Consider the following 57,182-nt stretch of genomic DNA (forward strand, 5'->3'; position numbering starts at 1 on the left):
TTTGTGTTTCGTTAAACATTTTCTCCATAAAGTATCTGAATCAGCCAACAAATATCATCCATGTAATAGAAAGTGATAGATTGAGGAAATTGCCTATGAATTATTTCTAACGATTGTTGCATAGAGTATTGACAGAAAGTTGGGCTATTAATATTCCCCGTGGAAGTACCTTCCAATGGCATCTCTTCATTGGACCACTGCTGTTCAGAGTAGGTACTGAGAAAGCAAACCTTTCCCTATCCTCCTCATGCAAAGGTCTTGAGAAAAAACAATCTTTTAAGCCAATTACTATTATATGCCATGACCTAGGTAACAACGAAGGTAAAGGAATTCCAGGTTGTAAAGGACTCATTGGTTGAATTATTCTATTCACCACTTTTTTTTAAAGATGTATTTATTTTATGTGTATGAGTACACTGTCTTCATGCACACCAGAAGAGGGCATCAGATCCTATTGCAGATGTTTGTGAGCCACCATGTGGTTGCTGGGAATTGAACTCAGGACCTCTGGAAGAGCAGACAGTGCTCTTAACCACTGAGCCATCTCTCCAGCTCTCTATTTACCACTCTTGAATCCATCACTATACTCCATTTTCCTGATTTCTTTTTTACAGCAAACACAAGAATTCCATGGGCTTCTAGACTCTTCTATACGGTGAGCCTCCAGCTGCTCTTGTACTGGTTGTTGATGTTCCTGCAATTTGTCTTTTGCTATGGGCTAGGGCTCCTGCCACACAGGTCTGCTTGATATCCGTTTTTGGTACAAGGTGGCTAGTGTATCAGCAGTGGCCCTTTTTTGTAAATTTGGAAACTCAATACCTGTGAAGTTCTGTCTTTGGGCAATGGGCACAGCTCGTGATTGTCCTTGATTACACATTTAAATACCTTCTCTACCATTTCACACCTAATTTCATCATTGCCTGTCTCTGTGATTGCAGGAATATTAATTTGAGTAACCCATTGTTGTAAAAGATCCCTTCCCCATGAATTTATGGGTATATCAGCCACATAGGGTCTCAGCTTTCCTGTTTGCCTTTCTGGTCCCACACACTTAATCCACAGTACACTTTGTCTTATTTGAGATAATTTACCAATTCCTATAAATTGTGTATTAACCTTCTGAAGTGGCCAATCTGTCTTCCAATACTTTTGAAAGAGGCTCATGACATCTGCTCTTGTATCCACCAAAGCTTTTATTTCAACACCATTCATTTGTACCATTAATTTAGGACTCTGGTCATTAACCACTGTTTGCATCTCCTCCTTTACATATGCTATGATTTTTAATTTCTTCCTTACAATCCCCATCTATTATACCAGGATGCACAATAAAGCCTTGAGAAGTTAACCCACTTCTTCCCAAGATTATTCCTACTGTCCCTGAAGGTAAAGGACTGTAGACACCAGTGGTTACTTCGTAACATTCAACTTGTGGGGACAGTGTAAGAGATTTATCTGAGGCCAGATCCAAAGCTGCCCTGCCTTCAGTAGCATGCATTAAATCATCCACACCTAGTCTTTGTTTTCCTGCAAGTTTGTTGCCTCCTGGCTGACCAAAGAAAAGTTTCTCTTATTATTTGCTGAGGGGCCTGGAACTAACAGGCCCCTCCTTTTGTTTCCTCACAGCAAGAGATTACCTTGTATGTCTCTCTTGGATTGACAATCCCTAGACCAATGTTTTCCCTTCCCACAGTGGCTACAATGCCCGGGAAGCCTTGGCACATCATCACCATCACGGCCAGAAGCTCTTTGTACTCTTCTATGAGCACCATTTACTCCAAAGGGAGTGCACCTGCTATTTTGAGGTCTGGACCATTTAACCTTACAGTTTCTTTGTAAATCTCCAAATTTACCACAATTAAAGCACCGAGTGTTTTGATATCTGAGCTCTCTAGCTATAGCTTGTCCTGTGTTTGTTTGTTTGTTTGTTTGTTGGTTGGTTGGTTTTTTGAGACAGGGTTTCCCTGTGTGACCTTGGCTGTCCTGGACTTGCTTTGTAGACCAGACTGGCCTCAAACTCACAGTGATCCACCTGCCTCTGCCTCCCGAGTGCTGGGATTAAAGGTGTGCGCCACCACGCCCGGCTATGATATTGTTTTGATGCTCTGGAGAGCTATATTAACTGTCTCTCTTACCCATTCATCTAATGGGGCTCCACTTGCCTTTAATGGTTAATTGCTCTCTTACATTCAGTATTTGCATTCTCCTACGCCATGGTCAGTGTCAAAGCGTCTCTGGTCTCAGGGTCTGGTATGGCTGAACCCAATCTCTGTAAGAATTCTGTGAAGGCTTCTCCGAGGCCTTGAAATACCTTAGTAAGTGAAGTGGTTCCAGGCTCCTCAACCATATCCTAAGCTCTTAAGGCTGAAACACGACATTGTTCAATTATTACATCTTCTGATCGGGTTTCACGCAATTGATGTTTAGCAACATTTAACCCCCTTGTTGTATTTTGTTGTTCTATTCTTGTGGCTTCCTTTCTCCACCACAATAACCACTGTAACAGTTGAGCAGCTTCTAACACAGCTGACACCAGTCCCTTCCAGTCTTGGGGAATAAGTTTGTGCTGTATAGCCCAGTTGCTTAACATTTGTTGAACAAAAGATCAATTCATTCCATACCGCACAATAGCCTCTTTAAAATGCTTTAAATCTAGCATACCTACTGGACGCCATGCCATCTCGTCATAAGCCTCACCTCCATCATTAGCAGGGATATGTTGCACAAAGACTGGACAAGCTGATGGTGTCTGTGCAGCCCTAGAGAATGCCTCTATCTGAGCACTTGTCTCCAAAGCCCTTTTGACCTGTCTGCTTTCCTGTTCCTCTAGAGTCTTTACAGCCTCTCTGGCTTCCTGTTTTTCTCCGCCCCCTGCCCCATGCTAGTGCTCTGGACACCTGGCTGGTAGAGCAGGGCAGGGCGGCAACTGTGGGAAACGCTGGCTCTCGTTTACCAGGTGTTTTCCCTTTACCAATGGCGCTTTTTGCTTTCCAAATGCTTCAACCTCTACCAGCAAATTCTCTAGTTGTACAGCCAACTCTGAAATCCTCTCCAGAATCATAGAATTTACTGACCCTTTTTTCTTTTTCTTTTTCTTTTCTTTCTTTCTTTTTTTTTTTTGTATCTTATCAGTCTTTCTTTCAATCTTTTTTTAAAAATGTAATACAGTAAAAAGACAAGAAAAAACAAATTTCCCTCTGGGTACAAAGCAGGAAAGAACTTTGCAGCAGGAGCTGCGATTTTGCTGACACCCTGACACAGCATGTTTATATTTTCAAAACCTGTCTCTTCCTCCACAACACTACAAGTTAAGTCACCCATTATGCCCAAAGCACACTGGGTGCCACCTGTAGACTTCGACTTTTTCCAAACCTACTTTGAGGTTCTTCAATGCTTATACCTCCCTTCCAACCCCCCTACCTTAGACAGGAGAGGAAATAGGTTAATGGGAACAGGAGAAGTAGACCTTTTTGGACTGAGTTCCTGGGAGCAATTCCCCTGGTGTAGTCAGCAGGAATTCAGCAGACCAGAAAGTCAACCAAAGTTGCTGCTGGAACTTGGGACAGCAGCCGGAACCCGGAGCCCCGAAGCGTCCGTCCTCTGGAGCAGTCCTCTCTAGGAGCGTCTCCAAGTGGAGCAATGAACAGCCAAACAATACCAAGACCAAAAAAAGCACCCACCTCCTGTTCTCTCAGAGTCTGTACTAGGATGTGTTTCAGCTGGCAAAAACCAAGCCCCACCTGAGGTGGTTCATCTTCTAGAGGATAACCATCACCTGCTCTCTCACAAGTCCGTTCCCCATCCCACACTCGGGATCAAAGCAAAAGCCATGTTTACATCCACTGCACAGATGCTTTATTGGGGTACAACTAGAACCCGCCCCTGGACAGCTGCACGTGGATTGGGAGCAGGAGCTGCAGCTGGTCAGCTGGTGGCCACTGAACTCGGGTGACAAAGAAGAGGCGGAAGTTCTCCAGGCGGGCCTCTTGGAACTGGGAGGGGTCATACTCAGGTCCGTCAGTGGGCCGCAACAGTGACAGATACCCTTCCTGTGCCAGCAGCCCGCGGCTCAACAGTGCCTGTGCCAGGCCAGGCTGCACCGCCTCCAGCTGCTGCTGCACTGCTGCAAACAGGTCCACTTCACGCAGGTCAAACACCAGTGGCTTCCCGTACCTGTAGGTGTGTCCTGGTAAGGAGGCAGGTAAGGCCCAGGGCGGGGCTGTCCTGGACCCTGCCTGTCACACCTGAGTGCCCCTAGCAGAGCCAGCCGAATCGTCTCGGGTCTCATGTGCTCTGGGTTTACGGTGTCCACGTAGTTGGTGTCCTGGTATCTCAAGAAAGTGGCTGCCTGACCAGAAGGGTCGATGACAAGAGGCCACCTGAGGGCAGCCACCTGGTCACTGCAGCCTATGGGCACCTCTGACTTGTACCCACACCCGGCCCGGGTACTGACCGTCCATCTGCACGGATGCGGTCACCTACATCCTTCATCAGCACGTCATGAAGCTCCGTGACCTGGCACTTGAGCCCAGGCGCTGCCATCTCCTCGTCTGTGGAGGTGTTAGTGGTGGGGCATGGGAGATCCCACTGCTTAATCCCCCGCCCCTTGGCATCGCCCCTTCAGCTGCCCCACCACAGCCCTGCCCACCCTCCTGGGTCTGTTCCCTCAGCTCCAGCCTGGCCATGGCCAGTGTCTCCTCGGCCTTCTGTGCCTCCTGCCGCAACCTGTCCACTTGGGCCTCTGCGTCCTTGATGGCCTAAAGAAGGGACCACAATGACCAGTGCTCTTCTCATCTCCTCAGGGCCACCACATACTTTGCAGAAGGGTGAGGGTGGGGTGGCTGCCCAGTCAGTCACATGAGGTCAGTGCCTGCCGGGACCTCTTGGTTCTACCCATGTCTCCAAGGAGGCCACTGCTACAGAGTGACACCTTGGGGTTGGAGGGCAGAGATGCTGGGAATTCCCCTGGAAGGGGACCCCCGCCCCCGAGGCTGGTATAGAACTCGAGGAGATGTCTGTAAGAGCCCACCTGCAGTGTGAGCTCCGTCTTGCCCATGCACTTCCTCTCACACTTGTCATGTTCCATGATCCTCCGATTGAGTTCACAGTAGGCTTGTTGTAGCTGGTGGGCAGACAGGCCTTGTAGACCTCAGCAACTCACCGTCACCCCGACCCCTCAGCCCGCAGGCCCTCCCCGGGGGTCTCCTTCCTCGAGGGAGGCCTAGGTCACAGGGTCACCTCCTTGTGACACTTCTGCTGCTCCTTAGCCAGCTGCTGCACCTTGAGGTTGATGCTACAGAGGAAAGAAGTGGGCTGGTCGGAGTCATCCATCCACGGTCCCCTCCCCTGCCCCGACTCCCTCCCTGACCCCGGGCATGGCCCCGACTCTGCGTACCGCTTGGCCTCAGCCTCCTTGTGTTTCTGGGCTTCCTGGGCCCGGCGCTGCTGCTCAGCCTCCATGTTCTGAAGCATGGCCTCTGTGAGGCTCAGATCCCATGACTGCAACACGCTGGTCACTGCGTCCAGTGAGGCCACCTAGTGACAAGGCATTTGATGCTTAGGGCCACTTGTGTTCTGAGTGTTCTGCCTCCCTGGGGAGGACGCACTTCCATTTTAGAGGATTTGGAAAAGTTAGGGTAGCACGGTTGGTAACTTATAATGCCACAAGTCAAGACCACGGGGTCCCCTGGGCAGACCCAGCCCCGGTGGCAGAGCCCCCAGGGCCACTTTGGTCCCTTTCCGTCTGTCCACCAATCAAGCTCCCTGCTTCTGTCTGGCACTCATGCAAAGCCACCTGGGCCTCCACACTGTGGGAGACACCGCTGTCTGAAGCTGCTTTCATCTGCTGTCCACCTGAAGATCTACCCTTCTAGGACACAACCTCTAAAGAGCCACAAAGGCCCCATCCCATCCTCGGGGGCGGGGGGGGGGGGGGGGAGGGGGGTGATGTTGTGCACTTGAAATCCTAACACTCGCTTCCTTGCCTGGCTGTGGAGAGCAGATGATGCTCATGAGGTCACAGTAAGAACAGGGGTTCTGGGGCTGGGCAGGCTTGGCCGTCATCCACAGATACCGGAGGGTAGATAGAGAAGGATTTACATAGAGGCTGTGAGCCTCTGTAAGGGCGGGGACATGGCTGACCCATCCAAAGTGTGCCTCTCCAGGCCCCTCATGCAGCTGGGTTAAGGTCAGCCCCTGTCTGTTGACCCCGTCCCATTTGTTTCATGTTAGCTCAAAGCCCAAAAGACAAACGTGTGATCTTTCCTATTCATCTGCTTTAAATGGAGCCTGATGTAGTTTTAGAAATTCGGAGACCGCTTGCTTTTCATATCGTACAAATCACCACCCGATCACTGCAAGCCTCGGCCTAGACAGGGCCATGGGCTGCCCGGGCTATTGCTGCCCTCAGCTCTGAGCTCCCTTGGTGCTGAGTGGCATCAGAAGGCACTGGTCCACCGCCTGCTGATGGTATGCCACTGCCACCTTCTGTCCAGTATCCTCTCCTAGATCAGCTCCAGTGCGGAAGCTCCCCACACCTGCTCTTCCTTTCCCAGAGGACCTTTCGCTTCTGTGTCGTCCTTGGACATACATAGTGCCCATGCCCTCCTCTCCAAATCTCTCCTGCTTGATGCTTCCTTGGAGAGATCTATCCTGGCTACCTACAATCGCCACCACATGCCCGTCCACCCTAGTGACACAGCCCTTCACCCTGCTACACTTTTCTCATTTCCTCACTCCTGATGGGAGCGACTATCCATCAGACACGTGTTGGTAAATTACCCCCAAGCACCTGGAATGTTGCCTAGCTCAAATATTTTTTCGGTCCAGTGGCTGGGTGAATCAGTGAGTGAATCTATTGCTTTGCTTCTGAATGTGCTAACATGAATGCGGAGAATGAACAGGCGAGATGGCCAGGTAGTGGAAAGCAGCCCAGGAGGGAGACGCCTGCCGCAGCCAGCAGTGATGGCAGCGTCATATCAGCCCTCTGAAACTGAAGCCCCAGAAAGAGCACACGGAGCTACAGCATTCCGTGTTTCCCCTGCTGGGTCTCAGTCTCACCTTGACCCAGTATGTCCTCACCATGCTCCCTTTCCCCCATTTTGGGATGACAATGCATATTCCCACATGTATAGCAGAGGCATGTGATCTGTTTGTTTGTTTTTTACAGTGGGGTCATGTTTAGAAATTGCCTTGAGTTTCAGAAGAGATTCTGAACCTTTTTTGTTGTTGTTGTTTTTAATCAAGAAGTTTATTTAAACAAGAAAGTTGATTTGAAGGGAAAACTATCCTGGGACATTTCGTTCAAAGACAGTCTACCACCCCCACTTGAAGACAGGTTGTTCTCCATGTGACAGCTGCGTACAAAAAGGTTACAAAGTTGTCCTTGGTTTTACAGTGATAAGTGGAAAACACTAAAATCCTCAAACGGAAGGAGGTGTACAAGGAGTTTTATGCTGTTGGGTTCTTTTGTTAAAATAATGAGGGCAAAATAACGTACTGGGCTATGAAGCCAAGAGCTGAGTGAGTGAGTGAGTGAGTGAGTGAGCGTGCCACTAATGGAGGAGCTCCCCCAGACCATCTGCATCTGATGTCAACCAAAGCAGAGCACTGGCCATTTAGCTTAAGAAAAGAAGTCCAATGCCGGGTGTGGTGGCACGTCCTTTTAATCCCAGCACTCGGGAGGCAGACCCTGGCGGATCTCTGTGAGTTTGAGGTCAGCCAGGTCTACAAAGAGAATTCCAGGACAGTCAGAGCTACACAGAGGAACCCTGTCCAGAAAACAAACAAAACAAAAACAAGAAAAGAAAGTGCAATGCGCGCGCGCGCGCGCGCGCGCACACACACACACACACACACACACACACACACACACACGATACATTATATCTAATAAAGGAAAGGGATGGGAAAACGAAAGACCAGAGAAAACTACAGGATAGTAGTCAGGGCGTGCTGGAACCAAATTGCAGCTTTCTAATTGCGAGTGTATACTTGGTTTATGACACAATTCTAGAATAAAGGAGCAGCCTCCCTTTTCAGTAGACACCTTCTGTCTGCTGCGGCTGGAACACAGCCACCATCATATCTTTATCCTCTGTTTCCAACTGTGCAAGTGTGTCTGTTTCGTTGATTGTTTGCCCATCAAACTGGGATCTGATCCGTCTTACTGGCAAACTCTGTTGTTCACACTAGGCTTTCACTAGTTCAATGAGTGGTGATTGCCTCTTCCTCTAAAACTCCACCACAGCCTTCCTTCCCACCACCTCAAATTAATATGATCATCATTCTCAGTCTCAGACTCCTTCCTTGGATTTCTTGTTGGCCTCGGGAAGCACAGGCGTCTCCCCAGCTGCCACGCGCAGGTCCTCCCCGCAGGACCCTTTGGGCTTTTGAACAATGTTGGGACAGTGAAAGACTGTGGGCACTTCTGAAGTTGCAATAAACGCAATTTGCATCATGAGATGACCATGAGCCTGGGGGGGGGGGCAGCCAGGGATGGTTTGAAGGAGAATTGTCCCCTAAGGGTTCATGTATCTGAACACTTGGTCCTTAGCTGGTGATGCTGCTTGGGGAGGCTATGGGACTTTTTAGGAGGTTGAGCCTTGCGGGAGGAAGCATGTCACTGGGGGCGGGGCTCTGAGGGTCTATAGCCTCACCCCACTCCTTCTTTCTCCTTTCTGTGTGTGGATGAAAATGCGAGCAGCCAGCTTCCTGCTCCTGCTGCCATGACATGCTTTCCCTGTGACGGGGCTCTTGCCCCAAGAACCAAAACCTGGAGGAACTCTTTCGTCTTGAGTTTGCTTTTGGTCACAGCAACGGAAGAGCAACCGAGCCAACAACAATCTCCACCGCACAACTTCAGAACGCACAGTCGGCACGTCACGGGAATGACCGTTGGGCAGTGGGTCTGCAAGGCACTGCTGGTAGGAGTGAGCGGGCCGCTGCCGCCATGGAACCGGGTAGGTGTGCACAGGAGACACACAGCACACCACAGCCACGCCTGGGATTCAAAGCCCAGCATGACGTGCCAAATAACCGATCATCCGTACCAGCGAGCTCATTTCTCCACACCAGCACAAGGAGATAAACTACCGCTCTGGGCAGAAGACTGACTCTCACAGACACGGTTAATGACAAGAGACGCCGGAGGAACAATGCCATGGTGTCACACAAACTCGCGTATGAGATTCAAAACGGTGAGCCCAAGCTACAGCGCCTAGACATTTGGGCCTAAAAAAATGGGTAGATGGGCAAATGAATGGTGGCTGGGTGGGTGGATGGTGTTTTAAACATGGAGTAAGGGCTGGAGAGATGGCTCAGAGGTTAAGGAGCACTGTCTGCCCTTCCAAAGGTCCTGAGTTCAATTCCCAGAAACCACATGGTGGTTCGCAACCATCTATGATGAGATCTGGTGCCCTCTTCTGGCCTGCAGGTGTACATGCAGTGTATACACAATAAATAAATCAATCTTTAAATATGGCAAGGCAGGAAAAGCAAGGAAAGTATCCCTATAAAATCCACCATGTTGTCTCCTGGGTAGAGGGTGCGGCTCTGGCAACCTGGCATTATATGGTTATCGCTGGGTGTTGCTTGTGGTGAGCCACAGAGCCACACGGACAACTTTGATTCGTTCAATGTCTGCCTAATAATCTGTATTTTACAAAATAAGACCCAAGGTTGGTAAAATCAAAGAGTAGGCAGGTAGATGCGAGGTGAGGGAAGAGGTGACTGCTGAGATAAACGCTTACACGTGCGGACAGCCGTCTGGGTGAGGCAGAAGTTCTGATATGAAATAAATTGTGGGGTATTTATCTCGAGGAATCTTTACTGAGACCCGTGTGCCAGGATTTCGCCAAGGACCTTGATGGCTATCTCTAGTCCTGCAGAGCTGGGCTGTTGCCTCCTGACGTGTGCAAACAGCTTACGGACCTGTGAGGGTTGGTCTGTGGGTGCAAGAGCTGTAATCAACGGAAACCAAAGGATAGGAGAAGACGACGCGGTGAGCTGACGGCTGTCGCAAGAGCAGATCAGTAATTTAATGTTAATGAAGTGGCAGCATAAAGAGGAGACGCAAAGGAAGGCACTGCACATAGCTTGTGGTACGTTAGTGCGGGGAACTGATGCCTGAGCCTGGCAAATACAAGAATGAGCTGATGAATTCACTCAGTACAAGCCTCTGTGCCCACCACCTCACCGCCCCGCTGCCCCTCCCCACTCTTCCTTTCCCTTCCTGCAAAAGCCAGCGATCTGTCTTCCACATTACCATTTTGCCATTTTGCGATGGAATCATGTACTTAGTGCTGGGTCAGGGGCCAGCTTAGGGGGTTTCAGCCTTCACCATGAAAGGATGTCTTTCTCTGGGCTGTGTCCGGTTGGAGGCTATTGCTGTGCAAGCTTCAGTGACATTATTCCGTGGACACAGCTTCCCCCGGGGTTGGGCCGAGTGCCCAAGAACATAGCTGCCGAGGTACACAGCGTGATGAGCTCTTCAGAGTCTGCAGAGAGAGGGGCCCTTGTTCTGTTTGCAGCAAGGTGTGGGAATCCGGTTGGTCTACACCCTTGCCAGCACCGGGTCAGCCGTCCCTTCACACAAGCTGCCACAGTGTGTGCTGACTCAGGGCGCCCCTGCTCTGTGCTGACCCGCAGTCGGCATGTGCTTTTCAGGAACATTCCTCTCCCCATAAGTCATGGGCAGACAGCAGATCCCTGTTCGTCAGGGCTGGACACGAGGGTTAGTTGCTGTTGAGATGAAATGTGTTCCTATGCCCCAGGGAAGTGTCCTTGGTGAGGTGTGTGGTTTGTGACCAGCCTCTCCCCATAGCTGGTCTTGTGAAGGGGTCTTGGTTTCTTTGTTTATGTTTCTTCCGTCCTTCCTTCCCTTCTTTCTTCTTTTCTTTCTTTCTTTCTTCAGGGGAAAGTGTGAATGCATTACCCACAATCAAGTTTCTCATATATAAAGAGGTCAGCACATTTGGGATGCAAAAGATGAGCCTCGTCCTGGGAAGGCCACCTTCGTGGCCATGGCGTCTCCCCTGCCAGGTCAGTGTGTGAAAGGAAGCTTTTCATCTTGGGGAGGACCAACTTCTCTTTTGTCTTCTTAGTGTGGGATGTAAGAATGGTTCAGCCTGTCCTGGAGCCCAGAGTTGTCCCCTATATTTATTTCTTTTTCTTTTCTTTTCTTTCTTTCTTTCTTTTTTCTTTTTTCTTTTTTTTTAGTAGATAGGGTTTCTCTATGTAGCCTTGGCTGCCCTGGACTCACTTTGTAGACCAGGCTGGCCTCCAACTCACAGTGATCCCCCTGCCTCTGCCTCCCGAGTGCTGGGATTAAAGGCGTGTGCCATCACGCCCAGCTCTGGTGTAATACTTCACTGTTCATGGTGACATCTCAGATCTGTTGAGTTGGTGTTGTGTCAGGTCGGAACTCATTTCTTGGCCTGTGGGCTGCCAGTGGATCCGGTAACTTGGGTTGAGATGAGTGTCCTTTCTGACAACTGAGATTTAGGGCACCTCCCTGTCACTGCAACTCCCCAATTACCAGCCCTGTGGCTGCCCAACTGTCCTCTAGCCTCTATGCCATGACCTCCCAGCCTCTGCACCCCCGGCCTCTGATGGACACACCGTTTTACCTGCTGGGCCAGGATGGAGAGGGAGTAGGCCCTGGGATGTGTCCACAGGAGGCAGCGCTGGGAGTGGCACCTGAGGCAGGGGGGCCCAGGCTGGGCAAGGACTCCGGGGGCAGAAGCAAGCGTTTGCCAGCAGGGCCTGACACCCATCCCACAGTGTCTGCCAGCACTGTCAGCTTCAGGGGTGGGATCGGATAACTAGAATTAAGTTCAGGTGACTTAAAGGAAACGTAGGTAAGTCCAGGTGTGGTGTCAAACACTCGTGAACTGGAGAGTCTGGGGTGGAAGGATCAGGGTTTGTTCCCCACCAAACTGGGCTATGAAGGGTGTGTGTGTGTGTGTGTGTGTGTGTGTAAACAAACAAACTAAAGGTAAGGGCACTCCTGGCCTCAGTTCTCAGAGCTGCCCCCACTGCTCAGTGAGCATCCCCTGCGACCTCCTGGACCCAGTGGTCCTCATGGGGACCACAGTACTCCTTCCAGCCGGGAGGAAGTTCCACAGACTGGGAGAAAAGAAACGAGAATAGACTGAGACCCAGAAGGTGCATCCCGAGTTGTCTAGCACCTGTGATACCTGGCCAACCTCTGAGGACAGAGGACTGTTTGCTAATCTGTCACAGTAGCTTCATCCTCGTGTGGCCAGAACCCTGAAGGAGACAAGACAAAGTGCACAGACAGTGTCCCTAGCAGAAAGCTACTACGCAGAAATGGGAGTTTGGTTGGTGGAATGGAACCAGATGCAGAATCTAGGGATCCCAGTCTTCCGTCCACATTTTTTCCCCCTTATTAGACAAGGTTTCTCTGTCAGACTTCTGGCCTGAACTCCTGTCAGTCCAACTGCCCACTGCCGGGATCACAAATATGTGCCACCACCACCACCACCACCACACCAGAAACCTTTGGAGTGGTGGTGCGTATGCCAGGGCCACACCTGCTCCGGAGTGCTCCCGTCATCCGCGTATACCCGAGGGTCTGCTCCGAGCTTCAGCAGCACCTCTACGGCTTCCAGGTGGCCTCCAAAGGCTGCCCGGTAGAGCGGTGTGCGACCGAAGGCGCCCTGCGGAAGGGGCTCCCTGAGCGCGTGCGGAGACCAGGCCACACCGCCGCCGCGCGCACCGAGCCCACCTTGCTGTTAGGGCTGGCACCCAGCTCCGCCAGCAGCTGGATGGCCATGGCCTGCCCGCCCGCCGCCGCCTCGGATAGAGGCGTGTTCCCGTGGCTGTCTTCGCACTCCACGGTGGCCACGCGCCTCTGCAGCCGCCGAGCCTTGCCCACCTCGTCGTGGCCCACGCCTTCGCGCGTCAGCAGCTGCTCCACCTGGGCGCAGGGCCGCGTCACCTCGGTGTCCGCCCCGCCTGGCCAACCCGCCGCTTTTTTCCCCCACCCCCATCCCCCAAGCACAGACCTCCTTAAGCACGGCGCGGATCTCTCCCAGGTCCCCTTCGAAGGCTGCCTCCAGCAGGCGGCGGCGGCGCTGCAGCTCCTCCCGCCGAGCACGCTCCGCTGCCTCCTCCTGCTCGCGCTGTCGCCGCGCTTCCTCCTGCTCCCTGCGCACCAAGGCCAGGTAAGCCTGCAAGACAAAGTCCTCGGTCACCGTCCCCAGCACCCAGAACACTGCCGCTGTGTCCGCAGCTCACGGTTACAGCGCAGCCCGACATCACGCCCACAGCCCAAGGTCACCCGCTCCCCTTCACACTCTGTCCAGACCTTCCCTCTTCCTCGGGCCCTGGCACTCGGGGTCTTGAGGCTAGGCCCTCCTGTTCACCTCTCTCTGCAGCTTCTCCATCTCATCCAGGTACTCCTGACGCTCCTGCCTTCGACGAGCCAGCTCCTTCCGCGCAAGATGCTGCCGGAAGGCACACTGAATGACAGTAGCGGCTTTGTCCTCTGCAGTTGGCGCTAGAGTGAGAAGGGCAGGGATTTGGACCCCAGTCCTCTTTCCTAGCCACCATCCAAGCAGCTGCTGGGGCCATACGGGGGACCCCAATGGGTCTCAGAAAGCATGAAGGCCGGATGCAGGGACTGTCATGCCTGTCACCCAGCACGCAGGAGGCTGCTGGAGCAGGAGGACCCATGGAGTTCAGTAGTTTAAAGGCAGGCAGGGCTATGTGTGTCTTAACAGCAATGCTTTAAAAAAAAAAAATCCTAAACAGCCGAGTCAGCGTAATGTTCCCTCAGTCGAGCAAGGGGAAGAGAGGGGGCCAGACTAGAGCAGGAAGTCCGCATTGCCAGGGCCTGAAAATTTCTAGCAATCTGCAGCTGAAAAGAAGTTGTAGGGGGCTGGAGAGATGGCTCAGTGGTTAAGAGCGCCGCCTGCTCTTCCAAAGGTCCTGAGTTCAATTCCCAGCAACCACAGGGGACCCAGCAACCACAACCATCTGTAGTGTGATATGGCGCCCTCTTCTGGCTTGCACGAGTACATGCAGGCAGAGCACTGTATACATAATAATAAATAAATATTTTTTTAAAAAGTTGTAGGAAGCCCGTAGAGAAAAGAACAGAAAAACAGACTCTGGTCTTCAGGGCTCACCCACCAGAGCCAGAGGCCCTTCCTGGGCTTAGCTCAACAAATCCTCAAAGCCCGCTGACTGCATCTAAGCCATAAGCTGCCCCAGAGCTGGGAAGGCTCTTAAGTGGTCGCAGCCCGCATCCCAGGACACTCAGGAGAGGGTGTGAGTCTAGACCCTGAGCACAGCAACCACATACTCAGAGCATCCTGCAGAGGTCTACATGCTGGCCCGGCATGGTGGCTTCTAGAAGCAGGGGACGAGAAGACACCATGCAGTCCCTCCTGTCACTGGCTAACCACTGGTGTGTGAAGCCACGGGGAGTGCTCCACCCCACTGGGTCTCTGGGTCCTTCCTTTGAGTGTGTCTGTCTGCCTGTCTGCCTGTCTGCCGGGGTTGGGGGGTCAGCTTCAGAAAGCTGAGGAGCTGGGAGAAGACATGTGACAAGCCAGGTGTCGAGAGCATCTTATGAACAAAAGATAGATGACAATCTGACCTAAGTAACAGGGACTCCGCGACGGGCTGGGTAGACCACCAGGAGAAGTGGAAAATGAGTCAGTACAGGCAATGGGGGGCTGGGGGTGGGGGAATGGAGAAGAAGTTTAGCTGGACAGACACGAACAGGCTGAGGAGCAAGAAGACTGCGCACTGTGTGCCTCTGTGGAAACGGGAGGTCCCAGGTGATCCAGTCGATTGGGGAACAGAAGCCAGGGAGAAGGGAAACACAGCACTGGCACAGGCAGCAAAGCCACCTGGTGACCCTGCTATCTCCAGGGCACAGGCAGATGACGGGGGAAAAGACCATGCTTGGAGGCTCCAAAAAAAATCCCCAAATGGAGCCCACCCCGTGGCACACACCTGCAGCCCACTTCTCCAGGAGCACAGACGGGAAGATCACTTAATCCTGGGGACGGGAGGCCAGTGTGGGCAGCACAGTGAGAGCCCATCTCAGCCAGTCCCCCCAAACAAAAAGAAAACCCTGACATTAATCTTGTGTGTTCCTGTATGTGCAGGTGCACTTGGCTGACTAGCTGGTGAGTCCTGGGGGTCCTCCTGGCTCTGCCTCTCCAGGGCTGGGACCACGGGGTTTGGGGGATTGAACTTAGGCCCTCATGCACGTGCGGCAAGCCCTTTGCTGGATGAGCCATCGCCTGGTCCCCAGACATGAATCCTTGGTGGGTCTGGTGAGCAAGCACTTTACCACCACTGAGCTACACCCAGGCTCTATTTTATTTTGTTTTGTTTTGAGATAGGTCGGAGTAATAAGAAAAGTGACTATAAATAAATTTTTAAAAGAAAAAAAGGGGAGGGGCGTTGGAGAGATGGTTCAGACGTTAAGAGCACTGACTGTTCTTCTAAAGGTCCAGAGTTCAATTCCCAGCAACCTCATGGTGGCTCATGGCCATCTGTAATGTGATCTGATGCCCCCTTCTGGCCTTCAGGTGTACATGCAGGCACATCATTGTATATATAGTAATAAATAAATAAATCTTTTTTTAAAAGTGACTATGAAATTTAACATTCCTCCAGGTGTTTCATGGGCAATGCAGAGGGCCTCCAAAGTAAGCAACTGAAGAAAGAAGATGTAATTACAAAATAAAATGGTAGCTGGGCTATGGTGGTGCATATCTATAATGTGATCTAGTGCCCTCTTCTGGCAGGCAGGCATATATGCAGGCAGAACACTGTATATGTAATAAATTAATCTTTAAAAAAGAACATAGGCCGGGCAAGGTGGCGCACACCTCTAATCCCAGCACTCGGGAGGCAGAGGCAGGCGATTGCTGTGAGTTCGAGCCCAGCCTGGTCTACAAAGTGAGTCCTGGACAGACAAAGCTATACAGAGAAACCTTGTCTCAAAAAAAAAAAAAACAAACAAACAAACAAAACACACACACACACCACATAAAGATATTTGGGGAAATACAGTAAGATTGAAAACTTTTGTCAGAGAACAGGACCCAGTTATAAACTGTAGAGTGGCCAGGCAGCAGTGACGCACACCTTTAATCCCAGCACTCGGGAGGCAGAGGCAGGTGGATTTCTGTGAGTTTGAGGCCAGGTTGGTCTACAACATGAGTCTAGGACAACCAAGGCTACACAGAGAAACCCTGTCTTGAAAAACAAACAAACATAAATAAATAAATAAAATAAACTGTAGGGTGTGAGCAGACTAAACCCTCAGAGCTCAGCTTAATTCAGTGCTTGGGACACAGATGTAGGTGAATCTCTGTGAGTTTGGGGACATCTGGTTTACACAACAAAAGAGCTCAGCGGTGGCTAGGCATAGTGGTTCATGACTTTAATCCAAGCACTTGAAGATCAGACCCAGGCAGGTGAATTTCTGAGTTCAAGGACAGCTGGTATACACACATAGTGAATTCCAGCCCAGCCAGGGCTACATAGTGAGGCCCTGTCTCAAAAACAAAATGAAAAACTAAGGACTCGGTGGTTACATGTAATTGTATAATAGAAAGCGCTGAAGGGAGAATTAGTAACCTAGAACACCAGATAAAGAAAATAATTGGGGCCAGGCGGTGGTGACGCACACCTTTAATCCTAGCACTTGGGAGGCAGAGGCAGGCGGATCTCTGTGAGTTCGAGGCCAGCCTGGTCTACAAAGCGAGTCCAGGAAAGCCAGGGCTACACAGAGAAACACTGTCTTGAAAAAACAAAACAAAACAAAAATAAAAAAAAACAAAAAGAAAGGATTTGGGAACAGACAGAGACAAAAGAAAACGGTTAATGCAGATATAATTGGAATAGCACATACATTATGGATGTTGGAAGACAGCTTTTTCCTTAGACAGCGTTTCTCTGTGTCCTAGAACTCCATCTGTAGGCCAGGATGGCCTTGAACTCACAGACACCTGCCTGCTTCTGTCTCCCCGGTGCTGGGATTAAAGGAGTGTGCCATAATGCGTTCCCCAACTGGGCTCTTTTGTTTGGTTGGAAGAGAGTTTTGAAAGTTAATCAAAGACAGCACATCAGAACTTTGAAACACAACGGTAAATACAAAGGCTAGCAAGCATGCAAAACAATAGAGCTAGAGAAAATTGCCAAAACTAAAGGGAAAAAAGGATATATCCAAAGAATCGATGAATTTATTAAAAAGCAAAATACACATCAGTAGCACATGTATGCTTTTTTTTTTTTCTTTTTTTGGTTTCTCGAGACAGGGCCTCTCTGTGTAGCCTCAGCTGTCCTGCACTTGTTTTATAGACCAGGCTGGGCTCAAACTCAGCAATCTGTCTGCCTCTGCCTCCCGAGTGCTGGGATTAAAGGTGTGCGCCACCATGCCCAGTTTGCACATGTGTGCTTTTTGTACACAAAAGGTATGCTTCAGACAGAAGGGGACTATGACAAATTAGACTCATTGGTTCACCAAAGAATGAAGAAAATAAAAAGACAAATGTGTGAATAAACATGTACAAAACAGTAATGCAAGTACCAGATTATATAATAATTAAAATTAACAAACACAGCTCACACCTTTAATCCCGGCACTCGGGAGGCAGAGGCAGGTGGAACCCTGTGAGTTCAAGGCCAGACTGGTCTACAAAGTGAGTCTAGGACAGCCAAGGCTACACAGAGAAACTCTGTCTCAAAAAAAAAAATCATAAACACACAAATAACATGTGAGGAAAAACACTGCATTCCACAGCACTCCGCCCATCTCATGACCTGTTTGTTCTTTCTGTCCTCTCCTAGGATGTGCCCTGAGCCTTACAGAGGCAGACACATGGTTACGGCTTGAGCATTCAACAGCCACTTTAATCTCAGTACTTTGACCAGTTATGAGTCTCTGCAGTTAATGCTACCCACTACAAAACAACAACAGAAACTTTTCTAACTGCAGTGGTTTGGGTAAAAATGGGCTCAACAGGCTCATATATTTGAACGCTTAGTCACAAGAAAATAGAACTGTTCAAAAGGATTAGATGGGTCAGGAGACCTGGGCCTGTTGGAGGCCGTGTGTCACTGGGGGTGGCCTTTGAGATTTTAAAAGCCCATGTCAGACCCCGTGTCTCTCTCAGACTGTAAATAAGGATGCACTGCTTCTCAAACCATGTCTGTCTGAGGGACACTGTGCTTCCCACCATGATAATAATGAACTAACCCTCTGAAAGTCTAAGCCAGTCCTCAATGAAATGCTTTTTTAAAAAATAAGAATTGTCTTGGTCTGTGACTAAGATACTAACAAAAGCTGACACAGCACTCATCTGTGCATAAACATAATTACTTAGCCACACCATACCCATTGAGCAAAACGGCATCAGTATCCTCCATACTAGGGCCCATGACCTCACCAGCCCTGGCTTTTGGCCAGGTGGTTCACACACCAGACCTGAGCTCCCTCCTGTGGAGCGGGTCTCAAACCCAACCAGAAAGCAGACTTGCCACTGTTGCACCAATGGATACATCTTGCCTGGACAGTCCTGCTGTGTTTTAGTTAGGGTCCCCAGCTGTGTCAGACTGTTGGTGTCACTCTTTTCCCCAGCAGCCTGCACCTTCGAGCATTAAGAGGGTGAGCGAGCAGGGAGGGAGCTGGCAGCTCAGTTCCAGCTTGATTTCCGTGTCTTGAAAGAAAACATAGTGTCTTTAGCAGTAGGTTCTCACCCTCTATTTCCGGGGGGGGGGGGGGGGGGGGCAGGGAGGGAGGGGGGCAGCCAACTGCAGTGGCATTAGGGATCTCCCCGACCTACTCCTGGCACTGCAATCTTCACTTAACAATCTATAGCTTTTGGAAGCAGCTTTATCTTTAATCCCAGCCCTTGGGAGGCAGAGGCAGACGGACTGCTGTGAGTTTGAGGCCAGCCTGGTCTACAAAGCGAGTCCAAGACAGTCAAGGCTACACAGAGAGACCTTAGCCAAACAAAAAAACCAAAAAAAAAAAAAAAAAAAAAAAAAAGGAAATTTTAGTTTTAAATTAGATTACCAAGTATCAGTTTCCTTGTGGCTTTTCCAAACAACCTCAGCTTTGGTTTATCTTCTCCCGACTCCCTCTTCCTGTGCCCTCTCCGGTTAATAAAGAAGCCTTTGACCTTGAGTATACGCCTTCATCTTCATATCACACGTGTTTTGTCACTTACTTCCCCACTCATTTCCCCTCTCATGGGCCCCTTCCTAGTTTCCTGGCCTTAAACACACTTACTTCCATATAAATGTGCATATATAAAAATTAGAAGGAGCTGGAGAGGTGGCTCAGAGGTGAAGAGCACTGGCTGCTCTTCCAAAGGTCCTGAGTTCAATTCCCAGCAACCACATGGTGGCTCACAACCATCTACAATGAGACCTGGTGCCCTCTTCTGGTGTGCAGGTGTACATGCAGGCAAGACACTGTATACTTAATAAATAAATAAATCTTTTTAAAAAATTAAAAAAAAATAAAAATTAGAAGATAGGGGCTAGTGAGATGGCTCGGTGGCTAAGAGCACCAGTTGTGCTGGCCGTGGTGGTACCCGCCTTTAATCCCTTGAGGCAGGTGGATCTCTGTGAGTTCGAGCCCAGCCTGGTCTACAGAGTGAGTTCCTGGAAAGAAGGGCTATACAAAGAAGCCGTTTCGGAAAACTGAAACAAACAAAAATAGCACCAGCTGCCTTTCCAGAGGGATACAGATTTGGTTCTGAACACCCACATCGTGGCCCGCAACCATCTGAAACTCCATTTCCCAGGAGATTTGATCCCTTCTTTTGACCTCCACGGGCACCACATGGTGCACAGACATAGGTGCAGGGAAAACACATATGAACACACACTCCAATTTTTTAAAGTTAGAAGGTAGAACACACACATAAGAGACATTAAGCTCATTTCTGGATCTGGGTTAGCCCACTTAACGTATTATTTCCCAGCGACACCTGTTTCCTTACAGATTCCACTTTTCTTTACACCGGAATAAGAGTCTGTTGTGTGCCACTTTTTCATTATCCACCCATCACTTGATGAGCATCTGGGCTTACTCAGCTGCTGGGGATCAGCAGAGCAGCAGTCAACATGGAAATGTAAGCGTCCCTGTGGTAGGATGCAGGTTTGTGCCCAGGGGTGGTATGGCTGGACAGAGGGTGGTTCTGTTTTTTAGTTTAGTATAATCTTGCCAGCAATGATTATAAGGATTCCATTTTTTTTTTAAGCATCCTCCCTAGCATTTATTGTTTTCTTGATGGTAGCCGTTTTGATTGGATTGAGATTAGACAGTTTCATTTCCCTGATGACTACTGGTGCTAAACACTTTTTTTAAAAAATAATTATTTATAGTGTTTTGTCTGCATGTACAGCTGCAGGCCAGAAGAGGGCATCAGATCACATTACAGATGGTGTGAGCCACCATGTGGTTGCTGGGAATCGAACTCAGGACCTCTGGAAGAGCAGGTGGTGCTCTTAACCACTGAGCCATCTCTTCAGTCCCCCTGTTAAACAGTTTTTAAACTATTTATTGGCTGTGTTTGTTTTATTTGGTTTGTTGGTTGTTTGCTGTTGTTTTGGGGAGGGTTATTTGTTGTGTGGTTGGTTGGTTTTTCTAGACAGGATCTCTCTGTGTATCTCTGGCAGTCCTGGATGTAGGTATTTCTTCCTTTAAGAATGTTCTGTTCCCAAGAAGAGACTTGATACCCTATGATCATATAGAGGGGGAGGTAATCCCCCTCAGGAACAGTCATAGGGGAGGGGAATAAGGGGAAATTGGGAGGGAGGGAAGAATGGGAGGATACAAGGGATGGGATAACCATTGAGATGTAACAAGAATAAATTAATAAAGGAGGAAAAAAAAAGAATGTTCTGTTCGGGCTGGAGAGAGAGCTCAGAGACTAAGGGCACTGACTGCTCCTCCAGAGGTCCTGAGTTCAATTCCCAGCACGTGCTGGCTCACGACCATCTATAATGTGATTTGGTGCCCTCTTCTGGCATGCAGGTGTACATGCAGGCAGAGCACTGTATACATAATAATAATTAATAAATAAACAAATTTTAAAAAATGTTCTGTTCAAGCTGGGCATGGTGGCACACGCCTTTAATCTAGCACTCGGGAGGCAGAGGCAGGCGGATTGCTATAAGTTCGAGGCCAGCCTGGCCTACACAGTGAGTCCAGGACAGCCAAGATAACATAGAGAAACCCTGTCTCGAAAAACAAAACAAAAAAACAAAGAATGTTCTGTTCAATCTCTTAGCCCAGGGTTGTTTACTTCCTTGATGTTTAGTTTCCTGAGTTCTTTGAATGTTCTAAAGTGCTGGTCCTCTGCCTGACGGACAGCTGGCCAGGGCTTCCTCCCATCCTACAGCCGCCTCTTCATTTGGTTCTTTTTCCTCTGCTGTAAGAAGTGCTTTAACGTCTTGAGACGAGGTTTGTCAGTTGTTCTGATTTCCTGAGTAATGGCTACAAAATGGCATGCTCAATTTCCAAATTCTCGCAGGTTGTAACAAGTTCTGCCATTGCATAAACAAGTAATGCCAAAAGTCTCTTATCTTTAAGGAATTTTTGTTGTTGTTGGGTTTTATGTTTGTTTGTTTGTTTTTGGTTTTTTTGAGACAGGGTTTCTCTGTGTAGCCTTGGTTGTCCTGGACTCGCTTTGTAGACCAGGCTGGCCTTGAACTCATATAGATCCACTTTCCTCTGCCTCCCTGAGTGCTGGGATTACAGGCCTGTGCCACTGAGCCTGGCTTGTTTGTTTGTTTATTCTGAGTTAAGGACCAAACCCAGGGCCAAGCACTCTACCACTGAATTAAATCCCTAAGCCTAGAATTCAACTCTTATTTAGGAAAATAGGTATTTTTAAGTAGCAACCCTGTGGCTTGCCTCCATCCCAATGACGTCATCAGGATGGAAGCAGCCGTATGGCTGGAAGCCATATTTACTAAGATGAAAAAAGAGTACACGCTGAGCCAGGTACGATGGCGCATGCCTGTAATCCCAGCATTCACAGAAGCAGAGTCAGGTGGATCTCAGGGAGTTCAAAGCCAGCCTGGTCTAAAAAGTGAGTCCAGGACAGGCAAGGCTACACAGGGAAACCCTGTCTCAGAAAACAAAAACAAAAGAGTACATGCATGTAACTTCACCTCCATCTTGATTGAGATAAACTGTGGCAGCACCCATGAAATATCTTTGTCCTACTGAGACCTCTGCTTATCACTGTATCTCCTTTTTAGACTAAAGGAGCAACAGCAGGCCTCCATAATATTTTGGATTAGAATGCATTTTGTATGGTGATAAACTAAGGTTATAAAGGTATACTCAGGTTAACAAAATCTGACCTAGAGACTTATGGCTGATCTCTTATGCCTTAGCTGTGTTCAACACCATGCTTGCAGACAATTTTAAATAGGGAATAACGTATGTTTGATAATTAACGTATCTGACATAAATCCCTAACGTCTACTCAGGTTAACAGCAATGGGCTTCAAGATATATATCTAGCCTCTTTGTTGTCGCTGACTTTGTGACGCTTCAGCTACTTGAATAAACTGAGTCACATAAGAAACTGTGGTCTTCTATAAAGGTACACTATGAAAGGATCAAAAAAACGTATACAGTCTTTCTGTAGACTGTATTTATGGTTTTAACATTTTATTTTGATGCTAAAGGGTCTTCAATTAAATCTTCAATTCAAACTTAACAGGGATCAAACTGTAAATCCTGATCTTATAAAAGCTACTAATTTGTTGTAAACTGTTAAAGATAATTAAGATATGCAAGCTAATGGTAAGTCACTTTGTTTTTTGTTTGTTTGTTTTTTGAGACAGAGTTTCTCTGTATAATAACCCTAGCTGTTCTGTTCTTGCTGTGTAGACCAGGCTGGCCTCAAACTCACAGCGATCTATCTGGCTCTGTCTCTGAGTGCTGGGATTAAAGCCACCACACCTGGCTGTCAGTCACTTTATAAATGATCACATTCTTTAATGTGCGCAGAACTATGCACATAGTCATGCTACGTATAAATGAAATTCAATTACAGGGACAAGCTTTATTTGGCTTCCTAAATATGTCTTCAGAGTTAAGCCTGAATCAAGTAACTAAAAACAAGTAAAGTTTGTTTAAAATGAGGTATACTTAATAGATGGCCCTCAAAAGCCCCCCAGAGATTGTTGGTTTTAAACAAAATCCCAAATGTTCAATTTTTACCAATAAAGACTCAGGAGCTAAAGCCGGGTGGTGGCGCACACATTTAGTCCCAGCACTCGGGAGGCAGAGGCAGGTGGATCACTGTGAGTTTGAGACCAGCCTGGTCTACAAAGTGAGTCCAGAGAGACCCTGTCTCAAAAAACAAAACAAAACAAAACAAACAAAAAAACAAAGAAAAACAAAAACGCCTGCTAGCTCAGAGAGGCAGAGAGCACCCAGCTGACCTCCCTTCTGCTTCTCCATCGTCTTCAAAACCCTTCAGGCTCAACGCGCTTCCTTTCTATCACCTGTGGGTCTCATCTCTCTAGCCATCCACAGTGCAACAGTGGCAAGTCTGCTGTGGAGTAACCAACTGCTTTCTGGTTGGGTTGGAGGCTGCTCCACAGGAGGGAGCCCATGTCTGGTGCTGCGGACCTGGCCAAAAGCCACGGCTGGTGAGGTCATGGGCCCTACCGCTGTTGTTTTGCTCAATGGGTATGGTGTGGCTAGGTAATTATATTTATGCATAGATGAGTGCTGCTGTCAGCTTTAGTTAGAAATGCTGTTGTTGTTGTCATGTTGTAATGGGCAGCAGTAACTGCAGAGACTGGTCAGAGTGCTGAGGCTGAGAGGCTACTAAATGTTCAGCCATAAATGGGACATCTACACGGTCCTCTGCACCGCTCAGGGAACACTGCAGAAGAGATGGAAGAAACAGCGTGATCAAGGAAAAAGGGGTAGCCGGTTGTACGATGCTGTTTTCCAGGCAGGCCATGGAGATTGTAAGCTTAACTCACAGCAGTGACTGTCTACACAAGACCTGCTCAAGACTGTATCTGTCACCATCCTGCCATGCAGTGGGGGAAGGGGACTCACATGGCCCCACCCTGAGTTCATGGTTGCTGGGGGGGGGGGGAAACAGATGTTTTATGCATTGGTGTAGCCATTGGTCGGCTGGCTGTGCTCCTGTAAATAGTCCCTCAGCCACACTCCTATAAGCAACCCTAGTGAAAGGTGCGCCTCCCACACACAATATGGAAGGAGAAGGAAGGCTAGCTGGAGAGAAGGTAGGGATTAGAGGAAGTCGGGGGTGGGGGGGCAAGAGAGAGTAATGAGGGTGGATATGATCAAAATATAGCATTTATGTATATGCAGATGTCAGAACGCACAACTGTAAGTAATGTATGCTAATAAAAATACTAAAATGCTTAAAAGAAAGGAAAAATAACATTATAGAATCCAAAGTTTTAATACAAGCTGGTTCTATACACACATGCACGGAATGGGGAACCATCAATGTATAGGAAAATAAAAATCCCATAGTCAGGGAAGAAAGAAACAACTTTACAATAATAGCTGGAAGCTGCTGTGTCCCTGACACAGGCAGAACACCAGACAGAAGTAAGTGGAGAGAGTCGGGCACTTCACACAGGAAAGCCGGAGGGACCGTGGGGACCAACGTAGCAGTACCCACGTCCACATGCACTCGCTGCCCAAGGGCAAGGGGGACATTATCTCAGAATGTGGGGCAGGGTTTTCAGTGACTCCCCTGCAGAGCACGCGCTGTGCCTTCTTCACCGAGGGATCAGGGAAAACATCACAGGGGCCATCAGAGAAGGCTTAGCGATGGGTGAAGTCATAGCACACAAAACTCTACCGGGTGCAGTAAAAGCAGCGCTGAAGGGACTCGGAGCTTTACTATTACAGCAGTAAACAAGGTGCATGTCAAAGCCGCAGTCCACCTTGATGACGTCAAGAACAAGGGAAGGAAAACCTAACCAAACCCAAAGACCACAGAGAGGAGGAAATAGAGTTTAGACAGAAGTGAAACGGAAAAGGCACAAGTCATTTGCTGCTCTCGCAGAAGAGCTGGGTTTGGCTCTGAGCACCCACATCAAGCCCCTCACAGCTGCCTCTAAGTCCAGTGCCAGGGGACCCATCGCTCTCTTCTGGCCCCTGTAGGCACCTGCATGCATAAGTATGTACAAACATATAAACCAAGATACGTACACATGACTAGAAATAAAAACTAAAATTTTTTTGTTTGTTTTTTTGTTTGGTTGGTTTTGGTTTTTTGAGACAGGGTTTCTCTGTGTAGCCTTGACCGTCCTGGACTCGCTTTGTAGGCCAGGTTGGCCTCGAACTCACAGGGATCCACCTGCCTCTGCCTCCCGAGTGCTGGGATTAAGACATGTGTCATCACGAAAGGGGGATCATACTACAGATTCTGCAAAAATAAAAATGACTGTAAGGGAATGGTGTAAGTCAGATAGGCCAGTGGCCGGTGAAGGGTCCGGAGAAACAGCTGGGAGTTAGGAACACCTGCCGGTCTCCCAGAGACCTGCATCTACTTCTCAGCACCCAGGTTGGGGGGTTCACAACTGCCTCTAACTCCATCCTCAGGGGCTCAGCGCCTCTGGCCTCTGTGGGCACCACACTTGCATGTACTTACCGCCCCCACATACACATAATTTCAAGTAATAAAAATAAAATCCTAAAAAGTAAGGGGCCACAGTTAAAAGCTACTCCTGCTCCTCCAGAGGACCCTGGCTCAGTTCCTAGCATGCTCATCAGGTGTCTTACAACCACTGTTGTTCTGGCTCCAGGGAAGATGATCTGGCTCCAGGGAAGCCGAGGCCTTCTGGAATCAGCAGCCACCTGCATGCCCGTGGTGCCCGTAAAGGTAAGCAGGCATACACATAAATAAAAATAAATAAATCTGAAGGGAAAAGAAACCTCTCAACAAAGTCCTAGCTAGACATGATGCTTCATTGGCATATTCTGGGTAACGTGAAGAGAGCATGTCCCAGTGTGGTGAGGGATAGGGCATGTCTCAGCCTTCCCAGTGGGGTGAGGGACAGGGAGCACCTCCTGCCTTAGTCTATGAGGCTAGCACCCCCTAATACTAAAGCCGGGCAAAGAAACCACAAGAAAATCCGGGACAGCACCTCTTAGGAACATGAATACAGAATCCCTCCAGCACGCCCCAGCAAGCTGAGTTGAGTAGCATGGCTAAGTCTTCTCCGTCATGACCAAGTAGGACTTGTTTCGGGAGTGTAAGGATGGTTCAATGTATGAAAACTGACAAACTCAATATGCTCCACCAACAGCTGAGGGAGGATGTATTATCACGCTGGCTGATTCAGGGAAGCGTTGAAAGAAGTCAGCACATTTTGGAGACACTTCACACATTAGAAGTAGTGGGGGGGGGAGGGGCGGAGAGATTGCTCAGCAAGAGCACTGGCTGCTCTTCCAGAGGACCCAGGTTCGATTCCTAGCACCCACAAAGTGAATCACAACCATGTGTAACCCCAACTCTTGGGGATCTAACGCCCTCTTCCGGCCTCCACAGATACATGGTGCACAAGGATGGGTAGCTGGCGGGATGCCCGACTCAATGTGACCGGCTACAATGTGACCAGTTGCCATGGGTTGTTGCTATCATGTCTTCCCTGCTGTGGTGGGCTGCAATTTTCTTAAACTGTAAGCCAAAAATGAACCCTTCCGCCCTCAAGGGGATTCTTGGTCAGGTAGTTTGCCATAGCAACAGGAAATGTGACTAATGCCAGAGGTGATGTGCCATTCTCCGCCGAGACCTGGTGTGTGCACAGACAGGAGATGGAGAGAGAAGAGGCATGGAGCACAACAGGGGTAGCTGCTACTCTGGAGGGGCGGGGCAGACAGAGACAGAGACAGAGAGAAAGACAGAGATAGAGTCAGAAAGAGACAGAGAGACAGAGACAGAGAGACAGACAGACACACAGAGAGAGATAAAGAGAGAGAGAGAGAGAGAGAGAGAGAGAGAGAGAGAGAGAGAGAGAGAGAGAGAGAGAGAACAAAGGCCCTTAAGAGCAAGAGTCTTAAAGCGGCTCGGGGCCATGTATTGTGTATTGAAAGAATCTCCATTTATGGTAATGGTCAGTCACAGCAGCACAAAGAAACAACACAACAGAGTCAGTCCTTGAACATCTGGACTGGAGCTTTGGCACCCACAGGTCTGGGACACACACAGACACCCTGAGGTAAGAAGAAAACTTGTTGTATCTGGCATCTCCACTCATCAAGTCTGACCCAAGGCAGGCCTAGACGGGGTGTCACCCCGTCACCTGTGGTGTATCCTCTGGGTGGGAGCCGATGGTGGTAAGGCAGACCAGGCACGGCATACATCTTGACCAGCTGAAATGCCATCAATTATATCCCCTGTGCCAGAAGTTCCTGATGCACAGCCCCCTCTAGGAGCACCTGGCCACCCACTGCCCTGGGCAGGAAATGTGTCCTAAGTGGGCTCCAGTTGAAGGCAGCAGGCTCCTGGGAATACTGAGACGAACAGTCCTGGGAACAGTGATTTGGAGGAAAGGTTTGAAGGAGGGTAGGGAACAGGTTTGTAGGAATAGTGGCATTTGGAGTGACATCTCTAGAGAGGATCTACAATCTGCGGTCACCTGATGACCGCCCTGTGGACCTCGGCCAGTAGGCTGTGAACTGTTGGGGGTTGGTCTGATGCTATTTGTATTCAGATGCTAAATTCTGGGCCCGGAGATCTGGCTGCAGCCTAGACAAATGCATCCTCACATATGCTGAACAATGTTGTGTAAACTTTGCTCCCCAATTATCTCTGATTGGGTAATTAAAAAGCGAGGCAAACTATAGCTGGGCAGAAGGGAGGTCGGTGGAGCTTTAGTTCCTGGGCTTGGGGTCTCAGGTAGGGACCCTGAGAAGAGAGAATAAGGAGGAGGAGGAGGAGGAAGAGGAGGTTGCAGTGGGGCAATACGGACCATGAGCACATGGCCATGAGGGCTGGCCTGATGGAGCAGAAGCAGCCCAGACAGGAACAATATGGCAAGTAATATTGGGGAACATGGCTGGGAGATAGAAAAAATAGCTGAGAGGGTTGATATCTGCCCAGCTCTGGTGCTTTAAAGCTTATTATAAATCTAATAAATCTCTGTGTCTTTTATTCAGGAACTAAATGGTCTAAAGTGGGGTAGAAACTCCTAATAGATAATTAAAAAGGAAAAGGGATGTAGGACCCCGCCAAAAAAAAAAATTTCCTCTTCAACGAGCAGTGGCTCTGGTGACAAGGACTGTCTCCCAACATGAGTCCTTCTTGTAAGAGAGACTTAGACCAGACAGACTACCCCTGCTGAACACACCTTTCTTCCCGGGTCATCAGCTCTAGGAGACGGCACAGAGAAAATCAATCAGAAAGCCACAAATATCAATCAGGGCTGAACAGCAAAGGGAAGACGGGAGGATGGTATGCTCTCAGAAGAGCCCTGGGATAACAACAGGGCACCTATGCTATAGCAACCAGCTGCCCCTCCTGAGTAGCCGACCGTGTCAGCACGTGGGTATGAGAACTGTTGCCACCACTCATTCCTGGCACCCCAGCAGTAACACTCCTGAGTCTGGCCTGCCCGACCACTGAAGGTCTTCCCAGGATATGCATCAACTAGGAGCAACAGAGGCGGTGCTGCAGTACAAGAGGCAGCACCGGTCCTTCTTGGGGGCGCGGGGGGGGGGGGGATACTGTTGCCTCTTACTTGGCCTCCTTTCTGGTCTGTAGCTCTGCTGGGAACTGCAGCCCCACACATCTGTCCCTGCTGGAGTCCCAGGACTGTTTGGCCCTGAGCTATACAGAACCCAGAGCAATGCATTAGGTATACGCAGCCATGCTAGATCAACCTACAGACCTCGTGTGCATCCTGTCCTGGGGACAAGGCTGAGTCTCTGAGGACGCGAAGGGAGGAGGTTCGCAGGAGAGGGGTGTTCACCAGCAACACAGGTGCAGCATCTCCCAGGGTTACATGCCCCTTGGCTGCTCCGAGAATTTTGGGAAGGAGAAAAGGAAAGGGAAAGTATAGAATGCCAAGGGGGTGGGGGGTGGGGGTGGGGCTGCTGGAGCGGATCCAGGCACTGGCTCCTGGGAGCATGGCAGATGGAGGGCCACTGGAGTGAGCCTAGAGGAACCGGGCTGGATGTACTGGGTTCAAGAAACCCACAGGGGTATTACGGAGCAGCTGGAGATGGGGTTGGGTGATGGCGGTGAGACCTTAACCTAACTGAGCCTCGGGAACACAGAGGTGGGGCCGGAGCCAGGAGGCGAGCAGGTTGGCTAGACCTGGTCCCTCCGGTCCATAGGGTCCATAGGCACTAGACTTCAGAAAGCAGGCACAGGAAGGACTCCAGGACTTCCCAAGCATGGCCGAGGCTGGATAATTTTACTGCCACCAGAGGGCGACGGACTCAAGGCAGGAGACTTGGTGGGACCTTTGGGAGGCAGTCCAGAGCCAAGGGCTAGCAAGGCATAGGAAGGGAGCTTCTCTGCCTACTTCTGGCCTGCTGTATAGAACATACGAGCACACGCAGGTGTATATACGAAAGCACACATGTCCTTGCGCATTCCTGCATACACATGTGCATATGTGTGTATACTCACGCATACCATAGCTATCTGGGTCCAGGACAGTCCCTTTACTGCCAGCCCACCCCTTAGCAGATGTAGGGCACCCAGGTTCTCACCTGCAGGAACCTTGGGGTTCTCAGAGTAGGGCCCTCTGGACACCTGACCTGTCTTCTTCTGCGACTGGAGACTCTCTCTTGGCTTTCCTGAGAGAAGGTGGCACAAGCGTTAGGATGTGAGCTGTCCCCTCACCCCATCAACTTCAGGTGGCATTTATGGGACACCAGCCAGGGCTGTTCCCAGGCTATTAGGGAAGGCCTTACAAGGCCAGCACATGCGGCAACTTTAATGAGCAGCGTCTTCCAATAGCAAATATGCCTTGGGCTGGCACAAGCAAGAACCAACAGACACACCCACCCAGACCCGGGCAGGTGAAAGTCCCTACAACCCGTGCCCCTCACAGTCCTGACGGCTGTCTCCCACCCAAACGACGTCCCTGCCATTTTCCAAGCCCTTCGGCAAAGCCTCTCTCCAACTCTGCTCCAGAGGTGCGCTCAGCCTGCTCCTGAGGTTCCTAGGCAAGGGCAGGCTGGATGGGGGGGTGTGTGTGTGCTGGGCAGGGCCGGGCCCAGGCAAACCAGTCTGGCCAGTGAAGCCGAGCTGGCTGGGATGAGGCCCTGGGCGTGGGTGTGAGTCAGCGGGCTGGGGCTGGGGAACCACTGGGGAGGATGTCACCTGGAGCACTGCCTCAAAACAGGAGGCCTGGGAAGGAAGGCTCAGATGAGAAGTTGGTTGTGGACCCCCCCAGATCCACCCCTGGGACTAACAGGTGGGCCACAGAAGGGTCCCTTGGGACTTGCTTTCATTTAAAGGGGGTGGTGGTGGACTCCCAATCATGACAGTATAGTCAGGTCCCACACCCCATCCCGGGAGATAAGCTAGACTCTTCTTTATCTAAGCTTTTGAAGGCTCAATGTCTTCCTCAGCCCACGGTGTGGCCCAAGTGCTTCATGCTGGGGCTACAGTGGCTCTTTGTCTTTGGCAAGCTCCTGCCCAGCTTCATCTGGGTCGGCTTGAGGTTCCAGTGGCCAGCTGGGTTGGGATGGTATATGGCCAATGAGGGTCTGGGCAGTTAGGGCTGGTACATTTGAGATGCAGCTCGTGGCTCTGTGGCCAGTTTGAGTTTCCCGCGACTGAGGGTGGAGTGAAGGGTGGGGGGTTTTGGTGACGCCCAGGCAGGACCAGGCACGTTTTCAAGCGGCAGTCTAGCTACTGAGAGCCTGAGAGCCGCCCCCAGTTTCTCAGTCTCCCTCCCAGTCTGGCCAGTGAAGCTTTGTGGCCTGTAAAGTCCCGTACCCTGTGTCAGCACGTTAGTCAGCCTCCTCGGTTAGGGTGAGCCACTGCGCCGCCAAAGTCCCTATAAACTCCCTGGTGTGGCCCAGTGCCACAGAGTGGGGCCTGTGGAGCCTACGGGCAGAGCCAGGGCCCTGAGCTCTGCTGCTGTGGTGCGGACAACAGCCAAGGGGCAGCGCAGCCACTTGGGACAGCAGGAGCGGAGGGCTGAACCTGGCTGAGAGAGCAAGCAACCTACTGTGGCCTCTGGGATGTCCTCTGAGCTCCCCAACAAAGCCAGTTGATGAGCCAGGCCCCTGGGGAGCAGACATCTGGTGAAAGAGGCACTGGATCCAGGGCCATGTCTGGGAAACGAGGTCGAGGTCGAGCTCGAAAGCCCCGAGGCAAGAGGGTGGGCAGGACCCATCGGGCAGCTGGGCAGCAGGGCCCTGAGGCTGAGCCCCCGCCCCCCAACACAGGGGGCCCTCAGGACAAGGTGGGGGTGGCTCTGACAGAGCACGTGACCAGCACTCAGCCGGCTCCTCAGGGACACTCCAGGGCCGCCAGGCCAGAGCAGCCACAGGCAGCCTGGAGGCCAGTTCAGGACACTGCTTTGGAATCCGAGCTGGTGCTGGCCCCTGAGCACATGGAGGGCAGTGGAGCCGGGGCCCCCATGCCAGCCCTGGGCCCAGAATTGCTGAGACTCCACGAAGTCCAGCTGTGCCTAGCCCAGGAGCAGCTCCTGCTGGAGGACCGGAGGCGGCAGGTCCAGCTGCAGATGCAGCTGTGGCAGGAGGAGCAGCTGTGGCTGCAGCAGCTGCAGGAGGAGCAGCTGTGGCTGCAGCAGCTGCAGGAAGAGCAGGCCTGGGTGCACATGGAAGGGCTGCAGCTGGCTGTGGCCCTGGAGCAGCTCCGGAGTGAGGGCCTCGAGGCACTGCAAACCCAAGGCCAGGTAAGGCCTAGAGGGGTATTGGGCAGGGGCTCGGGCAGTCTGATGGTACAGTGGGCATCCAAGCATCTTACAGATGTGTGAAGGCTGGGAGGCCAGGCTGGCTACAGAACCTCTGTGGGCCTGTATACCAAGAAGGGCAGGTGCCCATTATACAGAATGTTGCCCAGACCAAGGACAGCAAGCCTGCCCAGACCACACAGTACTTGGCAGACCGAGGCCATTGCGGGAGGGAACTTGTTTGGGGATAGAGGTGTCAGGATTAGAAACTACAAGAGCTGTGTAGGGCAGAATGCACAGTAAGGGGTGAGGGCTGGGTGCAGCAACAGAGCGGAGGAACAGTCTCCACCCCAAGCATCCTGGGCAACTTCTCATCCGGTCCACCTGCCCTGCCCCCTGTTTACCGCAGCGTGGTGCCCAGGGCTTGAAATCATAGAGGCAGCACGCAGTGCTAGGGCCCCATTATCCTCATTCCAGGAGGAAGACTGGCCTCAGACGCAGCTGGGGCTATTTTGGGTAACTAGGATCTCACCCCAGCGTGGTGTGGAGTCACCACCACCTGCCAGCTCCGGGGAATCTGGCGCTGTCTGGTCTAAGATGCAGGGCTGCATCTGGGTCTGGGTGGATACTCGTGCAGCAAGCACAGACTCCAGGCAAGCTTGGGTGCAGAGCCCAGGACACAGCCTGGAAGATGCTCACAGCCGTGGCAGAATGAATGGGACTCAGAGCAGACGAGTGATCAAGGCTGCAAAAGGGTAGGCAGGTGGGGGCGGGGGTGGGGGGCAGTCCCTTTTCTGACGCTCGGCAGGAGCTAAGCCCAGGCTGGCTGTAACCCTTCATCCTGAAGTGCTATGGCAAGATGGTCTGAAGGGGGAAGCATGAGGCAGGATGGGGGAGCAATGATTGGACAGCCAGTTGGCACGAAGAGTCCCAGCTCGGATTCAAGGCCCGCTCTTTTCCAATACTGTTTAGTTGTTGTTTCGCCACGGGGTCTCTCTCTGTCCTGGAACTAACTCACTCTGTAGATTAGGCTGACCTCGAACTCAGAGATCCGCCTGCCTCTGCTTCCCAAGCACTGGGATTAAAGGCGTGTGCCTCCAACGCCCTGCTTCCATGTTGTTTTTAAGCTGTCTGCCCCTCCGATCTCCTCCTGACCCCTCTCCTACCTTCAGGGGCTCTAACATCGTGCCCTTCTGAGCACTGTGCCCACGCCCCCACCCCCCACCCCCGGCTCTAGAGGTCCCCGTGGCAGTGGATGTCTGAGCTTTGAACTATCAAATCGAATCATACTCAAGCCCAACGGAAAAAAAAACCCACTGATAACTACTTGGAAAGAAAGAGATTCTCCTGTGCACCTAGCGGTCTCATGGTCAGTGTTGGGGCAGTGCCCTGGAGGTCAGGGGGTGCACTCACCAGCAGCAGACCGAAGCTTGGATGCAGGGGGGGGTGCCTGCGACTTCCCTGGTGCAGCTTTGGGCCCCCCCTTCTTACTGCTCATTCTCCTGGGGGTGGGAAGGAAAAGTCCAGGGCAGGTACATTCAGGGGCGCAGAGGACAAGGCGGTGGGTATACTGCCCTGGATGGACACACGGCAGGAGCACAGCACATTCCTCAGCCAGCTCCTTGGTCCACCTGCCTGGCCCTGGTTATCTGAGTGTGTGCAAGGACGTCTAGCAAGAGGACGTCTCCCTTTATGCTTGTGTGCCTGTCCTCAGGCCATCCTGATGGAATCCACTGGAATCCTGCTGGAATTCTGGCACCAGTCTCTAGATCACTGGGCTACCAGCTGAGCAGCCCAAGTTCTGCAGACATGCCTTCAGCCGCCCGCGACCTGGGGTCTGCTGAACACAACCCTTCCTCACCCTCAAACTCTTTCTCTCTTCCTGGCCTTGGAGAAGTCTGCTGTCTGGTTCTGGTGGCAATCCTTCTCCCTAGTATGCAAAGCTGCCTCCCCTCCCCCGCCTCCCCCCATTCATTGCCCTAGGAAGAGTTTTCTTTCCACTCCAGCCTGGGTTAGGGTCTTCCAGTGTCCTAGACCCCTCACGGGGCCAATGAATAGGAAAACCGGGTAGTGCAATTACTGACTTCATACACCTATGTTCCCACCTCACCAAGGCCACAGGGTGCCATAAAGCATTCGGGAACGGAGTTAATGAAATGTTATCCTGAAAATAGGACCAGAAAGTGACTGAAGGCTGGCTTAGGGAAAGTGTTCGGGCAGGTGGCAAGCACTGGGAATTTGGGGCAGGAGAAGTGGTAGACAGGGATACGACCCAAATTCAGGCAGAGCCTAAGTCGGGGTGTGGGTGGGAGGGAGGACTGGGCAGATAGGGACCTAGGATGAACTAAGTCCTTAGGTGTACCGGGGATGTGTGGGGGTTGGTATGTGCATGAGGTTCCCTGTCTGTAGAGGGTCCCGGTCCTTGCAGCATCCTGGGTGCAGAGGCTCTCTAATGTATGTGTGTTAAGACAGGATCCCTGTGGCTTCAGTGGGTGTGCACAAAGGCAGGATGAGTGGGTGCCAGGACCACGGTTGGGGCAGTTTAGAGCATAATCCTCTATGTGCCATGGGGAATGGGGCTTGATTGTGGGATTCTGCGTGGCAGGGGCGGGGAGAGAGGGGAGGCTTCCGCTTATGGGTCATCCGAGATTCCCTTGTGCCCGAGGGGGTCCCACGGGTCCAGGTGTGTATGCAGGATCCCTCATGTGGTTGGAGGTATGGGTGGGGGGGCCCGTGGAGTTCCTATGCTGTCGATTTCATGTGCGGAGACTGCGGGGAGTGAATTGGGGAAGCCAGTGGTGTGTGTGCGTGAGGTAGGGCGGTCACCTGAGCGAGCTAGGTGCCCAGGCCCGCGTCTGCCGCCGCACCTGTCTCACCTGCCACCCGCAACAGTGTGCCCAGAAGCTCCGCCCCTCGCGTCGGGCTGGCCAGTTTCCTAGCGACTAAGCCGGAACTTCCGAGTCACCCCGACTTCCGGGGCGAGGGTCAGGGGTCGGCAGTAGGGGCTTCGAGCGATCGGTTCGCAAATAGGTTTCTACTGGCTTCTGGGTTCTGAAAGAAGAGGCTCTAGCAGTCCGGAGTGACGCTGGCCAGGGTCTGGGGCGTAGCTCTGAGGCGCCGTCAGAGCGCTCGGGGGTCGAGGTTGGGGTATGGGCTGGGGGCGCCTGCGAGACCACACTGGGGGCCCGGGGTTGCGGCTGGGGTCCGGGCCGTGGAGGGCACAGGAATGCGGGCGCGTCGGGGTGGGGCCGCCCCGCCCAGGTGCTGCCCGGGCAGGCAGGAGGCAGAGCGCGGGCGGGGCGGGGGCGGGCGCGTGAATCAGGCCGAACGGGCGGGCGGGCCGCGGCGGGGAGTGGCTGTCGGACGGACCGGACCGCGAGGCCTCTGGGCGGCGGTGGGCTCCTGCTGCCCCTGTGCCGAGATCCCGCTCACCTGGCCAGGTAGGGCTCCCTCCCCGGAGCGGGCCGGGCATCCGGCGCGGAGACTCCGGGCCTGTGCGCGGCAGCACCTGGGTCTGGCCTCTGGACCTGGGCCGGGCGGTGCAATGAGCGCGTGCGTGGGGCTGGGTCGGAGACAGGGAAACTGAGCGCTTCGGGGTACTGGGTGAGGGGTTTTCCAGAGACACGCTGGCAAGTGGGAGGCAGAAAAAAAAGGGTGCGACTCGCTATCGCGGCCTAGATGCTGTCGGGGCATGACTCGTACCTTTCCCGGAGACTCTTCCCCGAGCCGCCATGAACTGGGGTGTCCATGGCTGGATCTCTGTGTGGAGAGCAGGAAAAACTGGGCTCTTCTAACTTTTGATCCCACATCCCTGGACTGGATTGGCAGATAAGACACCTGGTCTGGGTAGCGGCTAGCTTTCTGGGGTACAGTAACACCCTTGGGCCTTGCAGTGCCTAACCCGCCAGCAGTCTAACTAAGTTCATCGACTTCCGGCCTTTGAGCCGAATCCCACCTCCCAGCTTCTCCTGGTCCTCTACCACTCCATTGCTACTTGGTCACAGCCACCCCCTTTGTGTAGTAGCCTAAGGCCCTCCCGATAGGATACCCTATCCAGACAGAACACTACTTCCTGCCAGGTCGGAGAGGAGGGGGTCATTTTTTTGTGTGTGTGCCGTTAGTGGCGAAGGGCCTGGAGAGTGGCTTCGGGTCGGAGGTCAGCGCAGAAAATTCCTGCTGAGTCATTGGTTGGGTGGGATCGGTTCCTTCCTTAAGCTAAGCCCCTCTTGGATAGGTAGATGTCAGTGAGCCGGCTGTTAGGTAGGAGTGGTCACTACCCGAAAGAGTGAAAGAGCGTATGGATGGGCATTCGAGGTTGTGTGTGACTGCTGTGAGGCCAGGTCCTACCTGGGCCACACAGGACTAGGGTCCCTTCCCAACCAATAGTATCTCTTATGGTTCCTCACCAAATGTTCAGAGGCTGGACAGTAACACTTCTCAGCCTTCCTTATATCAGCAAGCACCTCCTCAAGGTGAGCATGGTAGTGTGGGCATGCTGCCTACTAAGGCCGAGTGCAGTATGTCTAAGCAGACAGGCCAGCATGGTTACCCCAGGTGGTCTGCCTTGATCTCCCCAGAGCAGTGTGCCACACCTCACACTGCAGACAGGAAGGAAAAACAACTGCCCAAAGTCAGGGCAGTGCCCCAAAGGGAAGTCAGAGCACTCTTAAGACAGTAGACCTAGGAGTGTCCCCACCTCCAAACTCTGTCACATTTGGACTTGCTAATGTGTCACACCATGCCCCTAGGGATGACAGACACTATTGTTCCCTCGGTCATACGCAGTAGGGTCCTGACCCCTAACATCACTGGGCAAGTGTCCGCTAATAACAGAGCAGCCATCACTGGCCCACTCCTCAGGGCCCTTCCTGGGTAGAAATGCTTTCCTAGTGTAGAGTAACGTCCAGGAACCTGTGTGCTAGGCTGGGCAAGAGTCCCAAGCCATTTCAAGCCCGAGGAGCAGTAGGGTATGGGGTGTGCCTGCCTTAAGGCAGCTTCCAGGCCAGAGGTCAGCAGGTTTTCAGGCGTTTGGTTGTCATTTCTAATGCCTTCTTCAGGCACAAGCTTCTGCTACCCCCTCCCCCAGGCCACTAGAGACCAAAACCAGCAGCCACCATAGGGCACTGGCAGAGAACCCGGGCCAAGACGCGCAGCAAAGGCTCTGCCTTCGTTCTTAGTGTGATGAGGAGAGGGCCCAGGGTCTTGGAGATAATCTCTATTGCCACCGGGATGGGTGAGTCTGGGAGGGTATAGAGACCCTACAGAGAGAGGCTTGTTGCCCAGGGGGGTTTTTAGCTGAGGTGGAACAGTTAGCAAGGGGTGAGTCTTCAGAGAGATCGAAAGTTGAGGAGTTAGGACAGGGAGATCAGTGACAGGGCTGTGGGAAGAAGATACAGGTGTGGACTAAGGGAAGAGGTGTGGGTGGGGTTTAAGGCCATCACCCCTGGATGAGTCAGTCTCCACTGCACTAACCTTGGGCCAGGTACAGTGCTTGCCACCCCTCCCGTCCCTGTACGGTGAAGGTAACAGGCCAGAGCACTACCCAGGATCTTCAGGCGGTGGAGACAGTGCCAAGAGGCGAACAAGACTAACCTCTTGAGAAAAGAGGGAACAATCTCTTTACTGGACTGAATTTGTATCTTTCTATTTATTGTTTACTTATTTACTTACTTTTTAAGAAAGGTTTTTTCAAGACAGGGTTTCTCTGTGTAACAGCCCTGGCTGTAGACCAGGCTGGCCTCGAACCCACAGAGACCCACTTGCCTCTGCTGGGATAAAAGGCGTCCACCACCACTCCCAGCTCCGAATTTGTGTCTTAACTTGTTTTTAGAGGAAAAGGGATCCACAAAGTAAATAGAGTGTGTTGACCCCGAAGGAGGGGTGGGTGGGGCCTCCTGTCTGTCTGGAATGGGCTTAAACATTCTCAGTCCCTGAGACCCTGATGAAAACAAGGTCTCTGCCGGGCGTGGTGGCGCACGCCTTAAATCCCAGCACTCGGGAGGCATAGGCAGGTGGATTGCTGTGAATTCGAGGCCTGCCTGCTCTACCAAGTGAGTCCAGGACAGCCAAGGCTACACAGAGAAACCCTGTCTCAAAAAGGAAAACAAAATTTCAGCCCCAGGAAGGGCACTTAGGTGTGAGTGCCAGCGGCCCCTGTCTCCCCGCTAGGGGCATGCTATGGTCTGTAGTGCTGTTTCTGAGCCTATCTTGGTAGCTCTCCCAGGCATAAGCTAAACCCAAGATCTAGCAACTCCATCAACTGTGTGTGTCTACTTATAGAGTAAGGTAAGTAGGTTCTACTGCCCCTAGTTAATGCATCTTCCTGCCCCTCCAGGCCCCTGGCCCCAACATGGCCCGTCGCTCCCAGAGCAGCTCACAGGGGGACAACCCATTGGCACCTGGGTACCTGCCACCGCACTACAAAGAATACTACCGCCTGGCGGTGGATGCACTGACTGAGGGTGGGCCAGAAGCCTACAACCGCTTCTTGGCATCTGAGGGGGCACCTGACTTCCTGTGCCCCGAGGAGCTGGAACACGTGAGCCGCCACCTGCAGCCCCCACAATATGTGGCCCGCGAACCCCCTGAAGGCAGCCCTCCTGATGTGGACATGGATGGTTCCTCAGGCACCTACTGGCCAGTGAACTCGGACCAGGCGGTGCCTGAGCTGGACCTGGGCTGGCCCCTGACGTTTGGCTTCCAAGGCACAGAGGTCACCACACTGGTACAGCCACCACCACCGGACAGCCCCAGCATCAAAGATGAAGCTCGGAGGATGATCCGCTCTGCCCAACAGGTGCATTGTCATGGGCTTGATGGATGGTGAAGGGCAGCCTAAGCTGTACCTCGAAGCATGAACAGGAGAGTGTGGGAGAGACAAGAGCATTGCTGGTGCTAGGGATGCCAGGGCCGGCCGGCAGACCTCAGCAGGAGGGTACAGTTTGTCTGTTGTCGCCTGGGACTTGGTTAGTAGGCTCTCCATACATGTACTTGTCTGAGATCATGGCTAGGACCCAGAAGCTGGGGGCCTTTGACAAACTTGTCACTGCAGACCTTTCGCAGCTCAAAGCAGTCTCTCCACCCCCGACCCCTCCAAGTGGTTAGAAGCAGTATTAAATCAGGAAGACTGGCCCATACCAATAATCCTAGCATTCAGGGAGATTAAGGCCAGCCTGAACTACATAGTAACAGTACAGCCCAATATTAGAAAACAGTAACACCACAAAAACCAGGTAGATTAGGGTGAGGTAGCACGGCCAGATGGTAAAGGCAGGCGCAGCTTCTGTGCCTGTCCCAGGAAGTGACAACCCCCCAGCCAGCCCCCATCAAGCCTGAGAGGTTCTGATGCTAGGATCTGAACACACAGGGCCAGGGCTGCAGCTACCCTGCCTCTGAACAAAGCGCCCTAAAAGTTTAGGCTCTGCCCCTGCTCCAGGCTCCCTTACGGACTGCCAAGTGTCAATTGCTTTGGGTCCCTTCTACCACCCTCCCATTCATGGCCACTCTAATGGTCACTAGTGCTTGTGGGTGGAAGCGTGGCCAGAGATGGGTAGAGTGGCAGGACCTTTTCCCTCTCCGCTGACCTGATACCCACCTCCCAGGTGGTAGCCGTGGTGATGGACATGTTCACTGACGTGGATCTGCTCAGTGAAGTGCTAGAGGCAGCTGCAAGGCGTGTCCCAGTCTACATTCTCCTGGACGAAATGAATGCTCAGCACTTCCTAGACATGGCCGACAAGTGTCGGGTCAACCTGCACCATGTGGACGTGAGTGACCAAGCCAGGGGAGTGGAGGGGAAAATACTTTTGGTGAAGACCTGACTCCCCTCTCTTCCAGTTCCTGCGCGTGCGCACAGTGGCAGGTCCTACCTATTACTGCCGCACAGGGAAGTCTTTCAAGGGCCACCTGAAGGAGAAGTTCTTGCTGGTGGACTGTGCTGTAGTGATGAGCGGGAGTTATAGGTATGCCCAGTGGGTTTCCCTCAGCCCTGGCCCTCCCCAAGGAGCCCTCCTCCGATGGTCCCACCTCCTTCCTCATAACCCGCTCTTTGCCACAGCCCACCATCCCAAATCCTTATAGATCCCCATTCCCCGATTATTTTGGCCTTTGCGGCCCTACTTCCCCTCCCTGACTCCCACTATCCTGCCCACAGCTTCATGTGGTCCTTCGAGAAAATCCACCGCAGCCTGGCTCATGTGTTCCAGGGAGAGTTGGTTTCCAGCTTCGACGAGGAGTTCCGCATCCTCTTTGCACAGTCGGAGCCCCTGGTGCCCTCAGCTGGGGCGCTAGCCCGCATGGATGCCTATGCACTTGCTCCGTACTCTGGGGCTGGGCCACTGGTGGGCGTCCCCGGGTTTGGAGCCCCAACCCCTTTTTCTTTCCCCAAACGGGCGCACCTCCTATTCCAACCACCCCGGGAAGAAGGCCTGGGCTTCCCCTCTTTCTTAGACCCAGACCGCCATTTCCTATCGGCCTTCCGCCGTGAGGAGCTGCAGCGGATGCCTGGGGGTGCATTGGAGCCCCACACAGGGCTCCGGCCACTGACTCGTCCAGTTGAGGCTGGGCCCATTGGAGAGCTCGCAGGCCCCCGGGGCTTCTTCCAGGCACGGCACCTGGAAATGGATGCCTTCAAGCGGCACAGCTACACAGCAGCCGATGGGACTGGAGCAGTGGAGAACTTTGCAGCAGCGCGGCAGGTGTCCCGACAGACATTCCTCAGCCATGGTGATGACTTCCGTTTCCAGACCAGCCACTTCCAACGTGACCAGCTCTACCAGCAGCATTACCAATGGGACCCACAGTTTGCCCCTGCGCGCCCTCAGGGCCTCTTTGAGAAGCTTCGTGGAGGCCGGCCTGGCTTTGCGGACCCTGACGACTTTGCACTAGGTGCTGGGCCCCGCTTCCCGGAACTTGGTGCTGATGTACACCAGCGGCTGGAATACGTGCCGTCCAGCGCCTCTCGGGAGGTACGCCATGGCTCTGATCCCGCCTTTGGACCCAGCCCCCGTGGTCTGGAGCCCAGTGGGGCCTCTCGTCCCAACCTGGGCCAGCGTTTTCCATGCCAAGCAGCCTTGAGGCAAGGCCCAGACACCACTTCAGAGGCGGAGCCTGAACGCAGGGGTGGGCCCGAGGGCCGGGCTGGACTGCGTAACTGGCGCCTTGCTTCCTACCTGAGCGGCTGCCATGGTGATGGCGGGGAAGAGGGTCTGCCAATGGAGGCTGAGGCCTATGAAGATGACGTGCTAGCTCCGGGAGGCCGGGACCTGCTCCCCTCCACATTCCGCAGCCCTGTTTTCCCAGCCAAGGGACCAAAGCCAGGCTCAGGAAGCGGGGGTGGCGACAGCTCTGAACGAGAGGGCCTAGAAGAGACAAGTCTAGTTAAGCAGGACTCCTTCCGCTCACGCTTGAACCCGCTCATCCAGCGCAGCTCCAGGTTGCGCTCATCACTCATCTTTGCATCACAGGCCGAGGGTGCTGGTGGGACTCCAGCAGCCACCACTGAAAGAGTACAGCTGCTACACAAAGAGCAAACAGTCAGCGAAACGCTGGGTCCAGGCGGAGAGACTGTGCGTTCCAGTGCTTCGGCCAAAGTGGCTGAGCTACTAGAGAAATACAAGGGCCCTGCCCGGGACCCTGGCGGTGCAGGGGGTCCCATCACTGCCTCCAGCCACAGCAAGGCTGTAGTGTCCCAGGCCTGTCGGGAGGAGGTGGTAGCACCAGGAGGAGCTGGAACTGAGCGCCGTAGCCTTGAGAGTTGCTTGCTTGACCTGCGCGACTCCTTCGCACAGCAGTTGCACCAGGAGGCAGAGCGACACCCAGGGGCCGCTTCTCTGACCGCTGCGCAGTTGCTCGACACGCTGGGTAGCACAGACCGCCTGCCATCGCGCCTCCTCTCTGCCCAGGGCCGCTCCTTGTCTCCACAAGGTCGAGATAGCCCTCCACCAGAAGGGTCCAGAATGCACCAGCTGCCTTATTCTGAGCGCAAGGGGAGCCCCACTCCAGCCCACCCTGAGCGTAAGGGGAGCCCCACTCCAGCCTACCCTGAGCGCAAGGGGAGCCCAACCCCAGCTTACCCTGAGCGCAAGGGGAGCCCCACCTCAGCCTACCCTGAGCGCAAGGGGAGCCCCACCTCAGCCTACCCCGAGCGCAAAGGAAGCCCCACATCTGGATTTCCCAATCGGAGGGGTAGCCCAACCACAGGATTGACTGAGCAGAAGGGGAATCCCACCTCGGCCTACCCAGACCGCAGGAGCAGCCCAGTACCCCCAGTACCTGAGCGCAGGGGCAGCCCAGTGCCTCCCGTGCCTGAGCGCAGAGGTAGTCTCACCTTTGCTGGGGAGTCTTCGAAGACTGGCCCTACAGAGGAGGTGGCTGGCGGCCCCATGGAAGTCCTACGAAAGGGCTCCCTCCGCCTTAGGCAGCTGCTGAGCCCCAAGAGTGAGCGGCGTGGGGAGGATGAAGGCAGCTTCCCAGCTCCTCAGGAAAATGGGCAGCCTGAGAATCCCCGAAGACCCTCGCTGGGTCGGGGTGACAGCACAGAGGCTGCTGCGGAGGAAAGAGGCTCAAGGGTGCGCCTAACTTCAGCTACTGCCAATGCCCTGTACAGCAGCAACCTGCGAGATGATACGAAGGCCATTCTGGAGCAAATCAGTGCCCATGGCCAGAAGCACCGCGGAGTCCCCGCTCCAGGTCCAACCCATAGCAGTCCTGAACTAGGTCGCCCAACACCTGCAGGAGACTTGGCCCCAGACATGTCTGACAAGGACAAGTGTTCAGCCATCTTCCGCTCAGACAGCCTCGGGACACAAGGCCGGCTCAGCCGCACACTGCCTGCCAGTGCAGAGGAGCGAGACCGGCTCCTGCGCCGCATGGAGAGCATGCGCAAAGAGAAGCGCGTCTACAGTCGCTTTGAAGTCTTCTGCAAAAAGGACGACGCTGGCAGTACTGGAACAGGAGACAACTTGGCAGACGAAGACACCAGAGACAGTAAAATGGGCAAATTTGTTCCCAAGATCCTGGGTACATTCAAAAGCAAAAAATGACCTGGTCTTAGAGGCCAGGACTCTGTATCACTGCCATACCGCACCCACAGTACCCGTCTGGTACTGATGGAGTGGTGGCCGCCAGGCTGCTGTCAAAGCAGTTTGGAACCTTGCTGACAACCACCTAAACTGAGCTCCACTTGAATTCTCCTGGCAGCTGCACTGCGTCTCACTCTTGGCTTTTCCTCACTAAGGGCCTCAGCCCCTCCTCCTGGTGTATTTTCCTCATTGCCTCCCTCACCTCAGTCTCTACCATCTCCAGGGCTCAGGTCCACGTTGGGTCTTAATTCACCTCAGGGATCCATCTCTCTGCCTTATTCTTCAACTTTTCAAGAACTCTATCACTTTATGCCTCAGTCGCCTAGTTAGGGCCTTTTATCTCAGGACTTTTTCTCAGGTATGTATCTCACAGCCTCCTGGGTCCACTGCCTCCCTCTGGTGACAGCTTCCTCCATCCTCTCACCTCCATCTCTCTCTCTGGAACTCACCTTTTCTGCTCTCACTGTCTCCTCACCGCCTCCTAGCACTTTCTTGGCTTCTGCCCTCTTGCTGTAGGGCTGGCAGGGCTGGCCTTGGGCAGTTTAAAGGAAAGGGATGCCGCCTAGGGTAGGCCACTGGACAGTAGTTGCCAGGTACCTCCTGGGGCTCCTCAAGCCACATCTGCCTTCTCCAGGAAGTCCCTGGGTAGCACTTGAAGAGGAATGGAGAGCATTGGACTTTGCAGTACAATAAAGCAGTCTGGACAGACTTTCTATGACCCTGAACTTCAGTAAGTTCCAAACCTCAGTAAGTTCCTAAGCCAAAGTCTGGGAAGAGGTTGTATTTGTCCTCAGCAAAAGGCAGAAGATGGGATATAGTACAGCCTGGGCCCCAGCCACCACTAGGGGATGGTAGACCCCCCCCCCCAATCCACCCTAGTCTTGGTCCTTTCCTATTTGCCACCACCACCAACAACAAAAAATCTGTCCAAGATCCCTGGTTATTTTATGTCTTATTAGTAGGTTTTTTTTCAAGGCAGGGTTTCTATGTGTAGCCTTAGCTGTTCTTGGTTTGTAGATCAGGCTGGCCTCGAACTCACAGTGATCCACCTGCCTCTGTGGAGATCCCAAGTGCTGGGATTAAAGGAGTGCACTTTCTCACTGCCCCCCCCCCTTTTTAAAGTTTTGTTTATTATGTATACAGTGTTTTGCCTGCATGTACACCTGCACGCCAGAAGAGGGCACCAGATCTCATTTCAGATGGTTGGGAATTGAACTCAAAAGCCTTTGAAAGAGCAGCTGGTGCTCTTAACCCCTGAGCCATCTTTCCAGCCCCCCACACCGGGGCACTTTTATCTTACCTCTAAGGATTTTGATTTGGATGACTCCAAATGCGTAGAGAGAGCCTCCCCCAACACACACACGCACACATACACCAACCACACGGCACTGAGAAATAGGTTTCTGCTATCTACTAGTCTTTCCAAATAGTTTATACATATGTGTGAATCATGCACACACACTCAGTTATAGGAAATCCCAGAGGGGCAAAGACATATGAGAACAAAGCCACTAAGATCTGACTCCAGCATCTGGAGAATGGAGAGTACTGGGACTTGGGCAGTGACCCGATTCACACTGTAACATTCCACTGTCAAAACTCCCCAAGTTCCTGGGCCAGGTACACACAGTCCCCTGGGAACCAGATGAGCTGCAGTGTTTCCTAGTCTTGGCATGCTCCTTGCTTAGCTTGTCTTGGGGCGCATGGTGTGGTATCCTGTGCGTCACTGCTCAGGCTCAGACCTGTTGAGCTCTGCAGTGGAAAAGTGGAGGCTGGTAGTCCTTCCTGGGGCCCTCTGAACCCCTTGACTGCACCCTCCATGCCTTCCTAAGAAGGACATCCACTAAAGCACAGTCTCTTGCATTCTGACACTAACAATAAACACCACACACAGGCTCCCAACAGCCCAGTGTGGGAGGCAGAGGTGATCTTCGCTCTAAGTTCTGGGGCCGCCTGGAACAGCAAGTTCCAGACTAGCCAGGGCTACACAGTGAGAGCCTACACACACACACACACACACACACACACACACACACACACACTATCTCATGTCAGCATGTCCCCAAATAGGTGTGACCATCCAATTTATACCAGCTATTAACCCTGTGGCCTTCCTAGTTTTCCTTTTTCGGAAAACCACTAGTCCTGTGTGGACCTCTTAGCCCTCGGTGCCTGTACAAACACCTCTCCCGTACCTGCCAACCCTATACAAACCCCATAGCCAACCTTCTGGGTCTCCAGTCTTCAAGCCCAGCAGACACCGCTCAACCTTTATCTTGCAGTTTCTGTCCCACCTGAACTCTTCCTACCCTAATAGCCAGTTTTGGCATTGTAGGCAACACTGGTTTCCGCTGTTTGCCCTCACACACTCCTTTGTTCTGTTTGTCAGAAACTTGGAGCTATGCCTCAGACTCTTAAAGCCACGCACTGACCCCTCTGGCAGTCAGCCAGCGCAGGGGACAGCCCTCTTGGCCCCAGTTCTGACTGGCTCCCTGCCATGTTGGAATCATATCCACTCTCTCCCATACCCAGGTATTTGATTTCTGAATCTGCCTCACTGCACCCAGTACTACTGCCATGCAGGCTCCAACTCTGCCCAGCTTTCCCTACCCACGCCTGGTCCCTTCTGCCATTTGCTTTACTGTGTGTGGCCAGCAGTTCAGACAGCTTCCCTGGCTTGTGTGTGTGGGGGGGTGGGGGGGGCGGGGAATGACCTTCAGAAGCTGTGTGGAGTCCTCGGAGCCTCTACACAAGTCTGGTCTGAACTCACATGAAACCCTTTGCACAGTAGTGCCCCTACAAGATCTTAAAGGTGTCTTCCTGGCCGCCTGGAGACAAGCCAGGAGTCGGTTACTGTGTGGTCAGAATACAGGCGGCAGTCACTGACAAAAGGCAGCGAGAGTCTTGGCCCAAGACACGTGCTGCCCCATTCTCTCTCCTCTTTGCGACCCGGGTCTCAGGCAGTCGTTGGTACCCTGCATGTGGGTGGGGAATGGATGCACAGACTTTGTCCCATAGGACTAGGCTGTGTGGGCAGAAGCTTCTGAGAGAGCAGACATGGTTATTCAATTCTGTGCCCAGCACAGGATTCGGATGTGGAACACTCGGGAGAGTGGGCTTCAGGAAAGGTTTGGGACCTAGGAAGGGAGTCTTCGGATGGTAGTGGGCAAAAAGATGGCTTAGCTGGGCTGGGGAAAATACTTTATTAGAAGAAATTGTTGGGGGGGGGCGGGGTGGAGTGGAAACCTCCACCTACTCCCCCTTAGGGGAGAGAGGATCAGAGAATCCTCCTGGAACTCCCTGGAGGCTGGGGAATGGCGCCAGGTTGCCGCAAGGAGGCGGGCGAGCGGCTCAAGCACGCGGTCCTGGGAGCAGGGGCAGGCGGCCCAGCGCGGAGCGGCACACGGTCCCGTAGGCCTGGGAGTAGCCGCCAAGAGCAGCTCTGGCTGCGCCCTGGGCCCCTTGCGAGGCCGAGGTGCCAAACATCCTTCGGCCGGGTCGGGGTTCCGGGGCGTCCCGGGGCAGGCGGGAAGGGACCTGCACGCAGGCGAGGGTCTTGTTCAGGAGGGGGAAGATTGGAGAAGGATTCTGAGGGGTACGAACCGCACTGGAGGGAGCTGGGAAGGGCCGGGGCCGGGCTCACCCTTCGTGCGCAGGCCGCCCTCGGCCCACCGCCCCGGGCCGGATTACTGCGGATCAGAGCCTGATTGGCCGCCTGAGCCGCGGCCTGTGACGTCAGGGAGGGCACCACTACCCTAATGTTTGGCTTCACCTGGAAGGAGTACGCCACAGGGTCACGAAAAAGTAGTGCAAGAAGCTCTTCCATGCCCACCCAACCTCTACTTACCCTTGAGGGTGGCTCTGCAGTGGCCCCTGCGAGCCTTTCCCCCCTTCCTGGCTGCGGAAGTTGGAGCAGGGGGTCTGAGTTCTGCTTGGGAACTTCTGTGGGGTCGTAAGAGCAACCCCAGCAGTTAGGTCCCAGCTGCACATCTTGGTGGCCCTACACAGAAGGGGCCAGGGGTGCGTAGGAGGCAGGCAAGGCTCACCCACGTGCTCGGGGTTATGACCAGGGATATTCTGAGGTCTGGGTCTGCGTTTCCGCGCAAGCATCTCCGCCGGGACCTGAGGGAGGGCTCCGGGCTTGAGTGACTGCGCATGGGCCGGGGAAACCCTGAGCTCTGCCCGCGAGGCCGCACCCCGCAGGCCTTCTTCTCGAGGGCTGCGGCCCTTTCCCCTCCGCTCCAGAATCATCTGTGGAATAGGAGGGGCACTCAGAGGGGGCCGGACAGTCGCTGCAGGAGGAGGCTTCGAGGGAGCCCGTACCTGATACAGGCGGTTGCGATACTCCGGTACAGAGAGCTGGTCTCCTTCGTGCACCGGGAGCCGCACGTGGGATCCCCGTGTCCACTCGCGGTCTGGGCAATGGAATCTACCGGGCCAGGGAAAAAAAATGGATGCAGGAGTGATGGGACCCAAGTTTCAGGAGAGCAAGCTCCTACCCTTGCCCTTCGCTCCGAGGTCAGCCTTATTTGTACTTCACCTCTGCACGTAGGGGTGTTGCAGCGCCTGCTCTGCACTAAGCCGCTTGTCGGGAGCAAACGCCAGGAGTTGCTTGAGGAGGTCCAGGGCTTCTGGGGGAGTGTCTGGCGGCAGGAGAGCGTCCAGCGTCTGCCGTGGCCTGCGGGCAGCTGCCTGTCGTCTCCTTTCTAGGGCCCCACCCGCGGAAGCTTCTGTGCGTGGCTTGACCTCTGCTTTTCTGCTTGTGTAAACCCCACTCCTCGAGCCCTCTTCCCGAGGTGGTCGCCTCTCCATCCCAACCCCCTTCTCCTCGCTCAGCGGGGAGCTCCTCCTTTTTCTAAGGCTGGGGTATTCTCATTTCTGGGAGATGGGTCTTCTTTTTTTCTTTTTTCTTTTTCTTGCCAGTCTCTTGTATTTTGCCTCTCCCCCTCCTTCATAACTAAGCTTTAAGAGGCTGGGGCTGAAAGCAGAGTTCTGCACTGGTACAAACTGGCTCCTGTACCAGCTGCAGGATGGCGGCGGCCCCCTCCTGCAACCTGCTACCCCTCCACCACACCTAAGTGTTCCACTCACCTGAACCCAAGGTTCCGCAGAATCAGAGTACTGTAGTCTGAGCCAAGGCCCTGGAGTTCTGTGGGTGGGTGGAAAGAGGAGATATGAACAAGGCAGGCTGGGGGGGATGGGGGGGGGTGGGGGGGAACGACCATCCCTTATAGCCACATAAATAATAGCCTCTCAGAAAGCCTGTGATCTGGAGGAGCTCAGACCCCCAAAAGCCAGGCATTTGCCTTGTATGAGCCCAAGAGTGCCCACAGCCGTGCTCCACCCGGAAGACACACACTCTCAACACGTGCACATAGAAGATGCGGGGGTTACACCTCCCTTTGCTTCTGTCCCCCAAAGCAGGAACTTGCTGAGAGAGAACAGGGACATCCTGCTGGACCTTGAAGGTGTCCCTCTCTTGCCATGCTCCTCCTAAGGCTCTCAGCAGCCAGCACGGACCCTTCACTTCCTGACCCTCTGCACAATCAGCCACATGCTTCCTGGTACCCTCTCTGTCCCTGTGGCCAAGCCTGCCTCTCTGCACCAGCCACCCCCGAGCGGCTGCTCTCTGGGTCCCCCATCCCAGAGGCTCTTTCACTCAGTCATCCTGGAGCAAACGACTCCCTTCTATACACAATACCTAATCTCCACAGCTGTGCCCTCTGACTCTCACTATCTTTTTTTTTTTTTTTTAGGTTTTTCAAGGCAGAGTTTTTCTGTGTATCCTTAGCTGTCCTGGAGTCGCTTTGTAGACTGAGCTGGCCTCGAACTCACAGGGATCTGCCTGCCTCTGCCTCCCCAGTGCTGAGATTAAAGGCGTGCGCCGCCGCCGCCGCCGCCGCCGCCGCCGCCACCACCACGCCCCCCCCCTCGCTATGCTATCTAGGGACAGGCTGCTGAGGTTGGGACCTCTTAGTGCACGTGCTCACCCTCCATGGAGGGCAACGGGATGGTCTCCAGGATCAGCTGCAGCTGATGGAGAGTAGATGTGCCGGGAAACAGTGGCTGCCCTCGAAGCATCTCTCCCAGGATGCAGCCCAGGCTCCACATGTCCACTCCGGGGGTATACCTGGGGCAGGACGGGGTAGGTGCAAGGGAGCGAGCACAGAGGCAGAATAGGAAGGAGTGCAGGAATAGGGCTGCGAATACTCAGAGATGGGCCCAGGCAGGGCCAGGATACAGGCTGCCCTGTGGGACCCGAAGGGAGAAGGTAGGTTGGGCATTCAGCTGTTACCATCGGGAGGATAGAAGCACCTCTGGAGCTCGGTACCAGCGTGTGGCCACATACTCTGTCAGGGCCTGACCCTCCGGCCCCTCAGGGAGGTCGCTCAGGGAGCGTGCCAGGCCAAAGTCACAGAGTTTCACCCGGCAGGCAGCATCCAGTAGAACGTTGGCTGGCTGGGGAGCGGGATAGACTTGAGACTCAGGGAGCTTGGTGCACAGGGAAGCCAGGGAACTGTGTGGGCACAGCGTGGACCCAACCTTCTGGTCTCGGTGGATGACACTCCCTGAGTGGATAAACTTGGTGGCCCTCAGGAGCTGGTAGAAGATGCATCGCTTGTGGATATCCTCCAGCAGCCTGCCCTTTTGGATGACTGCATTCAGGTCGGTGTCTGGGAAGGGGCAGGAGCCGGGGAAGGGTTACGCAGGTCAGTCTGGAGGGTGAAGAGTGTGCGGGTCTGTACCACTCTGAGCCTGCATCAGCCCTCACATCCCTCCTGGGCTCTCTCTGCCTGGCTACCCAGCCGTTTGAGCCTGTCTTCACTGTCAGTAGAACCATGATGGTCTATGGACTTATTTCCATCCTGGCTTACAAACTGAGCAGGGGGTGGAGGGTTGGGGGGGGGGAGGGAGAGCACAGCAAATGAGGGCAAAGCAGGAATTCTGTGCAGGAAGGGAAGGGTCAGAGCAGGTAGGGTAAGCGGAGAGGGGGAAGGGGAGGCTCACCTCGAGGCTTTGGACGTCAGTCTTCACCAGCTTTGTGCTCAGGTGCAGGGGAGAGATGGGGGCGACAGATACAGTGGAAGCCAGGCAGCAGAGGGACATAAGGAGGGAGCCAGTCCGCCCAAGTGGGGCTGGGGACCGGCCTGAGGCGTCACTCACCCATAGATTCAAACACCAGGTAAATATCTCTGTCACTCTCTGCTGGGATCACGTCAAGCAGGCGGATGATGTTGGGATGGTCCCCAAACTCCTGGGAAGACAGGCTGCTGCTTCTGTGGACTGGACCACCAGGGCCAGCTTCTCCCTTGTCTGTGGGGACCTGCTCCCAGAGAAGGGATGTGGTAGGCATGGCCCTGGACCACTTACCTGGAGAAGCATGACTTCGCGGAAGGTTCTCTGTAAGAAACAGAAAACACCCAGCAGGGCTGACCCAGCAATGCCAGGAAACCTGCTGAGCCCCCCTGGCCCCCCACAACCCCCAAGCATCCCCACACTTCCCCCACTGCTCACTTACCTGAGCATCTGTCTGGTCCCTAAAGGCATCAAAGATTTTCTTGATGGCCACTACCTCACCAGTCCTCCGATCCACTGCCTTCCACACAATGCCATAGGCCTGGGGAACACACAGCTTGCTGAACACGGGGGTGGGGGTGGGGGGTGGCGGGGCACAGGCACTCTACTACACAGAGTCATTCCATGCAGCCAGGCTGCCCCATCCAGCTGTGGATTCCGGGAGGGGTCAGAGCGTGACAAGACCTGGAGTGGCAGATCCTACAACTAACCGCAGAACTTTCTGGAGTGGGGGAAAGGGGGGCGTGAAGCCACAATTGAGCACTCCTGGGCAGGGCCTGAATGAAGCCTGCTGTCTTTAGGATGACCTTTAACCCCTCCAGCTCCCCACACATTCTCACTTTCTTTCTCCACAGCTCCATCCCACCTGTGTAGCAAATCCTATAGCCTTAACCTTCAGAATGTACCCGGGACCTGGCGGCTACCGTCCCTGCTAACTATGCTGCACACTGGCCCGAGAGAGCCTCTCGTAGATTGGCTATCTGCTCTCTGCCACTCCCACCCCATTACCAGCACAGACCCTCCCCAGAGTAAACAGGATGAGCTTTGTAAAATGTTACAAACAGCTGCAGCTGATCAAATAGAGTCAAAGTCTTTAAATTCCCCCAGATCCCTTCCACACAGCGAAACCCATCTCCAACCGCCAACAGGTCTTTGCGATTGCTGTTTGCTTGTTGCCCTCTACCATACGAAGAATACACACACACACACACACACACACACACACACACACACACACACACACACACCACACACACACAATCATACAATCACACACATTCACACATATAGCCCCATATGCTCAGATCCAACTATAATCGCAAATACACCTGCGCTCACACCCAGTTCCTGCTCTCATTCAATATGCCCACTTAGACCGTCCTGAGCCTGGCTTATGTGCTCCTGGAGCAGCCTGGGAGCAGCCTTTCACTCTCGGTACATGGAATGGGCCAGGCTTCCTTAGAACAACCTATGGCAACCCAGAAAGGTAGGGGACGTGGTGGAACACCCGTACAACTTCTCCTGCCTCCTGGGGACTCTGGCAGTCACCTGTCTTCCAGGGCAAGGTCCCTGAGTGTCACCTGGTTTCCTTATGGAAACAAGGGTACAGGAGCCTCGGAGAAGGCAGGACGCAAGCCCAGGAGCCAACGTTCAGTGTCTGAATAATTAGACCTTAAGGGGGCTGATCAGATAACTTCAATGCCCCCTCAGATGATGGAGCGTCCCCGCGCTCACCCCCTTCCCAAGCCTCCGCTTGATCAGGTATCTCTGGGCTACGTTACGGTCCACCTCCGCAGCACACATAGCAGCAAGCACACAGCTGGCTCTTGGGGGCCACCGACTCTTTCCTTGGAACTGGGCCTGTTGATCCGTTGACTTGGGAACCGGCCGCGGCGATGCTCCTCCCATGCGCCTGCGCCAATGGGCGGGGTCTGCTTCCAGCCCTACCTTTCCGCTTGGGTCCCCTGGCCAGTGTTGCACGCGGGGTAGGGGTGGGAGGTGGAGTGAGGAGGCTATCCCCGAGCGTGCCAGGCACAGCGGCATCGCAGCACTGCCAGCCCATGAGTTGTGCACATCTTAGGGTGCAAGGGGGTGCTAAGCGTCGGGGATTCAGAGCCCGGCTATCTCAGGAGCAATGCTGTTGGATGCAACCATGGATGAAAAGTCGGAGGGCGCCCTGGACCCTGGTGGAAGAGGACTCGTAGAGCAGGTGACTGGGGAAGGCGCCAAGTGGAGTGAGCCCAACGCTTTGAGGCTCCAGGCCTGCCTGATAAGGGAGTTGGATGGAGACCAAAGACATGGGCCAACCAGAGGACCAAAACACTGAGACCATTGATGAGAAAGGGAGGAGGTTACAAGTGGCAACAAGGTTGTAGTTTAAAATAAATAAATAAATAAATAAATAAATAAATTAATTAATTAAATCTTGAAGAAGGAGGAGGAGGAGGTCGAGGTTATGCTGGGCTGGGGACACCACACCCTACGCCACACAGAAGTGAAGTGGATCCCGATCACTGGAGCCTTTACTAGGATGTGGGAAGGGTGACAGGCCTGGGCTGACTGGAGAGAGACCTAAAATGTAGGGTGTGTGGCTGAGTGGCAGAGTACTTGCCTAGCATGCACACGAAGACCAGGGTTCCATCTCCAGCACCCCAACAAAACAAAATATGGGAGGTGACGATTATGCGCCCCCCACCCCCACCCCGTTCCTGTCCCTCAGTTTCCGGGACACCCAGGAACCTCATGCCCGAAGCCAGGGAACACCGGAGCCCCCAGAAGCCACAGGGAGAGTGATGCCAATGCTTCACCCACCTGCCAGTCTTCGAGGGCCTTCTCCTCCTTCCAGCAGATGCGCTGAGGAAGCCTGGCCCACTGCAGTCGCTGAGAGTGAAGGACGGTTTCCAGCATGACTCAGGGTCCCATAAGCAGGGCCCACCAAGCCTGAGTGACACATAGAATAAGGGCAGGAATTGTGTGTGAGTTAATTTGAGTATATTAGAGCTCTTAGACCTTGGAGAGACCAGGTGACACCACAGCAGGTATTGATTGGACTCGAGTGCCACTTGGGAGAGGTCTGAGCCCTCCCACTCACAGCCAGATTGCCAACATGCCTAGGGACCAACGTTTTCAGAAAGGTTTAGATATGTTGTGGGTCAAAAGTTGTGTAAAATACAGTGAGTGTAGAATTGCTAGAAAAATTAAAACCTCAAACTTACAAAGAAGTCATCATCATCATCATCATTTATTTTACTGGATTGGGTAGTTAAATTACCCTGTGCTAGCCAGGCAGTGGTGGCACACGCCTAGAACCCCGGCACTCGGGAGGCAGAGGCAGGTGGATCTCTGTGAGTTCGAGGCCAGCCTGGTCTACAGAGCAAGTCCAGGACAGCCAAGGTTACACAGAGAAACCATGTCTCAGAAAAAAAATTACCCTGGGCTACAGCTGAGAGCGAGTGTTTCCCAAAATTGCTGCCTTACCCTGCTCCAAGGGCCAGGTGGTCAGAGCACCAATGTGTGGAAGGGCGCAGAGAGAAACGGGAAGCCAGAGAGGCTGTAAAACAAAACAAAACAAAACAAAACCAAAAAAACAAAAAACAAACAAACAAAAAAACAAACAAACAAACAAAAAAACCCCAAAACTATAGAACAGGAGAGCAGAGAAACAAAAGGGTCTTTGGAGAAAAAGGTTCCCATAGAGGAACCCCCCAGAGTCACACCATCACCATCGGCTTTTCCAGGTACTGTAAGACACGTGCCTGCTCAGCTGAGGGCTATGAGGAAATGGCACAGAGTCCAATAGATATGCTAGATTTAAAACATTTTAAGAATTCTATCATCAGGTATGGACTACATTCCACTTTTGTCAAAGAAATGTTGAACAGCTGGGCCACACTGCATAGACTTGTTCCCAAAGATTGGAAAAGTTTTGTTTCAGTGGTATTAGAAGCGAAGTAACAACTGCAGTGGTTATCATGGTGCAGAAGGGAGGCAGAGAGAATAGAACTAGAAAATAGGAGAAAGGGGGCTGGAGAGATGGCTCAGTGATTAAGAGCACCGCCTGCTCTTCCAGAGGTCCTGAGTTCAATTCCCAGCAACCATATGGTGGCTCACAGCCATCTATAATTTAATCTGATACCCTCTTCTGCAGATAAAGCACTCATATGCAATAAATAAAATAAATAAATCTTTTTAAAAAATAGGAGAAGGGACATAAATGTTAGTAAAGAGAAATTGCTTGGTGAAGGGCGATATGCTGACTTAAGACAACAAGTCAAATATGATACAGTGATCAATGTCATGCTGCTGCCTTAAGAGCTTGGGACATGGTGGAGGAACCTGGTAAGATAACCATTCTCTTTACTAAGATGTTTCAAGGGCCTGGGGAGGCCTTCACAGAATTTTTGCAGAGATTGAGATCAGCACTAGATAGAGCAATAGCAGAGGCTGACATCAAACAGGCATTGAAACTCATTATGGCACATAAGAATGCTAACACGGAATGTAAGAGGGCAATTAGACTCTTAAAGGTAAGAGAAACAGTTAATATTAGCTTTCCAGAACATCAAAACAATATAGTAGGTCAAGCTATGGCCAGAGGTCCAAGATATCATAACACCCGGTGCTTTAAGTGTGGCAGACTTGGTCATGTACAAAGAAATGGTAAGGTTAAAAGTTTCAGACCTCTGGCCAGGTGTGGTGGCGCACACCTTTAATTCCCAGCACTCGGGAGGCAGAGGCAGGCGGATCACTGTGAGTTCGAGGCCAGCCTGGTCTACAAAGCGAGTCCAGGACAGCCAAGGTTAACACAGAGAGACCCTGTCTTGAACCACCCCCCCCAAAAACCCCAAAAACATAAAAAAAACAAAAACAAAAACAAAAGTTTCAGACCTCAAAATAACAGGTGCACTCGCTTTGGAGTAAATGATACTCATAGGGCCGAACAAGGAGCATCTGCCCATGATGATTACGAGGTGCCAAGGCTTCCAGGGTGTTGTAGCTGATGTGGGAAAGGAAAACATTGGGCTAGAGATTGTCAATCCAAAAGAGATGTGCAAGGTAATATCTTACCGGCGGGAAACAGCACGAGGGGCCCATTGGCTCGGGGCCTTACCACCAACAATACAAGCCGAATTCCTCTGGCCAGTGCAGAAATAATGGACTCACAGGAAAATGGGAATTAGGCATTAGTGATCTGATACATACTACTGAGGCAGCGCAGCCTTGGATCTGGCCTCAGATATATGTCTATTCTATTATCTCCACAGGTTGACTGTTACCAACTGAGTACTGGTGTTTACGGCCTTTTGCCTTTAGGGACAGTAGGAATGGTTCTGGGAAGAAGTGGATTGACTTCTTAAGGTCTTATTGTGCATCCCAGTATTATAGGTGGGGATTGTAAAGAGGAAATAAAAATCATGGCATGTGTAAGAAAGGAGATGCAAATTAATGCAGGGAATAGAATTGCGCAACTGTTACTGTTTCCTTATGTTAAGGTAGAATGAACAGGTGCATTCGGGAGTACAGGGAAATGGGCGTTCTAGCAAATAGTTAATGATCAGAGACCTAAATTAATAATACAAATGAACGATGTTGAATTACAAGGTCTGGTTGATGTCAATACTGACATCACAATTATCTCAAACAAGTATTGGAATCCAAATTGGCCACTATAGAAGGTTAATACAGAAATTATAGGAATTGGTAAATTATCTCAAATACAACAAAGTGTATGGTGGTTTAAATGTGTGGGACCGGAAGGGCAGACAGGGAAACTGAGACCCTATGTGGCTGACATACTCATAAATCTATGGGGAAGAGATCTCTTACAACAATGGGGTACTCAGATTAATATTCCTGCGATTACAGAGACAAACAATGATGAACTAGGGGTGAAATGGTACCCGCTTCTGAGGGAGATATTTAAATGAATAATCAGGAGCAACCGCAAGCTATGCCCATTGTCCAAACTCAGACAGATATTGAGGTGCTCTCGGTTAATAAGTTCGTAATAAAACGTATTTGTTAAGAAAATTGAGCCTACAGTTACTCAAGCCACATTGCTCATTCACAGTGAAAGCCCCTCCACTACTGTGCCAGAAGACTCAGGGTCAGCAGAATATCCTGTTGAGCTGCCTGAAAGTCCTGTGGGGCCTCCCACGGCTGCAGCTTTCCTGCATCTTCACCCACACTGGGTGGGCTTCTGGGTGATGCAGTTAGCTGCCTTGGAGTGGTTTGGGTTTCTGCAAGGAACCCCAATAAGCTCACTGGTTCATGAAGCTAGACTTGGGTGGGACAGTTTCTGTGCTGGTTTGTTCGTGTTGCCCTGGGGATAGTCACATTACTAAAAACCTTTGTATGTGATTTCAGAAATCCAAAAATCCTCACATCTGTCCACACCTGTAGATCTGGGCAAACCTGAACAGAGAAATTCCACTTCTGACACGAGTGGACCGAACATGTGTAGATGCGTGCATCAGAGCTGAACTTGAAGGCCTAGGCTTCTCAGGAGGAGAAATAGACACACAACCCCCAACGTGGTGCCTTACCAGGCTCTAGAGGACCGCTCATGAACTTTCTCTGAAAAAAAAAAAAAAAAAAAGGAGAGGCTCTGTGTGGGCTGTAGTTACCTGGGAGAGACAGAAGTGCCTGTAAACTGCTGAAAATTACAAAAAGTCCTGTTTCTAGCCTGATTATAAAGATACATGTTGAAAAGTATTGGCTCAGGACTCACCAGGACCCAGTTCTCTGAACAGAGGAGATGTATTTGACCCAGACAGACCGAGGGCAGGAATAAGGGACAATCATGGGAGATAGTGGATGAGGGAGAAATGGGGAGGGAAGAAGGGAAAGGGCGAGGGGTATTTGTCAAGGAGTGAGACAAAGGACGGCCTCTGGGTAGAGAGGAGACAGATGTGGCACATAGGAAAGTGATGGTTTATAAAGGTAAAACTGGAAACTCTGTTAGGATGAGGTGTTTAACTGGGCATGTTAATTAGAGCAGCCGAAGGGGGTCTTCTGATTGCTGGACTTCAATACTTTGATAGCTGGACCCTGGTCGTCAGCCTCAGGAGGAGGAAGTGGTCAAGTAAGTGGCAACCTTTAGGCATGGAATCTACT

The 57,182-nt window shown here is 52.5% G+C and overlaps 3 protein-coding genes across 19 annotated transcripts; 1 reads left to right on the plus strand and 2 right to left on the minus strand.

The window, feature by feature from the left end:
- Positions 1-3,832: 3,832 nt before the first annotated feature.
- Positions 3,833-34,914, minus strand: IQANK1 (IQ motif and ankyrin repeat containing 1). 8 transcript variants are annotated; one of them, XM_084751608.1, is made up of 14 exons: positions 34,785-34,914; positions 33,322-33,410; positions 29,747-29,833; positions 13,389-13,522; positions 13,029-13,193; positions 12,899-12,940; positions 12,555-12,680; positions 5,396-5,535; positions 5,239-5,293; positions 5,030-5,122; positions 4,649-4,757; positions 4,454-4,550; positions 4,245-4,379; positions 3,833-4,173 (listed from the first exon to the last, which is right to left on the minus strand). In XM_084751608.1, the coding sequence occupies exons 2-14, from the start codon at positions 33,404-33,406 to the stop codon at positions 3,870-3,872; spliced, it is 1,572 nt and encodes a 523-aa protein (XP_084607734.1). In that variant the 5' UTR covers positions 33,407-33,410; positions 34,785-34,914; the 3' UTR covers positions 3,833-3,869. The 8 variants fall into 8 exon arrangements, with proteins under 8 accessions (XP_084607734.1, XP_084607729.1, XP_084607731.1 ...); XM_084751603.1 differs by having other exon boundaries at positions 12,749-12,940; XM_084751605.1 differs by having other exon boundaries at positions 12,749-12,940; positions 34,776-34,871.
- Positions 30,316-44,093, plus strand: FAM83H (family with sequence similarity 83 member H). 4 transcript variants are annotated; one of them, XM_084751601.1, is made up of 5 exons: positions 30,316-30,456; positions 38,243-38,704; positions 39,510-39,674; positions 39,745-39,869; positions 40,061-44,093. In XM_084751601.1, the coding sequence occupies exons 2-5, from the start codon at positions 38,258-38,260 to the stop codon at positions 42,948-42,950; spliced, it is 3,627 nt and encodes a 1,208-aa protein (XP_084607727.1). In that variant the 5' UTR covers positions 30,316-30,456; positions 38,243-38,257; the 3' UTR covers positions 42,951-44,093. The 4 variants fall into 4 exon arrangements, with proteins under 4 accessions (XP_084607727.1, XP_084607725.1, XP_084607728.1 ...); XM_084751599.1 differs by lacking the exon at positions 30,316-30,456 and adding an exon at positions 30,474-31,911; XM_084751602.1 differs by lacking the exon at positions 30,316-30,456 and adding an exon at positions 34,902-34,926.
- A 1,758-nt stretch (positions 44,094-45,851) lies between these two features.
- On the minus strand, positions 45,852-52,025 carry MAPK15 (mitogen-activated protein kinase 15). 7 transcript variants are annotated; one of them, XM_084749839.1, is made up of 14 exons: positions 51,801-52,024; positions 50,509-50,607; positions 50,361-50,390; positions 50,154-50,244; positions 49,533-49,663; positions 49,285-49,448; positions 48,980-49,119; positions 48,081-48,138; positions 47,530-47,667; positions 47,313-47,418; positions 47,036-47,240; positions 46,837-46,931; positions 46,633-46,761; positions 46,216-46,526 (listed from the first exon to the last, which is right to left on the minus strand). In XM_084749839.1, the coding sequence occupies exons 1-14, from the start codon at positions 51,972-51,974 to the stop codon at positions 46,341-46,343; spliced, it is 1,746 nt and encodes a 581-aa protein (XP_084605965.1). In that variant the 5' UTR covers positions 51,975-52,024; the 3' UTR covers positions 46,216-46,340. The 7 variants fall into 7 exon arrangements, with proteins under 7 accessions (XP_084605960.1, XP_084605962.1, XP_084605964.1 ...); XM_084749836.1 differs by having other exon boundaries at positions 45,855-46,761; positions 51,927-52,018; XM_084749835.1 differs by having other exon boundaries at positions 45,858-46,761; positions 51,801-52,025.
- Between the last annotated feature and the right edge of the window lie 5,157 nt (positions 52,026-57,182).

The sequence above is a fragment of the Acomys minous genome (assembly GCF_964271855.1).
Source record: "Acomys minous genome assembly, chromosome: 12".
NCBI classification, from domain to species: Eukaryota; Metazoa; Chordata; class Mammalia; order Rodentia; family Muridae; genus Acomys; species Acomys minous.

Coding starts and splice junctions, on each gene's coding strand:
- FAM83H (XM_084751599.1), top strand. CDS start 31,264: ATGAGCCAGGCCCCTGGGGAGCAGACATCTGGTGAAAGAGGCACTGGA. Junction 31,912..38,242: donor CACTGCAAACCCAAGGCCAG/GTAAGGCCTAGA, acceptor CTGCCCCTCCAG/GCCCCTGGCCCCAACATGGC. Junction 38,705..39,509: donor TGATCCGCTCTGCCCAACAG/GTGCATTGTCAT, acceptor CCCACCTCCCAG/GTGGTAGCCGTGGTGATGGA.
- IQANK1 (XM_084751603.1), bottom strand. CDS start 33,406: ATGAGCAGTAAGAAGGGGGGGCCCAAAGCTGCACCAGGGAAGTCGCAG. Junction 12,681..12,748: donor GTGCCAGCCCTAACAGCAAG/GTGGGCTCGGTG, acceptor CCCCTTCCGCAG/GGCGCCTTCGGTCGCACACC. Junction 5,123..5,238: donor AGCAGAAGTGTCACAAGGAG/GTGACCCTGTGA, acceptor TCTGCCCACCAG/CTACAACAAGCCTACTGTGA.
- MAPK15 (XM_084749834.1), bottom strand. CDS start 51,974: ATGGGAGGAGCATCGCCGCGGCCGGTTCCCAAGTCAACGGATCAACAG. Junction 49,120..49,284: donor GTGCTTCTATCCTCCCGATG/GTAACAGCTGAA, acceptor GTCCTGCCCCAG/GTATACCCCCGGAGTGGACA. Junction 47,419..47,529: donor CAACACCCCTACGTGCAGAG/GTGAAGTACAAA, acceptor CTGGCCCGGTAG/ATTCCATTGCCCAGACCGCG.